The sequence below is a fragment of the Vigna unguiculata genome, chromosome 3, assembly GCF_037176805.1.
Source record: "Vigna unguiculata cultivar grain cowpea cultivar isolate G323 ecotype 2 chromosome 3, ASM3717680v1, whole genome shotgun sequence".
NCBI lineage: Eukaryota > Viridiplantae > Streptophyta > Magnoliopsida > Fabales > Fabaceae > Vigna > Vigna unguiculata.
In genome coordinates, this window is record NC_140794.1 from 49,120,005 (window position 1) to 49,192,093 (window position 72,089).

At 31.3% G+C, this 72,089-nt stretch overlaps 5 protein-coding genes and 1 long non-coding RNA gene across 9 annotated transcripts; 4 read left to right on the forward strand and 2 right to left on the reverse strand.

Moving 5' to 3' along the window:
• The first annotated feature begins 1,924 nt into the window (after positions 1 to 1,924).
• LOC114179938 (extra-large guanine nucleotide-binding protein 1-like) lies at positions 1,925 to 7,388 on the forward strand. 2 transcript variants are annotated; one of them, XM_028066452.2, is made up of 9 exons: positions 1,925 to 2,395; positions 2,690 to 3,797; positions 3,898 to 4,035; positions 4,187 to 4,291; positions 4,376 to 4,567; positions 4,898 to 5,075; positions 5,504 to 5,745; positions 6,288 to 6,451; positions 6,582 to 7,388. In XM_028066452.2, the coding sequence occupies exons 2-9, from the start codon at positions 2,697 to 2,699 to the stop codon at positions 7,171 to 7,173; spliced, it is 2,712 nt and encodes a 903-aa protein (XP_027922253.2). In that variant the 5' UTR covers positions 1,925 to 2,395; positions 2,690 to 2,696; the 3' UTR covers positions 7,174 to 7,388. The 2 variants fall into 2 exon arrangements, with proteins under 2 accessions (XP_027922253.2, XP_027922252.2); XM_028066451.2 differs by lacking the exon at positions 1,925 to 2,395 and having other exon boundaries at positions 2,402 to 3,797.
• Positions 7,389 to 12,645: 5,257 nt separating this feature from the next.
• On the forward strand, positions 12,646 to 18,700 carry LOC114179905 (Prolyl oligopeptidase family protein). Of its 3 annotated transcripts, none has more exons than XM_028066404.2 (10): positions 12,646 to 13,210; positions 13,851 to 14,073; positions 14,311 to 14,452; positions 14,528 to 14,728; positions 14,931 to 15,089; positions 15,165 to 15,293; positions 15,832 to 16,244; positions 16,368 to 16,584; positions 16,744 to 16,879; positions 18,265 to 18,700. In XM_028066404.2, the coding sequence occupies exons 1-9, from the start codon at positions 12,715 to 12,717 to the stop codon at positions 16,855 to 16,857; spliced, it is 2,094 nt and encodes a 697-aa protein (XP_027922205.1). In that variant the 5' UTR covers positions 12,646 to 12,714; the 3' UTR covers positions 16,858 to 16,879; positions 18,265 to 18,700. The 3 variants fall into 3 exon arrangements, with proteins under 3 accessions (XP_027922205.1, XP_027922202.1, XP_027922204.1); XM_028066401.2 differs by having other exon boundaries at positions 12,647 to 13,210; positions 16,689 to 16,879; XM_028066403.2 differs by having other exon boundaries at positions 12,647 to 13,210; positions 14,931 to 15,062; positions 16,689 to 16,879.
• Positions 18,701 to 20,025: 1,325 nt separating this feature from the next.
• Positions 20,026 to 24,138, reverse strand: LOC114179286 (uncharacterized). Its single transcript, XM_028065562.2, has one exon. It carries the CDS (start codon positions 23,215 to 23,217, stop codon positions 20,416 to 20,418), a length of 2,802 nt encoding a protein of 933 aa, XP_027921363.1. The 5' UTR covers positions 23,218 to 24,138; the 3' UTR covers positions 20,026 to 20,415.
• A 25,037-nt stretch (positions 24,139 to 49,175) lies between these two features.
• On the forward strand, positions 49,176 to 50,823 carry LOC114176877 (GDSL esterase/lipase At2g23540). Its single transcript, XM_028062061.2, has 5 exons — positions 49,176 to 49,479; positions 49,578 to 49,708; positions 49,801 to 50,049; positions 50,142 to 50,397; positions 50,486 to 50,823. Exons 1-5 carry the CDS (start codon positions 49,200 to 49,202, stop codon positions 50,707 to 50,709), a joined length of 1,140 nt encoding a protein of 379 aa, XP_027917862.1. The 5' UTR covers positions 49,176 to 49,199; the 3' UTR covers positions 50,710 to 50,823.
• LOC146887929 (uncharacterized) lies at positions 49,875 to 50,480 on the reverse strand. Its single transcript, XR_014993571.1, has 2 exons — positions 50,206 to 50,480; positions 49,875 to 50,063 (listed from the first exon to the last, which is right to left on the reverse strand). It is a non-coding gene; the product is annotated as an uncharacterized LOC146887929 (long non-coding RNA).
• Positions 50,824 to 57,172: 6,349 nt separating the features above from the next.
• LOC114176232 (dof zinc finger protein DOF3.4-like) lies at positions 57,173 to 58,537 on the forward strand. Its single transcript, XM_028061192.2, has one exon. It carries the CDS (start codon positions 57,691 to 57,693, stop codon positions 58,387 to 58,389), a length of 699 nt encoding a protein of 232 aa, XP_027916993.2. The 5' UTR covers positions 57,173 to 57,690; the 3' UTR covers positions 58,390 to 58,537.
• The last annotated feature ends 13,552 nt before the right edge of the window (positions 58,538 to 72,089 follow it).

Consider the following 72,089-nt stretch of genomic DNA (forward strand, 5'->3'; position numbering starts at 1 on the left):
TTATCGCTATCAGACTACTGTTAATATCTAATCTCATTTCTTAAGGTGGTATTAGAGTCACCTTTCCTATCGACATTTGTTGTTTATTGAATTTTTCGTGTAATCACTATTAAACTGTTATTAATATTTAATATCACGCTAGATGTATATGTTTCGTCGTGAGATATGTATTAGAGATTCCACCATCAACTAAATATAAGATAAATTTACAATAAATATATATATATATATATATATATATATATATATAAGTGAGTGCAAATTTCAAATAACATGTAACAAAATTATTTTCTACAAAACATTCATTTAAATAAAAATTTATTTGGATTTATCTATCATTGAGCAATAGAATTAAAGAAAAAAATTTCATAAAACTCTACTACAGATGTTAATCAACATTTAAAAGGAACAATTATTGTAATAAATTGAAGAAATTATGAAGTGCAAGTTACTATAATTCATTTTAGTAAATACACTTAGTTTTGTTTGGTTTGGTTCTTCTAGCTCAACGGTTGGAGTTGTGCTAAGAGCATATTAGGGTGTCTGCATTGCTTTCTCCTATTTCGTGTCCTTTGTTCTGGTTTTTTCTTTTGGTTTGCACATTCTTGGTTCTTTTCTTGTTTCAGTGATGTGAAGATATTCTTGGGGTTTTCTTCTCTGCGCTCAGGTTTGTTTTGCTTGCTTGCGAAGTGTTTGTCTTTTTGTTTCTTAGTGGAGTTTTGAAGTTCCTTGGTTTCGGCCGTGGGGCCTTTTTCTACTTGCAATTCCTTGGAGTTGTTTCAATAGCAATGTTTCTTGCGCCGCTAAGCCTTTGATAGTAGGTAGTTCGTTTGTGGCTGGGAGTTTTGACACCCCTAGTTTCATGTGTAATCTTTGTAATGAACATCATTTATTCTGAGTGTTCTTACTTCCAGGTTTTGGTCTTAGATGTATTATCTTCATGAGATTAAGTTCACGATTATTACTTACTCTATATGGATCATATGTAAATTTATAAATCAGAAGAGATTCAAACATCTGCTTCCATCTCTACTGTACTACACACTTGATCAAATGACATATTCAATAGACATGTAATTCTTTGGATAAGAATATGGATACTGATAATACTAACTTGTCTATTTTGAAGTTTTTTTATATACTAGATTAAGGAAAACTCCTTATATTAAGTAGGTTAATTGGATGATGCCTACACATTGATGGGTTAAAGTCAATGTGGATAGTGTAAGTAGAGGTAATTGAGAGCTTTTCAACTTAAGAATTTGTAATGCCTTTGCAATAGAGATTTCAAGCGAAAATAAGTTCTTAAAAGTGTGATTGGAGTGTGATTTTTCCTTGTTTTATCAATCGTTGAAATTATATACTTTGTTGTACAGAAAAGAGTGTAAATAAAGGAAAAAGTTTGAGAGGAGGAAAATAGAATTACATTGTATGTTTTCACTATCACCCTCACATGTGATCCCTTCCTTTAGAGCATCCATTCATTATTGTGGGACTGATTAAGACCTTTTTTCTTGCCTTCTTCCAACAAAATTTGGCAGTGAACACTCTAGCGCATGTCCTATACCTACCGTCATCCAACATAATTTTATATACTATCCAATACATATATAGAATGTCCAAAAAATTATGCCTCTTATTTTTCCAATATATATGTGACTTTTGTAATGACATAAACACATTTTTGGAAGATAAAAAGTTGGATCATACTATACCATTGAGTAAAAATGTTTTAGTTTAGGAATATTACTTTTTTGTGGTTCAATTTCTTTTATTTGAAATTTATATTTTTTTCATACAGGTAACAATCATTGTTGGGCCTCACCCACTAAGTTTTGCTTCACCAAAAGGAAGTATCATAGAAGATTTTATGATGCTGCTTTTCCATCCGGTAGTTGACAAATTGGAAAGAAACAAGTTGTTGGATTCGGGTTTTGAAGAGGCATTCATCGAATGGGTGTCTGAAGTTGATGAGATGTGATCCTTGGAATAGATCTCTCTTAGTGTAGTTTAGTATTAATTGGAGTGAATGTTTTTGATGGTAAAGATTTTGGATGAGTTGGATTGGATGTTTGGCACTTAAAAGGGTTCACGAGGAGCCCGTGGTGAGAAATGGATTGGTTTAAGCCATTATGCTCTTACGTCGCCATCTTTCCTTCTTCTCTGGCCATGGTCCCTCCCAGCTTCTGCTATCCCTATCCATTGCAACCACAAGCCAAAAACTCCGATACTAATTACACTCTGCAAAAGGACGCCATCTCCGACCCCACATGCACAAAAAACTAAAAACTAAATTTAAAAACCAAACCAAAGATTCCACTCCCACCTCTTTTTCGTTTTCTTCACACTTCACCCTGCTTCCGATTGCTTACTTTTAAATTTGAACATATCACAGGTAAAATCAGAATCCACGCCTTTCATTGCTGCATTCTCGACACTTCTTTTCTTCTTCCCACTTAAAATTAGGTTTCCTTTTCCTTCCTCCACTGTTTCTATTCGTCTCTTAAGTCTTAAAGTCTTAACTGTCTTTATTCTTTACAAGTACGACTAAAATATTCATTTCCTGCCTTTATTTTGAAACTTCAATTTCTGTTGTTTTGGTGCCAACTTCATTCAACTGCATACTTCCATACTTGCATTCACTTTTTCTTAGTTTCATTCGTCAATGTTGCCTCCTCCTCCAAATTAGGGCAACTATGTCGCCGGTCAGGACAATGACGGTGATCGCCGACGTCGTCTCCGACGACGAAGAGGAGTACTCCTTTGCCGTCGCGTACAGCGGACCAGACCCGGCGTATGATCTTCCCCGGGCAGTGCCGATCGCCGTCGACAATATTCCGGCGGCGAAGGCAGTCGCGGTATCGCATGTTTCTTTCTCTGACGAGATTTCGTTGCCGGTGGTGCAACCGCTCTCGGCGCCGGAGCTTCAATTCTCGAAGGAGCTGAAAACACTGAATTCTGAGTCCACTGTTTCTCCGACGTCGGTGATCGCCTTCGACCGGAGCAACGACGGAGGCTCCGGCAGAACCACGGTGTCTCCGACGTCCGTGATCGCCTTTGGAGACGCCGCCGCGGAAGCCAATGACGCGTGCGAGTTGAGTAGCGAAAACTCGTTTTCGGACAATTTAGGAACGGTAAGAGACTCGAGCGTGTTGTTGTTGAGGCATTCGTATTGCGAGAAGGAGAGCTTGGATTTCAACGATTCGAGCCAGCAAGATTACGCTTCCACGTTGAGTTCCGATTATCCATCGTCTCACATTTCTCCTTTGAAAACTAACGATCCCGAACCTGATAGTGACGGTAAACGAGGACCTGTGGTTAGTTTCGAGGAGGATGAATACGAAGCGAAAGAGAGGGTTAAGAGAGAGAGTGCGAGGAAGGGGAGGAAAGGTTCGTGTTATCGTTGCTTGAAAGGGAACAGGTTAACGGAGAAAGAAGTGTGTCTCGTTTGTGATGCTAAGTATTGTGGGAATTGTGTGTTGAGAGCGATGGGTTCTATGCCGGAAGGTCGCAAATGTGTTGGTTGCATTGGGTTTCCTATTGATGAATCTAAGAGGGGTAGTTTGGGGAAGTGTTCGCGGATTTTGAAGAGATTACTTAATCATTTGGAGATTAGACAAATTATGAAGGCGGAGAGGTTTTGTGAAGTGAACCAGCTTCCACCTGAGTATATTTGTGTGAATGGGAACGCTCTTTCTTTTGAGGAACTAGTTACGTTGCAGAGTTGTGCTGACCCTCCGAAGAATTTGAAGCCTGGGAACTATTGGTATGATAAGGTGTCTGGTTTTTGGGGGAAGGTACGTGTGTATTTTTTGGGGGAATTAATTAGTTGTGTTGAATTCTTTGGTTTTACTGTTCTGATTGATTGATTGTTTGCTTGTTTGTGTGAATTTGTAGGAAGGACAAAAGCCTTGTAGAATTATTAGTCCGCATCTGAATGTTGGGGGTCCCATCAAACCAGATGCTAGCAATGGAAACACGCAAGTTTTCATTAATGGAAGAGAAATAACAAAAGTTGAGCTTCGAATGTTGCAGGTTTGAATTTCAATATATTTAAAAATGATACAAAATTTAGAATGGCTCTATGATCTATATTGATTTTTAGTTGTTTTTTTTTTTTAATTACTTGTATCTTGTTTTGTTAAAAAATAAAAGTTGTTGAGAGGATTTTGTTTTGGTTGAGCAGTTGGCAGGAGTTCAGTGTGCTGGTAACCCACATTTTTGGGTCAACGAGGATGGTTCATACCAAGAAGAAGGACAGAAAAATACAAAAGGGTGCATTTGGGGAAAGGTAACGTTTTATTTTTTGCTTATATATCTATTATTAAACCAATCCTCAATTTGCATCATTACACTCTTTTATTTCACTTTTTAGGCTGGAACGAAGCTTGTATGTGCTTTATTGTCGCTACCAGTTCCTTCTAATTCTAAATGTTCAAATTCATGTGGGTTTCTATCCTCCAATCTGGTTACCAGACCAGTTCCTGATCACTTTGACCATGGAATAGTTCACAAGCTCCTCTTACTTGGTTACACTGGGTCGGGAACAAGCACTATTTTCAAGCAGGTGATTTTTCATTTTATAATTGCGTTCGGCATATGTTCATCAAAATCATCATCTCTGAATTCAATTTGAAATAAAACTAACTTGGAGAAAGTTTGTGTAAGCGGTGATTGATGCTTATGCACAGGCACTTGAAGCATTTCAAACTGTTTAGTTGTTTCTAACTTCTATTTAATCCTTATCAATGTGCTGCTACGTAAAAAAATTCGATGATATTACTTTCAATAGTTACCTGCATTTTTTGTCTGCCTTTTTGTCTACATGGATGCATGCGTATTGTTGCTGAAAGCCAAGAAATCAATGTATTTATAGAATTCTAAATGCTTGTGTCAGGCCAAGATTCTTTACAAAAACACTCCGTTCTCAGAAGATGAACGTGAAAGTATAAAGTTGACCATTCAGACCAATGTCTATGCCTATCTTGGCATACTCCTTGAGGGTCGTGAGCGTTTTGAAGAAGAAAGCCTGGGGAATTTAAAGAAAAATCAATCTTTTGCGCTTGACACTACAGGTATCAATTCTAATTTCTTCCTTCTTTGTACGTGAATCTATAGAATTTTTCTTCAGTAAGCTTTCTTTCCTACCACAATCTGATGCATAAAGTCATCCACAGCACACAGTGCACCGTCTACAGTCTACTTGTTGGTCCCAATGTTATGCATTAAGCTTATATGTTTTTATGGTACCCTTACGTTTCACACTTAATAGTTTTTAGCCCCTCCTCGCAACTCATTGTAATTGCTTTGAATATAAAATAGTTGTATAGGAGACATTAAATATATTGCTACATTTCCAACCAAGACAAAAAAAAGAATGTTGATGTCCAACTGATAGTGACAGAAATAATAATGCTTGCTGATTCCTGTCCAAGAGACAATTAAATTTCACATTTAGGTTGTCCGTTTGTACTAAAGATTGGTTGATATCATTACGGTTCAGGAACCGGTCCAAAACTTGGTGACAAGACAATTTATTCCATTGGCACAAGACTGAAAGCATTTTCTGATTGGCTTCTGAAAACTATGGTTGCGGGAAAGCTTGATGCTATCTTTCCAGCTGCTACTCGTGAGTATGCTCCACTGATTGAGGAGTTATGGAATGATGCAGCCATTAAGGCCACCTATGAAAGAAGAAATGAAATAGAATTGCTACCCAGTGTTGCCAGTTATTTCTTAGAGAGGGTATGGATCCTTCTGTTGTTTTTGTGTTTATTTTCATCAAAAGATTAATTTATGCATGTACTCTTGTTCACGTGCGATTGAATTGAATGACCATGGACACGTATTTGCTTTCACTTGCATATAACAAAAAATGTTAAGCGTACTCTGTATAAAGGAATATGGGTTATAAAAAATAATGGGACCCTGGATTAGGCTGGAACAAATCTTCATTAAATTTATAATGTACGAATGTGGATGATAACTTCAATGCATTTGATACAAATGAGGTTAGCATATAGTTTTTGGACTCCTACCTTGTTTGTTTGGCAAGAGTTAAGTTCAAATTTTTAGGCTTCTGGTTAATGTGAGCTAATTTATCTGCTAACTAATCAAACTCAACCTGCTTTATATCCATCCATGAAGCACCAAAGTGCTTCAGTAATAGTTATACAAAATTTGCGCCCTTATTTTCTTAATGTTTCCTCCATACTTTTTCTTTTACTCTTGAAAAATGTTGTTGTGCTAGTGGCTTGGAGAAACTAATATTTCAATTCTTTGATTAGGCTATTGAGATATTGAGGACTGATTATGAACCCTCGGATTTAGATATTCTCTATGCTGAAGGAGTTACTTCATCCAATGGGATGGCTTCTGTAGAGTTTTCATTTCCTCAATTAGCTGCTGAGGATATTGTCGACACTGCAGATCTACATGATTCTTTAGTTAGGTGGGTGAAAACATTTGCGCGAATGATTGCTGTGAGAATTTTTTTTTTGGGTAGCCCTGTTTGATTCAATTGCTAAAGCAGCTATAAAATGTTGCTGATCTGTACCATTCTTCGCTCTCCTTCATTACAGGTATCAATTAATTACAATACATGCAAGAGGGCTAGCAGAAAATTGCAAGTGGTTAGAAATGTTCGAGGACGTTGGATTGGTGGTTTTCTGTGTTTCCCTGAGCGACTACGATCAATTTTCTGTTGATGGAAATGGTTGTCGCACAAACAAGATGATTTTGAGCAGGAAGCTTTTCGAAGCCATAGTTACTCATCCTACTTTCGAACAAATGGACTTCCTGTTGATACTAAACAAATTAGATGAGTTTGAGGAGAAAATTGAACGAATCTCACTTAGCACGTGTGATTGGTTATCTGATTTTCGTCCAGTAATTAGTCGACATCGCTCTGGCATGAACAGCAGCAGCATTAACAATAGCCCCTCGCTTTCTCAGCTTGCTTCCTATTACATAGCGGTTAAGTTTAAGAGGCTCTATTCATCTCTTACGGGGCGAAACATGTATGTCTCCTTGGTGAAGGGGCTGGAACCTGATAGTGTTGATGCAGCACTTACATATGCAAAGGAGATTTTGAAGTGGAACGAAGAGAGACCAAACTTTAGCTTGAGTGATAACTCAATGTACAGCATTGAGGCGAGTTCATTCTCTCATTAACTGTTAGTTCAGATAAGAGTGTTGGTTAAGTCATATCATCTATGACTTTGATCCTGTTCCATGTACATATATTGCTAACTAGGAGCTGTACACGGAAACACATTCCTTCCACTATGCACTGCAGTCGTATGCTTCACGCCACGTGCTACACCGAGGAATGTATAATGTTCAAATTCATTTTTTCATATGGTAAAGCAAGTCTTGCTGTTTCTGTTTATGGTTCCATGCTGATTTTTATTCACATCTTTTAACAAACACACATTTTCACACACTTTTTTTTGCTCATTTATCCTAAAAGTGCGTAAATATTTTTTAATTGATACCTTCCTCCAAAAATATATAATATAAAAATAATATTACTATATCAATTATGTATATCTAACCCTGTGTCAAATATAAAAACAAAATTATGTGTTTTTGTTAGTTAACTATTTAAAAGAAATTTAATTATTTTTATTTATAATTTTTTTTAACTAAAAAAATCTTTTGAAAAATAGAACACGATAGATCTACATAACCGGGAGGAAATAGGAGATTGATTAAACGACTTTTTTCCGAAAAAAAAAATCACGTAAATTTAGTTAATTTTTGTGTCAAATGATCAACTTTAATTATTTAAAAAAAGGAAAATTACCTCTTGACAAAAAAACTTTTGACAAATTTAACAAAGTTTCTAAAAATAAAATTAAAACAGATTAAATTTTTATTTTTTAATTAAAATATTGCTAACCTATCTTAACTCTTAAAAAAATAGTTAAAACTTGAACAAAATTAACATAGAGAAAAAGTTGATAAATGTATTCTCCTGAAAATAATGAACCTCGAGTCATGCTATTCATGGATATGTAGGCCAGTAAGATATGTTTAGAGCAGTACAAACATCTTAAAATTGGCCAGTTCAGAAAAGACAACCAAAAGAAAGCGAACACTACGAATGAATATCCTAAAACTGGTTGTCAGGAGATATGAAGATTTAACATGAATATTTGTTGCTTCCTCTGCCGATATTTGGTGAGGATCTTGGACTCCAATTATTAGACATATTTTGCCTTCAGTGCGTCCATTTCCATCACAAGAACTTTTCCTCCACCCTCAAGACATGGATTGGTTTTCCTTTTCTACTGCCAATACAGCTACTTCCCCTTCATTATTGTGTCATCTCTAAATCCAACTTCCCCAATGAACTCCACTCTCAAAACACCATGGTCAAATGTTTTCTCTTCTGTAGTTTCAAGGGGATTCTCGCGGAACATGTTTTTGAATCAACTTGGTTTATTATTATTTTCATGCTGTTTTCAGCTTCCTGCAAATGTAAATACACAATCGCAAAAAGGTATGTAAATACACTTATTAGTTTGAAAACAAAAACAATGTTGTACCTAGACCTAAATTGATAAAGATCATATAATTTGTGTAAACAAGTTTTGGGAGAAATCTACATTGTTAAAAAATGAAGAAAAAAAAAGTAGTGTTCATAAAGGTAAAAAGAACATACACACTTAAAAAGTTCAAAAATATTGATCTTTATTTTATCTAAAATGTCTTTATTCACTGCAAACCTTAATAATGCCTTTAGGTCGTGTTTAAATTTGAAAATGAATTTGAGAAAGTAGATCTAAGTGGATTTAAGAAGGAAATGAGGTGAAGGTATTATGGTTTGAAATAAGGGAAAGATGTGAGAAATGAAGGGATCTGAAATAAAATTTTATAAAAGTTAGTAGATGATCTAATAGATTTGATAGATTAAAAAAATATTTTAATCAGCAAAAAATGAAAAATTATTATTTACCCATAATCATAAAAATAATTTAAAATAAAATGTAATTATTATTATATATATTTTATTATTATTATAACTATTATTTAATTATCTACATTTGTTATTATTATTATTATTATATTGTATATTATTACATATAATGAGAATAAATTGTCCAGAATGTGCAAACAACGTGAAATCAATATATTTTCATATGTGCATAGAATGAATTCAAAGGACCAAAAAATAGATTTATTATATATAGAAATTATATGTAAGTACATAATTGTAAAAGGGTTTTTCTTGATAAAGAAAGAAGACAAAAAGATAAAATTAATTGATACAGATTCCTTTCTTCGCATTTCTGCTCATAAGCGCGCGGGTCTCTCAAACTACTATTTCCAACTTTTCATTGTCACAAATCCCTTTTAAGGTATGTTTGTTTCTGTCATGGTACATTTCTGTCAGAAGCTTGTGAAAATGGATAATTCGACTCCATTTGATTTATCATGGATTCATCATTTAATGAGTTAACTTAATTCGACTTACTTATTAGTAAGTCAAAAAATTTTCAAACCGATCTGGCCCACTGCAGATTAGTAGGTTAAACGGGTTGTCTTACAAACTCACTTAATTAAAAAAAATATTATATTTTTTTTGAGTCAAAACTAGAATATAATTCTAATTAAAATCTAAATAAATTTTAGGTTAAAATACCTTTTTGGTCCCAATTTTCTTCAAGTTTTTTCAAATAAGTCCTAATTTTGGTTTTGATTTCAAATAGGTCCCAATTTTCGTCAATTTTTTTCAATTGGGTCCTTTTTTGCTAACATCGTTTAAATCATTAACGGCCATGAACAGTGATTGCCACGTGTCACTTCGTGGTTTTTTTGAATTTTTTTATTTTTATTTTTATTTTTTATAATTTTTTTAAATTTTTTTTAATTTTTTTTAAATGTCCACGTGTCAACCCAGTAGCGTGCCACTTGTCAAAGTCAATGTTCTAAATTCAATTTGGTCCCTATATTTGTTATTTTTGTTCAATTAGGTTCCAATTTTTATTAACATTAACCAATTTGGTCCCTCTCCAAATTAAAACCAAATTTAATTTTTATATTAAAATTCACATTTTTTATTAAATATTTTTATACAATATATTTAAATTCACATCATTATAACTTTGATATAAAAATTAAATTTGGTCACATCTTCGATAGGGACCAAATTGGTTAATGTTAATAAAAATTGGGACATAATTGAACAAAAATAACAAATATAGGGACCAAATTGAATATAGAATACTGACTTTGACATGTGACATACTACTTGGTTGACACGTGGACATTTAAAAAAAATTCAAAAAAAATAAAATAAAAAATTCAAAAAAACCACGAAGTGACACGTGCCACGCTCCTAGGTTGATACGTGTACATTTAAAAAAAATTTTAAAATTTTTAAAAAAAATTAAAAAAAATAAAAATAAAAATAAAAATAATTCAAAAAAACCACGAAGTGACACGTGGCAGTCACTGTTCATGGCCGTTAATGATTTAAACGGTGTTAGCAAAAAAGGACCAAATTGAAGAAAATTGACGAAAATTGGAACCTATTTGAACACAAAATCAAAATTAGGACTTATTTGAAAAAAATTGACAAAAATTAGGACCAAAAAGGTATTTAACCTAAATTTTAGTATAATCCAAATACAAACCAAAATCACAAAAATACAAGTTATCTATGTGTTGGCTAAAAAAACCAACTTAACATGACTCAAATACAAAGCTCAACTTAACATAAAAATACTTGTGTGATCATTTATTTGTGGGACGGGTTCAACCCGAGTGAGTCGTGTTCTAAGTGAATCGGGTCAAAATTCAATCCGTATTAAAATTTGTAAAGAAATTTCCATCTAACCCAGCCCAAACTCGTGGTGAGCCGGATTGGCTCGCGGGTTCCAACTCATTTTGACAGTTCTAATTTTTCCTATTGTGGGAGGATGAATTGCAATTGACACCTGCATTTGGATCAATGATTATGAAAGGATTTGAGAGTGCAAATTTTTGTGAGAAAGATATGGATGCATCCGCTCATTATTCTAGGATTCGAGAGTATTTACTTTTCATGTTATGCAAAATAACAAAATTGTTCTTGTTGCAATTGGAAAAAATGTTTTTGCATGCCCGCGTTCATTTCATTTGTATGTGGACTAATTTTAATTTGTTATGTCTCCAACTTAATTATATAATTTTCACTAAACCAAGATCACTAATGATGACACTAAAAATAACAACATTAATAATTAATATATTAATATATCCAAAATTAATATAAAAAATATTTACAATAATAGTTCAATTATATTTTATTTTTTCATTATAAATAACAAATTCAATTTTATTTTAATATAATTTCCATTACTTACATTTTAATTTATTTCAAAGGAATAAATTTATAATTATCTACTTTTATCAATTAAAATATTTTTTTAATCTATTACACTCATCACATCATTTACAAATCCTTACAAACTTTTCCTTTAGGCTCTTCATTTCCTTCAAATCTCTTAATCCAACATTATAGAGATCTTGCAAGTTTTTTGAAGTATTTTTCTGGTCGAGATCATGAGTAAAGATTTAGTTGGAAGTTTTTATTATTGGTGTGATCGAGTGAATTATAAAAAAGAAATGTGAGAAGTATACTATTAGGATGCTTTTTACATCAAATTCTCCACGATTCTAATTTTGTTTAAAATATTTTAAGCATTTAAGTTAGTTTCTTTCATATGGTTTTTGGTAATACTAAAGTTTTTTTGTGATGCTAATTTGAGTTTTTCATTTTAAGATTGAATACATTTGTGATAATTTTATTAAATTAGATGTTTGGATAAACGATGGTTTAGGTTTGGGAGAGTTTGTTAACATCCATATAAGTTTTAAAAAATAGTTATTAGTTATTTTATTTAATTTCTCTGTTTTTGTGAATGTTATTATGAAATTGTATTGATACTAGTCTTTTAATTTAGGTTAAATTATTCTTTTAATCCTTGTATTTGTCAAGTAATGTCAATTTGATCTTCAAGTATTTTTTTTGTCTCAATTTGGTTCTTATTCTTTAAGAATAATTCAATTTCTGTCTTAAATAGGGTTAAAGTTAACGCCACGTGTGAATTTTGAGTTTTTTTTTTGAATTTTTTACACATATCACTTTACAATTACAATTGTGTCACGTGTCAAAACAATTTAATTTGGTCCCTATATTTGTTTTTAGTTTTAACTTATTCCATTTTTTTTTGTAAAAAATGAAGCAATGTTCTTATTCCTTAAATTGAAACTCGAATTATTTTGTGTGCAAATTTTATTGTGATATTATTAAAATTAACGTTTTTATTAAATATTTCTAGAAATATTTTTAAATTAACTTTTAATTCTATACAAAACTTTAAACTTTGATTTTATTTTGAATTTGAAATTTAGTTTCTAAACCTGTGTATGACAAGTTATTTGATTTTTAATCATCACTCAATTTGTATAATATGGTACACTTGATACTTTTATATATGATAATAAAATGGTTAATTATTAAAATTATGTTTTGAGTTTAAATTTGTTTAATAATAAAAAATAAAAAGGTGAATTTTAGTAAGAATATTAAATTATATTCGTTTAATTTAAACTTTATATTATTATTTGGGAGAAAGGAAAGGGAAAAATGGTACTGCTAAGAAACACAAAGCAGGGGTTTATGTTTTGTGATGCGGTAAAACCCTTCACCCAAGTCCAGCTATGCGCCCTCTGCTCCGTTTCGCATGCGTGGCTCGGCGCCACTACAAGGCGGCGCCACCGCCGAGTCCACCGAAGGCCCCGAAGAAGCCGCAGAAGTTCAGTTTCAATGGCATAACGTGGGAAGACCCTTACAGCTGGATGTCTAAGGTGAGCGACAAGGTGGCGATGCGTCACATGGACGTGTACATGGAGCAAGAGGAGAAGTACAGTGAGGCCGTCATGTCTGACTCAGAGAAACTCCTCAACAAGCTCCACTTCGAAATGGCCTCTCGCATGCCCTTTGACCTCTCCACCCCTCCCCTTCGCTGGGGCCCCTGGCTCTACTACCGCCGCGTCGAAGAGGCCAAACCCTATCCCATCCTCTGCCGAAGGTTGGCTAGCTTGAACGATGATTTCATTTCGCATAACTATCCCCCCGCAGGCTTCGATTTCACTACGGGTAAAGCCATTGAACAGAAGCTCGTTGATTATAATCTAGAAGCCGAGAGGTTTGGAGGTAAATTATGCAGTCACTGTTCCATATCTTAAGTTTACTGAACCACTCATATCGCTCAAATGGTGTGTATAAGGGAGAACAATTCTCACCTTTTTTAAATTAAAACCCAAATTTTAAGATGGTGTCAGAATGCATCTCTATATGGCCTAACAATTGTTGTTAGACTAAACTTCCCTTTTAGCCCTTCAATTAGTGAGGTTTCATAGCAGCCTGGGATTGGAAAATTTCAAATTAATCCTTGAAATTGAAATTCTCGTTTTTCAATAACTGAAATGTATATCTTCTTTTAGTTGTAGTCACCAAATTTTATAACTTACTATCTTAGTAATGTGACTAACAAATTTCAATTTTAAGGATTTATTTTACATTTTTCTAATTTTAGTGACTAATGTGATTGTGTATCACAAGTTTAAGGATTATAATTAGTATTTACTCACTGTTGTTGGTTGTATCGAACACGAGAACATTATGGAACTACCCAGATGTGTTTACTCATTAAGGAACACGAGAACAATTAGTGTTTACTCATTGTTGTCTGGCAAACTTTACCTTTGGAATGTCAAATGAATCACATCTTGCCTTTGATATTAGTTTTTAGTGTTATGGAGTGCTGACATTTTGTTTGACCTGACTTTTGTAGGTTATGCTTATGAGGAACTCTCTGAAGTTTCACCTAATCATCAGTTTCTTGCATACACTATGTATGATAAAGAAAACGACTACTTCAAGTTATCCGTGAGAAATTTGAATTCAGGTTCGTTGTGCAGTAAGCCTCAGACAGAAAGAGTTTCGAACTTGGCGTGGGCTAAAGACGGACATGCATTGCTTTATGTTGTGACAGATCAGAAAATGAGGCCTTACCGGTGGGTGAATTGTTATCAATCATTTGATGGTTTGGTGCTGTTACAGAATTAAAAGAAGGATAAAATTTATATCACAATTGAAGTTTTATCTTGGTAACCTGTGTTAATCTTTAATGTGTAAACATTTATTAGCAATTGCATCTAAGTTACGTCTTTAAAGGAATCCCTTTAGCTTATGATTGCAAACACTAGTCTGTGTGATCTTCCTTCATTTCATCTCTCCGCTTGTTGTTGCAGTATCTACTACAGTCTGATTGGATCCACTGATGAAGATGTTTTGCTTTTGGAAGAGTCAGATGAAAGTGTTCATATTAATATTAGGCACACAAAAGACTTCCAATACGTGACTGTGAATACATTCTCTCCCACATCATCAAAGGTAAAAGATCTTTGCTAGGAACTCTGAAAACTTAAAATCCTTTTGTATTGGATAATAATTCTAACCATTTTCTAGGTCTTTCTAATAAATGCAGCTGACCCGTTGTCTGGCTTGAAAGTAGTTTGGGAATGTGATGTTATAGCACATTGCATAATTGAACATCACCAAGGTTACCTTTATTTATTTACAGATGCTCCCAAAGGTGGGCAATCAGTTGATTATCATTATCTTCTTCGTAGTTCAGTGGATAATCGTTCAAGTACAAGAAAATGGGAGGTACTTTTGGAGCATCACATTTTCTTTTTCTCTGTGGTTAGCTTTTTTCGATTTTGTTCCTCTTTTATATCATAAGGAAAACAGGTTTATTTGATACAGTGAGATATTTTCTTAATACCGCCCATTTTCATGTTTTCTCAGTTAAGTTGCATGTGAAAATCTGCTTTGCCTTACATGTTATATTTGGTCTCATGAACTGCAGGAGGTATTAGTGGATGACCCAGATTTAATTATTGAGGATGTTGATTTTAGTGATAAGTACTTAGCCCTCATTGTAAGGGAAAGTAAAAAAGTCCAACTTTGTTCAGTTGGACTACCATTGCCCTTTGGGAAGGTAATGGAAGAGAATTTACTATATCTGGTACAGATAAACTCTTGATGTAATTTTTGTTTATATTCTCGTTGAATTACGTTGACCATCTTATTTTTGTGATAGGGGCCACTCAAACTGAGGAAGCTGGACCTACAGTACTTGTCATTACCAAAACATGTTTGCCAAATTTCGCCTGGACCAAACTATGACTTTTTCTCTTCTGTCACACGCTTCATAATATCATCACCTGTGGTATGTGAATGATTTTTTAATTTTTATGTTAATTTCTGAAGATGGTTTCTCTTCACAATTCTGTTAACATATGTCTACCTTCGTATCATATCTATTTTGAATCACCATTCACTGGCCCCGTTAAATATGCATCCGAAGAAATTTTGAGAAGTTTTAAAAGTTGAGTTTCCAAAAAATACTTCATGATGTATATTTACCAGTAAGCCTGGTTGATTTTTGTCATTTCAAGGTTTTTCTTCCTCTTACACCTCCTTGTTAGGTCTTTCTGGCTTATGTACCAATTTGTAATATACCCAGTACTGCTTTTTATATATCTGTATCTTTACTTTATCTATGTATTTGGTCTTAGGAGGTCATTTGTTCAATCTTATAGGATAGCATCCCTGTGTGTGTGTGTGTATATATATATATATATATATATATATATACTACTAGGATAAGAGTTCAACACATATTACAAAGTACATTTGTATATCAACCTAGAAGAAAAACCTGATCATCAAATCTCGATATGTTGTTCATCGCAAGTTTCTCGCAGATGCCAGATGCTGTGGTTGATTATGACCTTGCTACGGGTCGGTGGAACATCATTCAACAACAAAACATGCTACATGACAGGACAAGAATACTGTACGGTAAAAATTCTGCAAGTATTAGCATGGAGTCCTCAAATTCCAAACACTCCAATCCTGTGAATGCTAGTTTTGAAGATTACCACTTGTGGAATGATCTGTCTGAGTTTTATGCCTGTGAGCAATATGAGGTCCCTTCATTTGATGGAACTTTTATTCCTTTAACTATTGTTTTTTCGCGTAACAATAAGACACAAGCTAAAAAATCGGGGATATTGCATGGACATGGAGCTTATGGTGAATTACTTGATAAACGGTGGCGCAGTGAACTAAAAAGCCTCCTTGATCGAGGTTGGGTTGTTGCATATGCGGATGTTAGGTAGGATTCACATTATTTAGTGACCATGTACTCAATGCATATTCATAGGGATATCCTTTGTCGTAAATTTTATTTTCTCCAATGTCTTGTCCCTTATATGATTGTTTTGTTGCCATGTTTCAGAGGTGGAGGTGGTTATGGTAAGAAATGGCATAATGATGGGAGACGCACAAAGAAGCATAACTCAATCAATGATTACATCTCTTGTGCCAAATTTCTCATCGAAAATGATATTGTCCATGAAAACAAATTGGCTGGTTGGGGATATAGTGCTGGAGGACTTTTGGTTGCTTCTGCCATTAATCGTTCTCCAGATTTATTTCGTGCTGCAGTCTTGAAGGTGTGTAAGAATGTTTATTTGCTTTCAGGTTTTGGTTTACTTAGGCTCCACCTTAAATATTTTTTCTCAAATAAAATTACCTTTTTGTATGGTTTGTTCTGTAGGTTCCTTTTTTAGATGCTACCAACACTCTTCTGTATCCCATCTTGCCTCTTACAGCTGCTGATTATGAAGAGTTTGGCTACCCTGGGGATCTCGATGATTTTCTTGCAATTCGAGAATATTCTCCATATGATAATATACGAAAGGATGTCCTTTATCCAGCTGTATTAGTAACATCGTCTTTTAATACAAGGTACGTTATTTATATCTTTGCATAACTTCCTAACATCGGATCCAAGTTATCCATGGTGTTGATCGAGTAGTATTTTAGTAAAGAATGAAGGCGCTTATGTTAAAAGTGAACCAAATATATACAGTTCAAAGTAGCTGCTGAAATGGTGTTGAATGTGTATCCATGATATAAACTTTGTTAGGATTTACATTTATATTCTTATAAACTGTTTTTATGTTACTTATAGTAAGTTGTATTTTAAATTATAACTACATTGTATGATATATAGTACTTGAGTATTTGCTCTGTGCTAGTATCCAAACCTCATCTTATTTTCCCTTCTGCCTTGTATAAAAACTACATTAGTTTATACTTTAGAGATTGATATTCATTTTGGTATGTGTGAGCTTCCTTTCTTTTTCTGAATACCTGATTTATTGGCAATGGCCTAGTGGATTTGCAGTGGTTTATTCATATTTAAAATGCTAAATGCATAGACAACATTGTGCTTTCTGATTGCTAGTATGTGGACTTGTTTTCTGTAAGTGTTGGGTTTTTTCTATGGCGTCATACAAAATGAGAATGTCTAGGCGTAATGTTTGCATAAGTTGTCGATGATGCTTTCACCCCCGAAATGTGTAGAGAAGCTTTTTTCTTTTTGCATTTCAAGTCTTCGAAAAAATATTTTCCATCATTGAATTTGGGCATGATCTGATTAGACACCTCCATCAACATTTGATTTTCATACATTGCGGACGCTTACATGCTGCTAACATAGACAAACATCATAAACCTGTGGCATTTTTGGCACGTGGAATTGAAAGGATAGTAATACCAAGACATAGGATTAAGTATATGGGGAATAAGTGAAAATCACAATTTCTTCACCCGTGTTATCGACCATCTAAATGTACTCTAAGCTGTTAATTAGCTTGCAGGGACTGTCACGGTTAAGAAGTTAGGCAAGTATACGAAGTCTACGAATAGTAAAATGAACTTGTAAATCCAAGTACCGAATCCCAAGGGACCAGTGTGGTGTTATGTTGTAGGACAATTGTTTATGAATATAAGGGTGCAAACTTAGTTCTACTATTTTTCTTCAAAAATAAAAGATAGTAACTAAAAAAACTAAACTCTAAACTGAAGTGGTTTTTGAACCACTGTAAAGATGTAACAAATATGATATAGAGATGTTAGTGTTGGATTTCATAAACTCACCCCTTATGTAAAAGGTCTCGCTTAAGTTAATGTAATTTTTCACATTTTCTTACCGGATTATGTTCGTTTAAGCGAGAAAATCCACAATATAGGTCTTTGATGCGAATATTCTTTGATGCTGCTTATGAACCTATATTCTAACAGGCTATGCCGTGTTAATGAACCTTGGCTTTTATTTCATGACTCAGGTTTGGGGTATGGGAAGCAGCAAAATGGGTTGCACGAGTTCGTGACCTCACAGTATACGACCCTAAGCGGCCAATATTGTTGAATTTGACCACAGATTTAGTAGAAGAAAACCGTTATTTGCAGTCCAAGGAATCGGCATTGGAGGCTACATTTCTCATCAAGATGATGGAATCTTAGATATCCACCTATCATTTGCCCAATCTCTGAAATACACTCCCCATTTGCAACCTTATATGGAATTCAAATTACAGTTTCAACCAATATCTGGTCAGGAGTTCTGCTTCGAAATACTTGCCATCCAGTATTTTGGCTTATAGCCTTCTAATTGACACTGGAACATTACTGGCTTATCATGTAATTTGAAGTGCATTAAAATTTACTTGTAAATGTTACTTTGCGTCATCGTTTAAGAGCATAGTGCAATTTTGGTGTTAATGGTAATGGTGTCCACGCGTGCACGCATGTCTTAAGCTAACACGGAATTTTCATATGTAATCGTATTGCACCATGATCTTTTCCCACGTTCGACAATAGTAAGATCGCATCAACGAACCCCAAATCAATCAATTAAGTTTTATAAGATCTAATAAAATAATGACAGCCCAACTTGAATATTCGTAGTCGAAATATTCCATAAATCATCCCAAAAAAATGGTAATAATTCATTAAAAATACCCTTAAACCTTTAGAAGTTGCTATTTAATTTTTTAAAAAAACCGTATGTTCACTTCTTTTTCTCTTTTCTCATTCTTTTAGAAACTATGTTTCCTTTAACTTTTAACACGCATCATATGATTTTTTTTTTTCATATCATCACATATCACAGGTTGGCATTCAGTCAATCAATGATTGAAAAAGAAAAGAAAAAAACTAATTGAGGACTGATTTGTCGATCGCTGGATGGAAAATCATCATAAAACCTCTATTCTTCTGAAACAAAACTTAGTGGGTGAGGCTCAACTATGAGTCACACCCCCAATAAAAAGATATGTAGAAAAAAAAAGCCAACCCAAAGATATAAATAACTTAATGAAGGTTCAAAGAGAGGATCACATCAATAGAGTAAAAAGGTGCAGAGTCAATTAATCATTTATTAATTTATTGATAATAATTATATACTTAAAAACAACGTAATCATCTACGTATCTTATTAAACCACATCAGTCAAGAGGTACTCAAACTTTCAAGGATAGAGAGCATAGAATCCACCCAGCATAAGAAACTTGCATTTCCTAACCATACCATCACACAGATTGAATTTTATTTCCAATACAGCATAATTTGACAATCTCCACAATTTGCAATCAGTGGGGATTGTACACGCAAACACTACATAACGTTTGCAGGATCACAACAAAGGTACAGCAAGTTAAGCTAAAAAGGATTCATATATATTTAGTGAGAGAAACTAAAACCCACTTTCAGAAATAGCAAGTATTGATCAATTTGTCGATTCTTGTTCTTTCACCTTTCCTTAACAATAATCCTTATCAACAGTCTTCATCGCCACCTTCAAGTAGTAGAAAACCATTAAAAATACAGAGTTTAGGATTGAGTTGTATGCAAAATAACAGAGTAAAAAGAAAAGTGAAAAAAATATGTTCCAGGGCATTCATCGCCACATTCGTTCCACTTTGACTGATTCCATTTCCACAGGAGTTAAATGCCCAAAGTTACACCAACTTTTAGGACAAAAATATGTAAGAGAAGAGAGGACAAAAGATAGTATGATAAAGTATAGCATGACAATGAACGCTACATTTTTACAGAAGTTGGAAATCCTTTCGTATGCAATGGAAGCTAAGTATATATCAGTAGAAGTTCTACTCAAAATATTGCTTCGAAGTACATCATGGTTTCCCAATATGTAATAATCTCTAAAGCCAACTCTACATTCAGCTCAAAAAACTAAAGAGAAAAATAATAAAAATGTAAGCAACAAGAAACATGAATTAACAAATCCACCCCGCTTGCCCTATCTTGCTTTGATGCAGAAAATAGATTTGCGTCTATGTAGGATCTTACAAATCATCATCAATCAATCCATTCCTCCCACAGCTTTGCCTGCTGCCCCTTTTGGCAATTTCACACAAATAATCTTTCATGTTCAGTCTCCAAAATTGATTAAAGTTGCGATCAACTTTGCCATCTCATGTCTCAGAACCTTCTTGAACAGTAGGAAGACCGCCTTCTCTGATAAATGTTGGGTTGAGAAACTTAGCCACAAAAGCCCACAACTTATATACATCCTCAAAATTCGTCAGAAAGCCCAGTGAAGCCGTCACAACTTCAAGCCTAACAAAGCTACCTTTTCCATCACGCCGACCATTCTCCATTGGTCTACAAAGAGTTGTGTCTTCTAGATTAGGAGCTCCACGATTATGTCTTGAGCTATCAAGAATCTGTATATGACTCAGAAAACCAAGACCAAGAGAGATTCCTTCTTTTTCAGCAAGCTTTTGAACAATCTCTGGATTGATCAGCCCCCTACTTCTGTCCCTCACATTGAAAGCCACGGCTGCACCTCTTTCATATTTTATTTTCGGACCATATATGTGGACAAGATTTGCTTTTTCACCGCCATCAGAAGCAGGCAACTTCAGTTGCAGTAACGAGGTAACAAGCCAATTTATCAAAAACCGAAGTCTAAGTGTAGTTTTATTGAGACCAAGCATGTTGACGTGGTCAATATGACGACATGCTATCTCTGGTTCCCTCCGGCCCCAGTCTTGTCCATCACCATAGTCTCCATCACTGGTCGCCTCTTCATCATCAAAGCTGGTTGCAGATACGTCTCCCGGTTCTAAGGTCTGGCTAAGGTACTCTTTACGATTATCTTCCATGCTAAATGACACTCTTCTTCCCCTGCTGGTCGCTTCATTCTCTTCCAAACCAAAAAACCTACCACCGCCATAACGATTCCCTTCTCTCCTACCCAACAGTCTGAATTCACCTTCTGTTTCCCTTCTTATGGCACTCTCTTTGACATCAGCACATATTTCAGAGGTAGACCCATTCTCCAAGCTTTGATGCCGAGCAAGAGAAGTTGAATTATTGAGCCAAGATCCATTATTGACCGCTCCACTGGTTCCTGGTTCTTCCAGGATCTCGTCGACATGCAGATGATCAGACCCATTACCATTTCTTGAATAATGATCAACTTCCTCCACCTGCTCTTCTTCAGGCACCTCTTTGACCCGGTCAAGTTCCTGTGACATCAGGACAGCCGCATCAAATGACAGCACACGGTGGTCCTCATGAGCACCTAGGTTTACCTCTCTGTCATCGTACATCGGGCTGCCATACATCCTGGATGTTGGTTTTGGTGAAGGTTGCTTCTGGTTCCTCCTCCCATTGAACCAGAAAGGTGGTAGTGGGGAAGCTATCTTGTGCTTATTCGACTGACCTGCACCATCAGACCCCAATGGACTCTGACCCAAATCAATCCAAAATGAATTGTCCGATGACTCGTCCTCACTGAAAACAGGACTCTTTATCACCTCTCCAACAGATATGCTCTCCGTCTCCTCAAATATGGTGCTGGTTCCATCTCTTTCAGAGCTGTCTTGATCCATTTCAGTCTCGAACACATCTCTGACCTGAGCAGATGTGAATGCACCAGAAAAGGCAGGCAACTGTGTTCCCTGACGAGTTTCAGTAGTCTTCTCCCCCAACCCACTGATTTCATCGTCTTCAATTCCAACAAATTTATCCAAACCATCCACAGAATCACTCAAATACATTGGAAACTCCGGGGTAATCTTCACCATTCCAGACCCAGTACAACCAGACTGATTTTGAAGGCTTTGCATCACCGATTTCTTGATCAGAAGACAGCCAAAGCCTGTGGGATCATATCCAAAAACCCTGTAAAATGAAGTGATTATAAAATCTGGCCGAAAGAGGGACAAGCCAAGCGAATCCATGTCCTTGGGGCCCAATGAACCGGCATCCAGTAAGACATGCCAGTTGTTCTGTTGGGCCAAGGCCATCCACTGGTACGAATACTTAGCCCCCGTCACTCTAGACTGAACTGGGAACACAAAAAGACCAGTAGCCGAATCCTTCTTCCTCTTCTTCTTGTTGGAAATCTGTTTTCTCAAATCAGTAGAACAGAGTTTGAGGGTTGGCCATTTAAACCAAGCACTGTACACTTTAGCACCTTTCTCCCGAGCACTCTGAGCCATCCAAGCAACGGACTGGCTCTCATGGTCGAACATGGTCAACAACTTTTTGTTTGTATGAAAAGGGTATGATTCAGCAAGCAGCTTAAAAGCTGATCCTCTGCTCACAGTAAAAACAAGGCCATACTCATTCTCGGGGATATTCAAATAGTCCATGATCCTAGTCTTTATATCATGCTCAACGGTTCCTCTCTCGGCACCACCATAAAGTGCATGGTTACTCAAATTTGCAGTAATCTCAGACAAGCTAAACGTAGAAGACTCCCAGTAATGAATTGTCTGAACAAAAGAGAAGAGTCCAAAACCACAGTAATCAAGGCATACCTTGGGAGACAAATGTGAGTACTCATCAGACCTCAACTGATCAACCTTCTCGGAGGACTGGTACTTGGGGTACATGGTAAGGAACTTGGAAAATGCTTCTTGTAGGCTCGGAATTTCCTCCTCCGACTCGAAGATGCGCTCCGCCGCAAGTGCGGTGGCTCGAAGGAACTCGCGCTGGGCGTGCAGCCTGGCAAGCGATCGGGATCTCCCAAGGCCATCATCTTGGTTGGCAGCAGAGTCCGGCTGGTCTATGTCTTGAGATTTGGAGAGTGAGCCATCTTCAGAAGCTTCCTCAAGGGCCTCCCTTAGCTTGTTTTCTTGCAGCTTCCGAAGCATTGATGGGTTTCTCTTTATGTCCACATTGGATTCATCTTTCCTCCTGCTCTTCTTGTCCATGATCAGTGCCGCACAGTGAGAAATGGGCTTCCATAGTGACAGATGCATGCTGCCTTTCTCCTCTCCTCACACAAACCAATCTCAGATTCTTTCCCACACTTCAAACACCACACAACAACAGGCTTTACTTTAGCCCATCACATCAATCTACAACAAATTCACCTTCAACATCTTCCCCCAACAAAACATAAGGAATCTGGAATCTTTAAAGACTACACCTCCCCAACAATCTAATCTGTGAAACATGAGATTTTTGTTTGAAAGATAAACAAATAACTCAGCTCACCATTTCACGAGAAAACCAACAAAAACATAAACAGACTCTTTTTTTTCCCAAAACCCAGAATAGATTTCAATACCAAATTTCTCAGAAAAAAAAAGAGAGATATAATAGTAACAGATGGAAAGAAACCCAAGGAGAGAGAAAGTCAAAAGCTCAAACCCTAGAACCCAGATCCCAAAATTTGCAAGGCAGCTCACAGGATCAAGAACCCCAAAAATAGAAAAAAAATAATAAGAGAAATGGGATTAATCAAACTACATGTAATAGAATCCCTGAAGCTCAATCAGTAGCAAGACGCAGTCCATAAAACACCTGAATAGCCGTCATCAAAGGTGAAGGAAGATTGTCTCTCTTCTCCCTCTCTCTCTCTCTCTCTCTGTCTTCAGTTCACTGCAGCATAATTAAAGCAAAGCGCCCCACATCAAATTCTCTTTTACTTACAAAGTAAAACCAAAACAAACCCGTTTGATATCTCTCTACTGTACTAGTATTTTCTTAAATTGAAAACCAAAAAGAAAAGAAAAGATAAAGTAGAGAAAAGAAAAAGAGTGATTTCGATTCAATTCAGAGCAACTCCCATTCTCCCTTTTTCTCTCTCTCTCTCTCAACAATGTTTCAACTCTAGAAAAACAATGGTTGCTAGGAATCCAGGGAGAAGGGACATTGACTCTCGCAAAAACCAAACTTGTTAGTGATATTAAAATGATTTTTCGATTTTGCATACATTATTTAAGAAATGAGGTTCCTTTTTGTCTATGTTGTGGTGGGACCCACAGGCTGAAGTCATGGCTAAAAGTCAAATAATCAGCTGGCTTGTAAAAGCTGTTATCTGTCCAACTGGGCAAACCACAAAGTTCAAAGCTTCCAACCCCTCAATGGGATCACACCCACCACCTCCTTCCATTATTCATTCTACTTCACATTTCTTTTTTCTAATAATTACTACCATTCTAAATAACATCATCATCTCCTCCATGTACACATAAAAAAAATGTTTAATTTGAATTTTCTATACTAATAACTGATTAAGAACTATTTTTTATATAATCATTGTAAAAATCAATAAAGTCATCATTCATAATACTTTAAATTCACCAACTTTATTTCAATTTTTTTTTAAAGTTAGTTTCCGTGTTTTCTTACATATCTCAGCGGAAAAGCAGTAATGAATTTTCCCCCCAAACCCTTGTTACTTGCAAAATGTTAGGTGAAGTTATTTAATGTTGCCTCATGTAAGGTTGATGTATAATATAGTAATATTCCATATCAGATGTTTCATAGATCATTTTTGAATTTAGATACTTTTATAACATTTGGATTTAAATGTTTTTTTTTTTTGCTTTTGTTTTTGGCTCAAAGCCAAAGGTGTTGCTTTAAGTTTCAAATTCAATTTAGTAGTATTGAAATTAGAAAGAATCTATTCCTGAAGGCCCTTAAAGCTAAAAGAGAGAAAATTTAAAAACGAATCTTTGATTTTATCCAGATCATGGAGCATTGAAGAAGCTTATTGTTAGATTCAACATTCCAGATCCAACATTCAACACAAATGAACCTATGAAGTAACTTAGCCTCCAATGATGTATTTTGTTTGGAAGGAACAACATTCATTGAGTTTTGTTCAATTTTAAAATAGTAGACTTTTTGTGTCAGTGTCTTGTGCTTGAGGATGTTGTTTATTGAGCCAGATCAACAACATCGATTTCTTTCTTTCTTTATTTATATATTTAATTTTTGGAAGAGACAAAGTATCGAGAAATCGGAAATGGAACCCAAAAAACTAAAAAAGAATATGATCAAGTTGATCTGTATTTTAGTTTTCACTATCAGGTTCATAAACAATCTCTGTCAAAAAAATATTGGTTTAAAATCTGACATTTTGGTCAACGCTCGCAAGCGGAGGATCAATCACAACTAAAATTACAAACTTTCAAAGACACGTCTGCCATACCTTGTTCATGACGTTACGACATGTTAACACATTATTATAATTACTAGTCATGTTCTTGTTGTAATGCATGCGCTTTCGTATTCTTTAAAATTAAAAAATAATAATTTGGGTTATTATCAAATATTGTAATTAAAATTTTTAAATTTTCAATCTTAAAATATATTTTAATTGTCGTTTTATTGCTTGAATATAAGATATATTGAAAAATTATAAATTAAATAAAATGGTTCTAATTATAGATAAAGATATACTTAAAAAGTAATTTTTATATATACACTAATAAAGGAATATCATTATATGTTGATATTATTATTAGTTTGTTTATTATATAGAAAAAAAATAAATAAGTAAATAAAGTAAAAGAAGAAAAGAAAAATGAGTTATATTTGATTGAAAATATATGAGTCAAAATATTATTAATTATATCCATCAATAATAATTTTATCTTTTGATATTGTTAGTTTTCTTATTTAAATTATGATTGTAATAAAAAATAGACTAATATTAATATGAGATGAGAGAAGAAGAAAAAAACAAAGATAAGAGGAGTGAATCGTTTCGTAGAGTTAATGTGTAAAATAACATAATAAAATATTTGATTTTTCACATTTTAACTCATTTTTCTTTGGCAAATATGGACGCCAAATGTTCCATACAACATATTCATACCTGAATAAAATAGTTTTAATTTATACCCAATTAAGTAACTTTTATAGTTGATTAAGATCTATTTTCATTTCTTTTATTTTTAGTATGGTAATAGTCATATTAAACTATGATAGTAAATAAATAAATAGATAAAAAAATAACTTATTTTCTTACTATTTTTTTAATTAAACATTCTCTCTTTTTATTAATTTTTTTACTTATATTTATTTTTTCTTTAGTTGATGATAAGGGATGAAGAGATCATATCAGTTTGATAAATCAAGAAGTTTTAAACTAATGTAATATAACTTTGTAAACCAAGATGATTTGGGTCATGTCATCATATCATATGAATTAAAGTTATAAGCTATTGTTGATAAGAAATATTAGGAAAGTCCGAAAAATACTAGAAAAGGTCGAAATCATCTAGATAATATTATGTATTATGTAAATCTAATCCCCGTGTCTGAAAAACAACTAAATGAATTAAAGATGACAAGGATTATCTACATAATCTATGGAAAAAAAAAGTTTATCAAGAATAATATAAATATACAATTATATAAAATATATATCATTAGTTTTATTGTCCAGTTATTTTCGCATTAACACTAACCCTTAAATATTGACTTGATCATATGGGGTGTCTCTATCGACACAATTTCCAAATTGAGATTTATCAAAGAATAAAAAAAAAAGAAAAAGAAAAACTTTCATCTACTTTCATACTAATCAATAAGAGAGATAAAGTGATATTATAGAAGTTATCTCGACCTTATGATAAAATATTAGTAGTTCTATACCCAGATTTTATATATGATAGTATATAAAACGACAACCTCACGTTGATGCATATCGAGTCTACGCGATTTTAAATAATTTTCTGTTAGTGTGTATATTATCAAGTTCCGCGATATAATCTTTTCAAAATAATATTTGTACTTTAAGCAAATTTACAAAAATTGTTATTTTCAATAAATTAACAAGATAATAAATTTTTGAAAGACCCTTAAATAATTTTAGAATATTGTGAATGTCATAAGTTGTTAGTTCTTGAATGTTACAAACATAATTAGGACAATTTAAAAAAATATATATAAATTTACTATTTTTTTCTTGACATTTAAAGTTTGTGAATTTTACACTCTCGTTGTTGTTAATTAAATTTAATTGTTTATATATAGTGAAGTGATAGTACTAAATAACTCATGACTCGTGTAACGTGAATAAACCTGGATGGTGATAATGAGGCAACTACTTAACGCTAAAGATAGTAAAGTTTAGTTGATTATTTAATGCACTTGTACGTCTTTTTTTTTCTATAACATCGCGTTTGGTATGTATGCGTCTAACGTACTTAAATGTGAGATGCAAAACTTAATACTATCATATATAAAATGTCTGCATCTATAACATTTTCAAATTCAATTTCATGTTGTAAATGTTTAGCCATATTCAATGCGATTAATTGCTTTCATTTTTACTTTTTTTGTTTAAAATATCATATCTCAGTTTTGAATTTATAGTACACTTATAAAAATACCGAGTACTGAGTTATTATTTATTTACATATGACTAGAAGTGACAAACAGGTCAGTCCGGCTCGTTTTGGCCAGATCCATATGTGGTCCGTCAAAAATGGATTGGGTTGGGTCGGACTAGGTTGGGCCAGATTGGTCCATCAAATAGAAATGGGTCAATAATCACAACACGTCCCGTATAGAACGTATAACAGGCTGGGTCGGGCTGGTCAGTCCACTTTTTTTCTTTTTTTTTTTAATTTTTTTAAAAGTTTTAAATTTATTTTCAAAATTTTAAAATTATTTATTTTTCTTAAATTTGTTTATATATACATATAAATTAAATTATTATTAAAGGCATATTTAATCAAATAAAATATTTTTTAAACTTTTAATTGATTAGTTAATGTTTTTAATTTGATAAGTTAAAATAATTATTAAATTTACATAATAAATTATTCAATTATAACTAATAATTGAAACTTAATTTGTAGGTGTTAATGATTTAAATTACAATATTATTATATATTTATACATTTAAAATATATAATATAAAAATCAATCTTTTTAATTACTTTTAATTTATTTTATTTTTTTAAAACAGGCCAACGGGTCAGGACGGGCTAGCCCATCAAGTTGACAGGCTGAACGGGACGGACCAGAACGGGCTGACGGGTTGAAATCTTCAACCCAACCTGTCCCTTTTACAACGGGTTGACGGCCTGGCCTGTTGGACCCAACTCGTTGGGTATAAGTATGGGGATGAAGATGATTTTTTTTATGGGAATGGGTATGAGATAGCGAGACGTGTCCCTGTCCCACCTCTTTGTCATCCTTATTCTTATCGTTTATTTTAATGACAACAAAATTTTATCTTATATCCTTGTTTAATATAAATTGTAATATACTAAAACCACTTTATGATTATTTTATATAATTCATTTTGCAAAAATATATTTTTAATCCCTTGCGTAAAATTAGAAATGATCCCTGGTCGAAACTTATATAATGTTTGGTTAACATGCTTTTAAAAACATTAGTTATTGTGGCAAATAGAGTTTCAATTTTTTCTGAATTTATATTAAAATTAAAATTGTTTTGTCGGCCTAGCCCACACTTTTTAGGTTTAATGAAAGAAAAATACAAATCATAGTTGTAGTGTAACCATTTCAATGCCACATTCTCTTTTGACTCCCAACACACCTTGCTAGAGAAGAAGAAGGAGCAATGAGGACATCGATAAAAGTCGTTGCTGCTACACTACTCAAGAAGCTCCTACTCCTCTTCTCCATCAGCCACGAAGAGCTTCGCCAAAAGAGACTGAACCAAAGGCGCAACCACATCGAAAACGTGAGCTACCACGCCAGAGCTTGATCGTCGTTGCGCGCACCTCGCCTAGGAAGAAGAAGGCATCACACCTCCACCGTTGTTAGAGCTTCACCGAAATGCAACCTTCCGTTGTATGAAAATGTAACCACCGTAATGAAGATGGTGACCATCGTGACTCCCATCACAACCACCCCTAGTAGTAACTCCTCCCTAGGAAGAAGAAGGCATCACACCTCCACCGTTGTTAGAGCTTCACCGAAATGCAACCTTCCGTTGTATGAAAACGTAACCACCGTAATGAAGATGGTGACCATCGTGACTCCCATCACAACCACCCCTAGTAGTAACTCCTCCCTGCGAGATCAAAACGATGGTTGCACAAAAGTTTAAGAGAGTTTTCAGTTGTGAGGGAGGTTGATCCGAAATTAGGAATTTTTTTCTTAACTAACATCTTGTGATCATAGGTGTGGTGGATCATAGGTGTGGTGACGTCTGAGTGATGGTAAGTCACTACAAGAAAAATCTTAAATAATGACCATATTTAGTGACCAAAATAATTAGTCACTATAGTGATCAATTTTGATACTAATTTATAAACTAAAAATTATTGGTAACTAAATTAGTTTCAAAAATTATAATTGATCTTTAAATTCGTAACTAAAATAGTTTATATTATAAATTAGTCTCTAAATTGGTCACTAACATTAGCTATCTAGGTTTTGGTTACCAAAGAAATTAATTTATAGATTCATCTCTAAATAATTAATTAGAGAGATTAGATGTGCAAACTTAATTTATCGTAATTCATTATTTTTAGGTTTGCTTGTAAGTATAAGTACTTATTTGGATCAAATAATACAATCTTCTGGAAGACATTTGTTAATATTTTACTTATTAAATATCTTCGAATTATATATCCATGTGATCTTTATGATTTTGTATTATTATTATTTTGATGAAATTTAATTGTTTTTGGTTATCAATCATAATGTTCCATATATATATATATATATATATATATATATATATATATATATATATATATATATATATATATATATATATATATATATATAATATGCCACTTTGTTTTTTAATAAAAGTCAAATTCATATCTCATGTTTTAAATATAGATAAAAATTGCCTTTTCAAAAATATGTATATATCCAATAAATATGTCAACATTTCTTTTATAACTAATTAAATTTGAAGGATCCATAAGAATTACTTTCTCATTTTTTATGTATATCAATTCGATAATAAACATAATATAATGAATATGATAGTAGGACAGTAAATATATTATTAAAAATTTTATAATTAAATTCTTTGACTTCTTAAAGTAACCAAAATATAAATTACATTTAAAATAAATACATTTCAAATGTTATGTCAACACCTTTTTTTTTATAAAAGTCAAATTCATTTCTCATGTTTCAAAATTAGATAAAAATTACCTTTTAAAAATATGTATATATCCTGTAAATATGACAACATTTTTTTATAAAAGTCAAATTCATATCTCATGTTTTAAAAATTACCTTTTAAAAATATGTAAATATCGTGTAAATATGTCAACATTTTTTTTATAAAAGTCAAATTCATATCTCATGTTTAAAAGCTAAATTAAATATGTTTTAAGTAAACTCTAACCTGGCTGAGTACAAATCAAGACTCCATATTAAAATTGGTTTATGCGAATGTCATTATCAGCGATGAAATCAACACCAAATTTATGCAAAGATTATTTGCGTTTGTTTTGATTAATTATCTTTTTAAAAAGTTTGTATTGGTTATCAGATGAGAGCATAATTGAGTAATCAACCCAAACTCAAAAGCAGTACAAATGGCAAAAATGAAAGCAATTGATACTAATTACATTTTTTAAATCATGGGTTGAATATATTTGGTAATGACTATTGTTGTTCTATATTTTTTAAAAGAGAATTTATGTTGTTTTTGATGATGTCTATGAAAAAAATGATAGCATAGAATTGTTGAAATTCAAACAAGACATATATGTGTGTGATGGTTAAATTTATTGTTTTTTTGTCTTGCTAGTTAATTAGAATATTAATCTAGTTAACTAGATTAGTTTTGAAACATGAACTTGAGTTCTATCATAATCTAGTTGATTAGTCAAATAACATAATCAACTAGGTACTTCCAGACAGCAGCCTATTCATATAATCATATCACTGCACCTATTGGAAGAGAACGTTTTCTCAATCAAAAGAAAGAAGAAAGTGGGGTGAATATTTTCTTGGAACAGGTTCTGCAGCAGTGTTTAAGTGTTCATCGAGAATGCTCATCAAGATCAAATGAAAAGGGTGTAATATTAACACCAAAGTTATGTGCTAAATCATGTCTAATTGTTTCATCATTGTCACTGTTTTCTCACTACTTTTTATGGTTTCTTGAATTGAAATTCTATCTTTTATCACTGTGATTGTGGTAGTTGTTTGTAATTGCTTGGAGCATTATAATTTTTGCATTTTTTGAAGGAGTGTTTCAAGAAGTGTAGTTTTAGAGTTTAGGAATTGCATAAGGGTTTCTTGTATTCCTTCTCTTGTTGTTATAGTCGAATTCTTCTCTTGTTATTATAGTCGAATTTTTAGTGAGGAAAACCAGAGACTGGATATAAATTCAATTTAATCGAACCAGTATAAATCTTATTGTCTCTTGTGCTTTCTTTTCATTCTCTTTTAATTTTTTCTAAGTATAAAGGTTAAACAATATGCATTCTTAAATTCCTTTTATCAATTGGTTAAAGATTTCACAAAAACTATTTTTCAAGTGTAAAAGTAAATCAAAAAGTTTGAGAAACAATTCAAACCCTCGTGATTGTGAAAGATTGGTGCATCAAAACTAACAACTATTTTTTCAAGCACGTAAAGAACGTGCTCGACTGATTAGTTAAATGTGATTAGTAACTAAATTATGTAGATTAATTATAGAAGTTTAAAAGATATAATTTAAAGCAATGTTTGAATTTATAGTTTATTAAATTTTTTTCACTCTTCACCTATATTCACCTATGTGTTATATATATATATATATATATATATATATATATTATATTTAATTTTAATGTACAATAGTTTTTAAAAATATAATAAATATATGATTGTTATTGTGTAAAATTATAAATTAATTTATTATAAAAATATTAGTGCTTTATAAATTATACATTTTATTTATTAATACGTTAAAGAATTTTAAAATATTAAACATGAATACGCGTAAACCATAAATACATAATTCATAATCATAATTATTCACGATTTCAGTAAATTATTTCATTTTTCTTTAATAATATGTAATCTCTTTATACAATTGTTTCTTAATATTTTCTTTGTTTATTTTAATCATTACACTATTGTTAATAAATAAAAACTAATATGAACTTACATTAGGTAACAAAAGTAAATTAAAATTTCATAAAAGTTTAATTTTATCTATAAAATGAAACTTTATAAAATATACGCTAAACTAGTTTTTAGTATTTCATTTTCATTTTTAATGTCAAATAACAATAGTTAACAAAAGACTAAAAAAAAACTATAAAAATCATATTTACAATAAATAAAAATATATTTAAACAGTATTTTCTATTAGTAAAATAATTAAAAGATCTTTTTTAATTTATAGAAAAAGTATAACCCCTTTATTTTCATACATTATTTCTTCAGAAAAAAAAAAAAAACGGGAGGGAAAAAAGAGAAGCATTTATATCAAAGCACAGGTGCAGAAGCAATTATCCATACAGTCTTGGAGTTAGGACGGACATATTTAAGAGGTTAGGTGAAGCTCCTTGTTCCACTTAAATATAGTTTTAGACTATTCTTCTTTCCTCACTTAAATATAATAAAAATATTTTTATTTTATTTCATAAGTTCCAGTAAGAAATCTTATAAAGAATGTTTTAAATTAAGATTAGCGAAATTAAATAATATTAATTTATCCTTTAATTAATATGAAACTAGATACTTCTGTTATTTAGGTTTAGAAGATGTAACTTTTTGTTAGAGGAAGGTTTGAAGGAGGGAAAAAAATAAAAAAGCAAATTGTTTTTCCTAATTTAACCATTGGAGGAGACATTGTAGATGTTACTGTAACTAGCAATGAAAGATTTTGGATATAAATAAAGCAAATATACTAATGACAGAATGTAAAAGTTTGAGCACTTTACTTTTGTATTTGTGATTACCTTTTGTGAGGTCCAAAGTAAAGGCACCACAATCACTGGACATGCATGAGAAAGAAGAGATATGATTTATATTTTTATGGGAATGGGTGAAATATTTGTAATGTTTCAATGAAAGGCTTAAATCATTGTAAACTATAATGACATGTAGGGATGTTGCTAGGATAGGTACTTGAGTGCTTATAATGCAACATATTTTATTTTACTTCTAGGTCGTATATTGATTTTTAATCATTTTATAATCATTAAAGAATTTAGTTAATTTAATAAATGCTATTAAATTTAGTAATTATCATGTTATTTTTGTAATGACCTTCAAAGATATTAGAATTTTATCTTTGACTTTTCCTTTCTATATAAAATAGTACCACGTGTAATTTAAAGAATTTAAATAATTAAGACAAATTTATTACAGAAAAAAGCTGCTGCATAAAAGGGTAAGTAGTAATAGTAGTTTACGAGGATCTAATAATGGTTTGATTGCTGAAGCTTTCATAGTAGCAATAATAGGTGAAATAGGTATTATGTTTTTCTAAAGAATATGATATAGTGTCTGTAATTTAGATTCTTTTAATTTCCAGTCTTTTTATCTTTTAGTATTATTCTTTAACGTATTTTAACATCTCAACTTTTCTGTTTTGGTGTAGAGATACATTAAAATAAACATTAACATGACATCATCATATGTTAAAAAAGGTTATTATGAGATCGTTATATGTTGTGTTATCATGACTTAAAACACTTTAAAATTATAAAGAATATATTTTAAAAAAATTGATTATGTTTTGCTCCTTCCTCATTCAAATGTTTGATTTTTTAAATTTAAATAAAGATATTTGGTCTGAAATTAAATTTCTTTTCCTGACAACTCATTCTGGTATAGGTTTTATGTCTTTTATTTTGTTAAATTTTATCTATTCATCATCAAAAAATTTCTCTTTTATCCTTCTAAACAATAAATACCTTCAAGTAATTAGAGTGTTCTCTTTGCATAAAGATATTTATGGAAAATGTGGATTTAATTAAAGAATTAATGATGTTCGGATTTATAGATGTGTAATATTGTGTTCACTTAAAAGGATTTATTATTGGGAGAGATTAGAAATGGATGATTTGAGAGTGAGTTAGGCATTTACTTCTAGAAATAAGAGAGAGGAAAAGGAGGGAACAAAAAATTTCCTCATTTTCACATCTTGTGAGATGATTTGAGAGTGATTTGAGAAAGATTACCATTATTTTCTCGATTTATTTATCCTTCTCTTAATTCACTAATAATGTAATGTTGCATAATTATAATAATAATGTTAAAATACGACTTTTTAAATTATGATTAGAACAATAGTTAATACCCAAATTTTTAAATTGTTTATAAAAAAAAGGTTGAAGAAGTAAATCTATTATATTTTTATAATATTTTTTTTATTTATTCATTTAAATATTTTTTATAAAATAAATCTAACTCATCAAAATATAATTTTAGATTATTTTCAACATCAAGGACAATTTGATAATCTTGTTATTCTTTCAATTAAATTTAGTTTTTAATCTATCACACCAATCAAATCACTTATAAACTTTAATAAATTTTACTTTTAAATTCAGTCACTCACTCACCTCTAAATCTCAATCCCTTCAAAAGAATAATACAAACTTCACACTCTAATCCACTCAAATTTATTCTCTTCCTCTCTACCAAATTAATATTCACAAGTGAACACATCCTAATGTTGTGTTTGGATTGGGGTGTGAATTTGGGAGAGTGGGTTTGAGTTTATTTGTAGGTGAAGACGATGTTGTTTGGATTGGAAAAAAAAATAGTCTGATCAAATGAATATGAGTGAAAATAAATGGATGTGAGTGAAAAGTTTGTGAAAAATTGTGTATGATTTGATTTGATTGATAAAATTTATTTAATTTTTATTTTTAATAGATTACATCGTATGATTCCAAATTTATCTTTCATGATAAATGTAATGTAAATTTAAATATAAAAAAGAGAAATAATGTTAAAATAAAATTGAAGCTGTTATTTGAAATTAAAAAAATATAATTTATTATTAGTGTCATTATTTTTTTTTTATTATTATTATTATTATTATTATTATTATTATTATTATTATTATTATTCATCGTTATAAAAACAGGTAAAACAAAATAATTTTTGAAATCTAATTGCTATAACAAGTTGACCAAAATTCCATATATAAAAAGAATTATTTAACAAATAAAGACACCGTAAATATATACACAGTTAAAAAAGTAAATAAAAGTTAATTTTGATTGGTTAAATCACAAGGACAAACAAGTAAGTTCAACAAAATAAAATGATTTTTCTTGCATATCTCTTTAGTTTAGTAGGAGGCAAAAATCGTAGCTCAATTACAAATTAGCGCTCATAATTCCTTACAAATAAGTTGAACCAACCACAATCCGCACCATCTGTTTCATCAGCGTGAACAGTACGTCAACGGATCTAAACACAATATTAGAGAAGGAAAGCAAGGATTTGAGGGATGAGCCACTTTTTGCATCTACAAAAATAGCAAAGATACGAGAGGATGAATGAAAGTTTAGGGTTTAGGGTACAAATATCCTTCCCAAAACCATATATATATATATTAATGAATAATAATAATAATAGCTAATTTTAGTTATAAGGATAAAATAATAATATTATATTTTAATCTATTAAAACTTTCTTTTATCTATTATATTAATCAAATCATTTGTAAATTTTTATAAATTTTACTTCTAAATTCATTTACTTTCATCTCCAAATCTCTTCAAAGAAACATCATAAATTTATTCACTCAAATCCATCTAAATTCATCTTAATTTAGTCACACTACCTATCAAATCCATCTATTAAGTTATTATTGAAAGAGGATTTCATTAAAATATGATAAACAAGTATAAACAAAATTGATTAGTAAACTAAAGATCGAGGAAAAGGCGAAAGATAATGTAATTTGATTATCGAATCATACTATATTATCTAACGGTCGCACATAAATATTTTAGAAAATTAAATTTATATATAGAAAAATATAAATTAAATTTATAATACATCATGTACATTTCATTTTAAATTATACGAAATCAAAGTTAAGAAGACTAAATTTTGGGAGCACTACTTTTTCTGCGTGAGTAAGCAATTACAAGTAGGAAAGCGTCTTTATTATAATGAGCTAAAAATTTACAGTTTCCAACAAATATATAAAGTTGGTCGAATTGGTTTTTTATCATTCAGTCCGATTAACTATATTATATGAGGTTATAATATTTGGGATAATATTAAAACAATCTTATATTGAACCATAAATAACTTGCAAACTTTGTTATTTTCTTACAAAAAAAATTTTATTTTTGTTTTTAAATGTTTTAAAATAGTTATATTTCTGATGTAGTGATTAAACTTAATTATGTTTCAACACGCTTGATGTCAGAATATTGATATCATATCTGGAAATGAAAATAAGTTTCTAAAACACAAATCCCACTTTTCTTAGTTCTTGAGAAAATGGTAAAGTGATTTTAAAGTTAAACTCTCTTTTTACTTAGAGAACTTGTTTTGATATTTTAATAGTTTTATATCACTTGATCATAATTTAAATATATTTTCTTTCTTTAATATTTTAAAATTAAAAAAAAAAAAATTCATGACGAAACTCTAAATTTTAAAGCGGACAACACTTAAATATGATAACTTATATTAACGATATTATCTTAACAAATTTAAAATTCAAACAACATTTATTGTTATAGTTGTATTTTTTTAAATGTTGATATGATCAATAGTCATATATATATATATATATATATATATATATATATATATATATATATATATATATATATATATTTATGTAATCGAATATGAAATAATTAAACATGATACTGTCATGTATTATTACAATAATTTATTAAAAAATATTTTATTTAAATAGTGAATTTTGTAAAGTTATTATTTAAATAGACTTTTATTATGTCATTTTATTCACATTATTAGTATGTTTGAAAATAAGTAAGGGTTAAAAGGAGAGATGTAATAAGTGGGTTAAATAAACTTTTAGATGTGAACTTTGCTATTATCAATTATTTAATTTTGGTTTATGAGTTCAAATTAGATTATGTTGTATTGTATGAGATTGTGATGATTTATTTTTGTAACATAACTAACGGTAGTTACAAATATTTGTGTGGAATGAAGACTTCCTAAGAGAAAGAAGAAGGTGAACAATGATATTATTTGAGTATATTAAGTTAAATAAAGAGTTGAATGATAATTTCTTTTTTAATTATCAGAAGAAAAATACACCTAAGATATTATTATCATGCATGTTATAAAGAAGTGTAACACTTAGATAAAGCTCACATTAAAAAAAAGTAAGTTGAAGATGTTAAGATGTAAATTATGGGTTTTGAAGTATGTAAATGATATAATCCTATCTAGAAAATAGTCTTATCATTTATGAATCTAAATTTTCAAAAGACACAACACAAATATATCAGAGAAAAACGCAAAATAAGATATGGATGAAGAACGCTACAATCTAGTAAATTAATAAGTCAAATGAAGATTCGCCAGAGAGATGTTAATCTTCAATATGAATTAGAGTTCTAATCCAAGAACCAAGAGAATCCTGTATCAAATAATACAAATGCATATGACATGACTCCAAAGTGTTTACATTAGTTTTTGATACCTATATAAGCACATAAGTTTAAGAAAATTTGAAAACTCTAAAAGAAAGCTCAAGCCCAACAACATAAAATCATAACCTAATTTCTAGAAAAATCCCAAAATCCATAAACATAGAAACATAAATTAATTTTTCTAATAACTATTCTTCAAATGTATCATGTTCATGTTCTTTAAGTTTCCTCCTTCGTAGAACATTATAAGCTTTAAGAAAATGTGTTTTGATCTTTGACCTTGTCATAGATCTTTTGAATTGCAAATGTTTTTCTTGTATATGTTTCCCAAATTTTTCTTATATGTTTAGGATATAAGCCTTGTCAATAACACATAGATTGTAGAATTGACTAAAAGAAAATGTCAACATATACAATATATGATTAGCCTTTCATAATAACCTCTACGATGCACTCTGGAAAGAAAAGTGTGCCTCCAAGAATCAATTTATAAGTTCAATTTGCAACATTTCATTAATTTACAAAAGTTACCTTAATTTGAATTTTATTATAAGATTATGAAACCATTTTTATAAAATATGGAAGGAAGATCCTTGAAATATTTCACTTCACTCCAATTAACCCCAATTTCATTACAATAGAAAAACTCCATTCCAAAAGTTGGTTATAGATCCAACCTAAGACCTTATTAAAAAGTGAAAATGATGAAGGGAACTACATAGACTAAGAACATAAACAAAAATGGACAGGTTACGATAAAATAAAAAAAGTAATGACTGACAAGTAAAAAAACATTATATGTAAGACTCAATCACATGAAACATTTAGTTTGATGAGTTCATACTCACCTACCTCTATATGAATGAACCAACAATCTTCAATAACTTGTAAACAAACATGACTTTCAAATACAAAATAAAGGTTAAACAATATTTTATCATTGAAATTATATTTTTTTATTAGCAATAACCAACTATATACGAGTGGTACAAACTATTCATAACCAGACCATTTCATGGCCTAATCCCATTCCATTAATCCCACATGCTACATTTTGAGTTTTTATTTATTTTCATCTCTTCAATTTGTATCTTTATCTTAGGAAACAACCCTCGTAGTGGATTCCCACTATAATTAAAGGTTGATGTTATCTGAATATACAACACTTGTCCACAACCAACAACCTAGTTTAACCTGACAAATAATTATATTAGCATTCTTGAAACATGCATGTTCCCTTCCTTCCATATTTAGACCATTGTAAAGTACAAAAACATGTCACTATATTTTTTAAAACATGCTTGTGCCAAAGTTATGTTAATAGAAATGCATACGTGGATAAGAGGAAATGAAATTACTCAAATTCACCCCTCTATAACTTGTATGACGTTTCGTAAAAAAAAAGAAAAAGAAGCAAATGTTTCATCAAAGCAAATATTTAACAATAAAGATAACTTTAGAAAAATTAAGGAGAATGATTCATAATGATATAAAAAAAGTGCATGTTTTATAGACATTAAAAATTAATTAAGGTTAAATTGATTTAAAAGTTATTTCTTTCTTAATCACATTTGGAAAAAAAAAATGTAAATATGATGCTACATCTAATGGATGAGTTATCCATATAAGAGACCATGCCACTTCTAACATGAAACCTTAAGGCTTAATGTTTGCAAGTCTTGTTTTTTTTATATACTACTCAACTTTTTTTATTTATACTCAATGTTAAACTTTCAACTCATATTTGGATTCCTAACTGATTGAATCTTACTAAAATGATGCATACTTGAACACCAAGACAAACCATGAATTATAATACCATCTTAGAAGTTTTTACTTGGATAGACAAACAAAATTGACCACTTATAAAAATATGAGTTGTTCATATAAACATGACACCACTTCCAATAAAAATCTCAAAACTTGTTTTTTTTTTTTTATATATACCACAATTTTTTTATACTCGATGCAAAACGTTCATCTCATATAATAATAACTTATTCAAGATAATAATATCTTATGTAATGTCATTCAATGATATAATATAACTAAAAGAATGATAGGATTAGGATCTTATAAACTTTTTGTGAACCTTTCATCAAGTTCAAATATTGTTCTCTCAAATTGTATTTTTCCCGTGGATGCACCGCTGAATTTTCTTTTAAGGAATGGAAATCTGACGAAACTCTGATCTTTTCGATATTAAACTCTATACCTCTACACCAAATATAAATACAACCCTAATTTACTTTAATGTAAAAAAACTTAATTACTTTAAAAAAGTCGTAAACCAACCACTTCACTTCCTCTCTAGGATTCCATTATCAATGATAATGCACAAAGCCCTAGAAGTTAAACTGATAAAGAAAAAGGGCCTCTTGACTACATTATATTTACTTTCTAATTTTATTGGATTTGAGGAACAAATTGACCAATGAGTTAGCAGTTGTATCGTTCAAGAATAAAGCATTCTTCTTTTCCTTGTCAAATGAGTGATGAAGAAAAGTTAGAGGGTAGGTCAATTTTATGACAATTATCCTTAACTCTTCTTTGACCCAAGTTATACAATGTGGTCCTCTAGAATTTGTCTCTAATGCCGCTAAGCAATTTTCTTATGCATATTTTTCAATTTTAACCTTTTAATGAATCTTCTATCTTTTATGTATGCAACACAATCTAACATATCACACATGACTTGAACTCCTTAAACTAATAAAAAACAACTTTTATCAATAAAGATAATGACCAATTTTATTCATTGAAAAAAACGAATATGTGTGTATTTTAAGTACTTATATGATCATTATCTTTTATTTTGTTTATTTTCCACATCTTTCTTTCCTTTTGATAATCTGTTTAAAATACTGTTTCATTTTTGTAGAGTTTTCTTTAGAAAAAGGATTTTTTTTCCCACATCAATGTTTTCTATTTGCATTGATTATCAATATTACTCTATAAATACTATTCAGTGATTTATATGAATAAAAAAAATTCAAAAGTTCCTGAAAATAAAATAAAGGCATTTACGTAATCAATAAGATGAGATTTCAGAAAAAATGATGTTAAATAAAGATTTATTTGAACTTTATTGGATCTGAAAAGGGGTAAAAATGAGAGGGTGTAAGAAAAAGGAGTAGAAAAGCATGATGAAGGTATATTGGTTTAATGAGCTTTAATGGATATGGACATCACGTGCATTACTACAGACAATAATTGTTATTATTTGGTGGCCAGTTTTGAATGGAGACATGATCATAGTCTCATCACTGGTCGACCAAGTTATATTTTGCAGTGCACAAAATTGGGTTTGGTCAAAACCAGGAGGGGAAAGTGGAGTAGTAGTGTGTGAGAATGATACATGAAAGATGAATAAAAGAGGTTGGTGTGCATGATGCATCATTCCATCGAGAATCTTTTTTCATGAAATGGTTAGAACAGATAGAACCAATGAAAGCAAAGACAAAGAATTGTGAACTGTGAATGTGCGAGACTACAAAAATGCCCTCGATAAACAACAACACAACCACTCCTTCCGACAGAGACAACCCCACTTTCTGAAAAAAAAAATGGTAAAGAAAAGAGAAATCTTTGCATGATGGGGTGATGGGGCCTCACTTAGCTACACTTCCATTAGTGTGCTCTCCATCGACACCAAGCTATAATCAAGTGCTTTAGACCTGGATTCTAACTTTTTCCCAAAGGAGGGATTAGGGCAACTTCATTCACTACTCAAAATCAACAATGAGTAGAGAACATGTTGCTTATCTTGCTGTGACATCACTCATGTTTTTTCTTTCTTTTCTTTTTTTCAATTTTCATATTTTCTTATATATCCTTCTCTTTTTCATTTTGACTTTTCTATGATATTCAATGATATCATAGTCTCTTGCTGGCTACATTCAAACCATGGTATCAGTTAATTCCTGATTTATGGATGCATGACTGTCTTTAACTTAAAGAACTTATCTTTTTAATCAAATACACTTTAATAAAAGCTTAAAGTTGATATGTATTAATTCTTTCAAAAGTCAAACTTAAATTAAATTTTTTTGTTTTTTATTGAATTTTTGGTATTGTCCTTCTACCAAACTTTCAAAACATACTAATTTGGTATATTAACAAAATATATTGTATATTTTAAAGTTTCAATAGGAATTCCGTAGGTATGTTATAACCTTATTTGGATAATCATACCTATTTTCATGATTATTTAGTGTCATTATATTATAAATGTAAATTATTTGCCTACTTTGTTGATGTTGAAAAATCTTATTGACCAACCTTCAATCTTCCTTTCCTACTAGATATGATTGTTTTAATTCACAAATATGTATTTTTGAAATAATAGGTTTAGCTTAATATATATTATTCATACCACCAATTTATTTATCTGTAGTTTCAATGATTATAAATAAATGTAAATCAATTCATGTTAGGTCTATAAAGAGGGTTTCACTAGGGAGATATAACACTAATGAAACCTGAGTCCAACCACATAAGGCATTACACCACTCTCAATCCAAAACATTAAAATAATGAGTTTATGAGTCTTTATCCTTATATAGTGTTCTACTTTCTCATTTATAGTCTATGTGAGACTTAGAGTGACACTTAGATTCCTAACCGTCATGCATTTAATTTTTTTTTTAATATAATCTTTGCATATTTTGACTTAGGGTTACTTGTTTTTATGTAGAATAGAGGGGTCCGTTATCTCCTTAACGTCGTGGATATTTATGGTAAACAGGTAGAAAAAAGTATTTTTGTGTTGGTTCTATTTATTGATGGGATAATGGGCCCAGGTCCAAATTAGGTTGAAACGGGCCTGTATCGTTTCCTTTTGGTTGCACGTGTGTGTCCCTATTCTAAGTTTTGGAAGCTAATAACTAGTCCTCACACCTCATACATTATTAACATTATTGGGCCTTTTTCATTTGGATCATCATCATCCATACCATGGAAACCTTCCTATTTCTAACGTATGTGCTTTGAATGGACCCAAAGATTAAAACTTTCTTGTTTTGTTTTCAATCATTCATCAATCATCAAGAGATACTTTCTTTAGCGGGTAGCACGTCATGCAGGAATTTCAAGGGCGAAAAAATAGAAAATTATTTCTTTTGGATAATATTATTTTTACATGATGTACTGTAAGTTAATTGTTAGTATTATATAATTCATTTGTTATCAGTTCATATTTTTTTCCATGCCAAATAAATTCTTTCTATTATAACTTCAACAAAACAAAATCCTGTCAGTCAATATAATTACGTGGAATCCATTTTATCGTAGAAATATAATAATATAAATTATTAATAAATTAAGTAAAATGATCATTTGCCTATTTGTTAAAAAAGATCCGTACATATATGATTGCTTGTGATAAGAAGATATTTTTTCATATTCCAAAGCAGATATCACAAATCACAGACCACAAAAGTACAACAATATAAACTATCACTATAGAGTGTTTTTGGAAAATTTAAGAGCATATTTATCTTTATTCTAATCAACTAAGTTTTGGTAAGATAATTTGGTTGAAATTCCCCAACCTTATTAAAAGTTGTTATATCTGAGACAAAGTATAAATTTGAAAGAAGTAAGAGGGAATTTTTGACAAAATCAAATAAGATGTGGATTCATTAATATTTGAAAAGATATGCATTAAGGCACTACGAGCATCAACATTAACTTCATTAACTAATCTAATAAAATATTTCCACAATATCATATCACCATTCCATAATTTCTTGCAATAGACATTAAAGTGTATTCCATTAGGATTTTAATAACTTTCTTACATAATCAATTACAAAATATTTTGTTAGAATATAATGATTATCTTAAATATTTTTCAAAAAAACATAAAATTTATTTAGATTTTAACATATTCATACAACATCCAACGTGAAATAATTTTATGAATTTAAAATAATTTATAAGCTTTTGTGAATTTTAAAAGGAAAGTATTTTACGTTTTTATCTTTTTAGATAACCTAATGTCAATAGATATGTTTTTTTTTGTGTGATTTAGTTTTGTTCTTAGTTAAAAATATATAATAAGCTCTAAGTTCATGATGTTACTTGTTTTAAGTTAAAGATATCTCGAGTTAGTATTGTCAAAAACACTTTGAGCTAGTATTTGATTTTTTGTATACTCTTGTAACAGGGTGTTGTAATGTATAATTAAATTCTTATTCTGAAGAGTGTGAGTGTACTTCGAATCAAAGGATTGAGAGTGTTTTTTGTATGTTATACAAATTTACATATATATATCGATTATTCTTTGCGATTGTAGTTTTTCTCCAAATTTGAAGTTTTCAGGTTAAATTTTTGTGTTCCTTGATTTTATTTTATTTCTCTATTAATAGATGATTATTGAGGGTAAAAACGATAATATTTTAAATTGATGATGCATTTTTTTCGACAATAAATAATTTTATTCCCTATTTTATTATAACTAAGTATTTGTTATTGTATTTCATTTATAAATATTAACAATTTTTTTTATCAGAAAAAGAACTAAAATAAGATTATGTTTACCCTCATAAAGAAAAAACAAAAAAGAAATATGAATACATTGTATTTATACTTATAACATAAAAACTTAATTCAGATCAGTTCAATTTGAACTGGATCCAAAATATCAAACTGTAAACGGAATAATTTAATTCTAGAAAAATAATATTGATCAATAAAAAAATTCAATTTAATTCGGTTATCAATTTTTTTAATCAACTTTGAATTATTCTTTTATCAATTTAGTTCTATCTTTATTATTAACTTATCGGATAAAATTACAATAAATAATCTAAGATATAAATAACATTTTTTATTCTAGTTTATTGTTAGATCATAGTAAAAGAATTTATTATATGTAATACATTTTTTCTAACTAAATAAAATGTTAAGTATTTGTCAAAAAAAAAAATGTATGGAAAGAGATACATATTTAATAATTTACTATCTTCAACAAAATTAAAATGAATTTGGTCAATAAATATTGTAATAACCAATTAACCTTAGATTATTGTTCTCGTATAAAACATTTCCCGAAATACGTGTAAAACTATAATAGTCTTACCTTCATGCATTAATGTTTTGTCATTTGTGTTTTTGGATTTCAAGAGTAAGTTTAAAATTATCATTTTACTCTAACAAGTAATTTTAAATGTAAATATTCATTTTCTTATTGAGAGGGTGACAATCGATAAATTTGTACCCGCTACTATAGTAGATAAAATGATTATAAATAATGAGTATAGTTAGATAAGGGATATAAATATTTGATCACTTAATTATAAGTTGAGTATGTGTAAGACCCACTTTGATTTTGTCCTAAAATTTAAGGGTCTCTCTTAGTCAGTTGGGCCTAAGGCTGGCCCATAAGGCATCCCAAAACCCCTAAACCAGCCTAACCCTCTCATGTTCTGCCCATTTTGCAAAACTCAGTCATCTTACTCCTCTTTTCCCTTCAAACAGTGCTCTGCTAGGGCTCGAAGCTCATTCAGATTCAAGTAAGCTCAACCTCATTCTCTGCTCCACCTCTTGAGTATGCTCCTAAAGCTGTTGGGTTCGTTGTCGTAGGTGCCTGTGCTTTCCACTAGCATCTATCCAGGTGAGGGAAGCTAGGATTTTTCATGCTTTTATAAATAATGTGTCTTTTTGTTTCTGTTGGGTGCTCTTGATAATTTGATGTGCTTTTGATGGTGTGAAAATAATCGGTGTATTGTTTCTGGATGGATTTTTGGCTTTGCATGCGTGAGAGCAGGTGAGATCTGTTATGCTCGCCTAAGCAAGTTGCTTCTCGCCCAAACGGGAAGCTCTCGCCTAAGCGAGGAGCTCTTGCCTAAGCGAGAATGACAGTAACTCGCACCCTTTTATTTTCGAGTGCTCGCCTGAGCGAAGGCCTCTCGCTTGAGCGAGATGAGCTAGCTTGAGCGAGAACTCGAAGTACTCTTTGTTTTCAATCTCGCTTAAGCGAAAGTTTTTCGCTTGAGCGAGAGACCTTGTTGCCTGAGCGAGAGCTCCTTAGCTTGAGCGAGATTGACAATTGTTAAATGCTTGTATGCTCCCATAATTGATTTGTTTACTCTTTTAAAGCATGAAATATGATGCCAACGTTTTATACAACGTGCTTGTGTTTTCTTAAATTTTTTATGTTTGGGATTTTGTGTTTTTACATGTTGAAATCATTAAAAAGCTGTCAGTTTAGCTTAAGCGAGGGATTTTAGCTTAAGCGAGATCAGTCTCGCTTAAGCGAGAATTTCTAGCTTAAGCGAGATCAGTCTAGCTTAAGCGAGAATTTCTAGCTTAAGCGAGACCAGTCTAGCTTAAGCGAGAATTGCTGCAGAATTTTAATTCGTTACTTTAACTTGAACTTGTGGATTGATTCAATTACTTTTAAAAGCATGAATTGGGCGAATGGGTATGAGTAGAATGGTTTAAGGTCTGTGATTGATAAGTTTAACATGACCTTGGCATGTGACTTGTATGAGATGGTTGGTAATCAAAGTGGCATGGTGTCGGTATGAATTACATTTCTATATTCATGAATTGGGAAGGATGATTTGGAATGGATTCAACATGGAGCATGTATGAGGATGGATTATAAAGGTTGGCATGAGATTTATAAGCATGATAAATATTATTGTTTGTTTGAATATGTATAGTATGTGGTCAGTACGTAATTCCTTGGAATTTCTAGGTGAGATTTCAGGGTTGTGCTTCAGTGGTCGGGACGTAATTCCATGGCCCCTGTTAGTGGGTGTCCATGGTGGTGCCCCATCTATATAATTTGGTAAGGATTCAAGGTAAGGATTGCATCCTGAGACTCTAAAGAGTCAGTTAGTCTCACTTAGAGCGGACTGACTCTTGTGGTGAGAGTAGCAGGAGGCCTGAAACTCATTAAGGGCTAACCTTGTGTGTGGGGGATTGATTCATTGTAACACTTGTAACACATAGCTCGGGGGTGAGCAGAGGTATCCACCACAAGTGCAAGCATCCGCTGAATCCGACCAGGTTACATGTATCTGGATGAGTCGAGTCGAGTCTCAGTGTATTGATTAGAAGGTCATAACATGCTTGGATGATGTATGCATATTGGACTATGAAAGTATATCTGATTGCATGATAAAATCTTTTTGGCTCTAGCTTACCCTTGCTTGTTTGATTGCCTTGTATGTTGTTCTTCTACCTTTGAGATGATCATCAATTTATTGATGGGAGCAGATGCGAGAGGTACTCGAGGTCAACAGGGAAGAGATGATTCTACTACACAGTCTACCTGGGCTGGACTTCATGTTTTATTTGGGCTTTTCTTTAGGGCTAAGGCCCGTGTATTGTATTACCCCCAAGGCTTTATTTCGAATATCGGCTATCTCTTACTCCTTTTGGGTTGTAGGCTTTGTAATGAGCTTTAGTATTTCCTTTTAAGTACCTTGGATAACTGTAAGGAGTGACTTTATACTCCGCAACTTGGCTTTTTTATATTATCCGGTGTAAGATTTCATTTAATTATGTTATTATTTAAATGGGATGTTACAGTATGCATATTATACTATCCAAATTACATATACTAGTTACTTGCTAATAATTATTAATGAATTTAATTTGAATAATTTTTTTATAATTTAAGTAATTAAAATAAAATTGTTTGTAAAAAATATGTTAATCATAAAAGATATCTTAAATTTTTGTTTAGACCGATCATATTAAATTATATCGTAAAAAATTAAATTTTAAAATTTATTTTATGGTACAACTATTTAAATTTATTTTTTAGAAATATCAAATCTATTTACATTAATATTTTATTGAATAACTTGATATAATTGTACTTAAAAAATATTATTTTTTATCAAAACTTATATTTTAAATATTTTTTAAAGTAATTTTATTCAAATAAGAAAATGTAAAACATCCTCGGCTATATATGGATTTCCGCTAGTACAAAAAAAAATCATTGATATTTTGTACAGATGCTCAGAAGTAACAAAACGAATAACAGAACAAATGTTTTCAAGTAAGTAGTTCATAAAAAAATGAGTTTAAACATTTTAAGTATTAGCCCAATTTTTAATTTTAATTATTTTTTTAAAAGGCCAAGTTTAGGCATTTTAAAAAGTCTTTTAAAATAAAAAGATTACTTTATGCTTTTGACAAGTGTTTGAAATGAAAAGAGTTGGTAAATTGAAAAAGGCTTGAATAAGAATAGAAAAATCTCCCCTATTTAAAAGCAAAATTATATATATATATATATATATATATATATATATATATATATATATATATATAATCACAAAGAAACTTCAACAATGCTGCATTTGCTACGCTGGCTATACAAAACAGTGGTTTCATCTAGCTGGCAAAGTTCAACGAAACTAGAAGCAAAACTAACTCATAAAAAATGAAACCATAAACATATTTTTGAATTTCGACACTCATCAAACACGAGATTGAGTTGAGTTTTCAAATTGGAATCGAGAAAGACAGAAAAAAAGAAAAAAGCATACGGGTGCAGAGTGGAGAGAGAAGATGATGATAATCGTTTAGATTAGATGACGTTGATCTTCATGGTTCCAGCGCTGTCAGGAGACTCCACTTTTCAGCTTCAATTCATATATTCGCTTTTCAATCTTCAATTCTTATCTTCGCTTACAAGTTGAATAGAGAGAAATGAGAACCTACTGCAAAAAATGAAAATGAATCCAGGTTAACACACGAACAATTATGAATTAGTAATAGTTTTAAATTTTGTAACGTTGAAGATTTACTGTTTCTTTCTACTACTTTTAATATTTTTCTTGGCCCATTTGTGATCAGAACCTCTTTTTAGGTTTGGGCCTTGTCATGAGCCCAGTTCAGCCCCTTCAACCCCAAAAGTATACCTAATGAAGCTCCTAGTTTATCAACTTGCCACAGAAAACACAAGTATAGCAAAAAGATTATTCACAAACTTGCAAGAATAGAATAAAAATCCAAACGTTTGGAGTTTTTGAGCAGTTGGAAGGATAAAGAAAAGGGCAAAACCTCGTTTTCTTGAGTTGTTGAGTGCAGATGGACTATTCTATTACTTACGGGAAAGAAGTAACTATGCATATGTGTCCAATAACATGACATTAGGAGTTAAGTGTTGCTTTTAATGTCTTATAATTAAGATCATAAAAAAAGACCAAACTCCCTCACAGCTTTCTTCTGTAATTAATTGTCTTGTTGAGTAGGTCATCGTGGATAAAACTAGGCACACTGTGACTTTGGGGTGAGAAATGCGCACAGATGTTGATGACCAACCACATGAAAATCTTTATTCATCCAGTGCACTCCTTTGGAATCTTATTTTTAATAAGAAAAGGGTCAAACCAAATTTAACTTCATTAGAACATGATCACAAGTTTTCTCACTCGAAGGGGAAAAAAGTGGTCCTTATAAGGCTCTTGGATGAGCTTTTCAGTTGCAGCCATGGCTTTCCATTGTTATGAGATGTTGGTGCTGGTGTTTTTGATAGTGAACATGAGCTTTTATGGAAGTGTAGATGGTGAGAAAAACGCTTTAGGAGCCTCTTTCATCTTTGGAGATTCATTGGTGGATGCTGGAAACAATAACTATCTCTCAACTCTTTCTAAGGCAAACATCCCTCCCAATGGAATTGATTTCAAGGCCTCTGGGGGAAACCCCACTGGCCGCTACACCAATGGAAGAACCATTGGTGACATAGTTGGTAACATTTTCAATTTTTCAATCAACAATCTTACATGCATAATATACTAAATGAATATTAGAATAAAGTGTGAGGAATGTCGTTTTAATATTTTTCAGGAGAGGAATTGGGACAACCAAATTATGCTGTGCCATTTTTAGCACCAAATGCAACAGGGAAAACCATTCTGAGTGGAGTGAACTATGCTTCGGGAGGGGGAGGGATAATGAATGCCACCGGAAGAATATTTGTCAGTGTTTTTTTTTTTTTTGCTGTCTATTCCTTACTTAGTCTTAATCATTGTGTGTAACAAGGAATTGGATTCAATAATTTTGTTTTCAGGTGAATAGAATAGGAATGGATGTTCAAATAGATTACTTCAGCATAACAAGAAAACAAATTGACAAACTGCTGGGTGAATCAAAAGCAAAAGAGTACATAATGAAGAAATCCATTTTCTCAATCACCGTTGGGGCCAATGATTTCCTGAACAATTACCTTCTCCCGGTCCTCTCCATTGGAGCCAGAATTTCTCAAAGTCCAGATTCTTTCATAGATGACATGATTACTCATTTCAAGGCCCAACTCACGGTAAACACCTGAATCTATAATCGAGGTTATTAATATAAGCACTTGTTTTAAGAGAGTAAATTGTAAATTGAGGTGGATTAATTGAATGGCAGAGACTATACGAAATGGATGGTCGAAAGTTCGTGATAGGAAACGTTGGGCCGATAGGGTGCATACCTTACCAGAAGACCATAAATCAGCTGAACGAAGACGAGTGTGTGGATTTGGCCAACAAACTGGCGCTTCAGTACAATGCTCGATTGAAGGATTTGGTTGCTGAGCTAAACGACAACCTACCCGGTGCCACCTTCGTTCTTGCCAATGTCTACGATTTAGTCTCCGAACTCATAAAAAATTATAAGAAATACGGTAAATTAATAATTATTTGATAAATGATTTAATTTGATTTTTCGGATGAAGAAAAAAATGATATAAAAAATAAAAATAAAAATTGTAGGGTTCAGTACAGCAAGTAGAGCTTGCTGCGGCAATGGGGGCCAATTCGCAGGGATAATTCCATGTGGGCCTACTTCGAGTATGTGCAGTGATAGGTACAAGCACGTGTTCTGGGATCCTTATCATCCAAGCGAAGCTGCAAACCTAATTCTCGCTAAGCAGCTACTTGACGGAGACAACAGATACATATCTCCTGTCAATCTTAGGCAGCTCAGGGATCTTTGATCTTTCATCTTCTTTTATTCTTCGCTTCTTTTTCTCTACCGCTACACAACACTTTTTCTTCTGCCTCCATTATTCACTCACTGCAATTCACATAAACGTAATTTACGACCGTCATTTCTCCTTTTTCTTTTATTATTATTATTATTATTATTATTATTATTATATTCTGAGTTTTAATTATGTTGACATGTTAACAAACAACACACAGAAAAAGTGAGTGGCTATAGTATGAATTAGACGTGGGGAAAATTTCGTTTTCTTGTCGCTCCTGATGGTGACCATTTTGCAATAGTTTATATTTTCCACAACTTCCGCGCCTTGGTAGTTTAAAAAGTCGTCTAACCAAACCAACCTATGACTCGCATTATTATCAATCCATCAATCTATTATTTCCTTTTTGGACTCTTCTATAATACTCACCCAAACACTGCTTCACTCATTAAATCATAAATTTATACGTGATTCATGTTAATCATGCTAACCTATTAGGCCAGTTATTTATTCTCACAAATATAATTGCAGTTTGACCCATGTGTAATTTTTTTTTTTTGTGGTCATTAGTTTAACCTACTACCAAGTAGGCAGTTGTAGAAGAAGGAGGTAGGTGAAGAGCTGATTTATGCCAAAATTAAAAATAATAATTCCATAGGACAAAATACTACAAATACCATCAAACTGTCTACCGCTTTGTAAAATGTAAAATTTAGGACCATCGATTTAGGGACATTCATGAAGATTCTCTAATGTTTACACATACCTTATGCTTGCTCTTATCCTTGGCAACATTAGAGATAGTGGATTAGTAATTTTATTATCCTATCTTTATTTTTTACGGAAAAATTGTGAAAAAAATAAAATTATTGAATATATGTCTTGTTTACTTAATAAAATTATTAAATAACTTTTCTAAATTACTTAATAAATGAAAGACATTTTATTAATTTGAAACAAAGATAAATATAACTAAAGAAAAGTTAATATAACTTTTATAAATTATTTAATAAATTAAAGACATTTTAGTAATTTAAAATAGGGACAAATATAAAGACGAAGATATATAAGCATGGGAAAGGATAAGAAAAATCGAGTATTACAATGAAGCTCGTGGAAAAAAATAAGTATTGGCAAGTTTATAGGAAAAGTTAAAAGGATAAGAAAAATAAATAAATAGAAGGTGTCTAACTAATATGAAAAAGATAAAATATAATAAGTGAATATCATAAGCAAGAAAATTAGAAAATGGAATAAAAGTAAGAAAAATTACAATAGTTAAAGTTTCTTAAAACAACAAGTACACCTGAATTTTAAGTGAAGATCTACTTGTCTTTTATTTGTATACTCACAATTTAGTTCATAATGCCCTAGGGTTAGACAATTAAATAATACATTTTCATATTAATGGAGTTTCCTTTTTTTTTTTCATACATGATCACATACATTAATGTTGTGTTTACTAAGGGGAGAGTAATTGAGAGAGAGTGAGTGGATATGTTTGAGTTGATTTAAGAATGAATTTTGTGTTTTTTTTAAGAGATTTAGAAGTGATGGTGAGTAAATTTAGAAGTAATTTTTGTTAAAGTTTGTGAAATATTTGATTGATGTGATAGATTAAAAAATATGTTTTAATAGAAGTAATAATGAGATTACCATTTTGCCCTTAGTTTAATAAGTATTATAAATTGATCTTTGTGTGAGTAAATTTATTTTCATAATTTTTTTTAAACACTACAAATAAAAAAAAATAAAAAATTTCTGCACAAAAAAAAAAAAAAAACTGTTACGAAACCAAACAGCCATGGAGCCAAGCAGGATCGGATCTGCACTATGTGGATAGAATCCTAAAAACCACGTATCTGATCCATGCCAACGGGATTGAATCTCAACACCCCGTATCTGATCTATGCACGTGAGAGAGAGGAGAGGGTAAACTTGTAATAACGCAACTCAATCCTAGCAAATCAGCTCATAATGGAGAAGATTGCTAATCCTTTGGATCCCTGTAATCATCGATGTGCCATCCACACAAAATCTCGTAAATGAATATCATATTAACTCTAATTTCCATTTTCGCAAATGCACTCTTCTTAAAATGAGCACAGCATAAAAGAAAAACTTGCTGAGAAACATGAGTCCTTCATGAGTTTCATTAAAAGATATGTTTAATTTAAACTGGTCTCTTGATCAATTTCTTAAGTGTTTGGTTACGACTTCTCTTCAAAATGATTCTTCCATTTCAGCCCTACATTCTTTAAAGTTATTAAGGTTGTGTTAGTTTTTCAAGTTTGCTTAACGCTTGGTCAAAGGCTACGTAGCTTGACAAATAATTCCTCCACTTATTTTGTCTTTTTGTTGCACGAATTTTCGAGGCAAGGCACAGAATAGTTCAATGAATGGGATTTGTCCCTCAAATTCCATTAAGTTGATGTTTAGGTGGTTGTTTTTGTGATGATTATAGATTAATTTTATATGATGACTGTGATGGAAATTGACGAATGTATATGCTCAGCTTGAAATTTTCTGGTATGTCACGAGCATGTGTAGGAAAGGAAAGTCTTGGATTCATTTTCAATTTGCCTATTCAATGTGTTGAAGATCAAGATTCTAATCATTTTTTTCAAAATTAACTCAGTCTAATAAGTCGTGGATTACAATGCCTTAAGTGGAGAAATTAAAGAAACCAAAATACTTTATTAAAGTCATTAAAACAAAATAGATGTTGTGTAGAAGCTTATACATAGGCCACTATTTGAATCAGTAAATAGTGAAGGAAGAAGTACTTTAATTTGTTGGGAAAAGTTTAGCAAACCTAGAATAAGCACTTAAGGACAATAAAAATAGAAAAGAGCTAAAAAGCAAAAGAAATAAAGCTTTTGGTAATTATGGTCCCTTGATTAAATAATGATGTATATGTATACACTTTAATTTTATATTTTGAAATTAAATAATGATCTTTTAAATGATAAAATTTGATAATATGTATATATATTATATAATATATAATATATTCATATTCAAATTAATATATATTTTTTATTATTATGAAGATGATATTGCTTTTTTTTACTGTTTTTACTAATTTTCTTTTGTTGCATTTCAAGTAGGTATAACTATAAACTTTAATTTTAAAACAAAGCATTTGAATATCATTGGCTTACTAACATTTTGTGGTTTGAACTCTACCAAGTATACTCTTTTTTGTCATTCCTTTGTGCATTCGTTGTATCTTTCTTTGGTTTTAGAATATTGATTAATGCGTTATCTTTTTTTAAATATATCGATTTAAATATGTTAGTATACAAATCTTAAAAAAAGGAAACAATGTTATCGTTTTTAATTATATATTTCTTAATTTTTTTAACGCATAAAAATCAATTCAAAATCTAAATTCTTCTCCACTATTATTAAAAAACAACACACGTAATTTTAATTTAGTAAATTTTAATAATATATTTAACATAACTTTTTCTTGGAAATTAACACTCACAATTTTTTTTAATATTTTATGAGCTTACGGTGATAATCATGTGTTTCAATGAGTTAGACATTTCACTAGGAAGAGTAATAAAGTCAAACAACCTAATTTTTAATTTATAGGTACTAAACCTTATTCCATTGGTAATTTCAGTATTTTTTTAATGAGCATATTAATTTTTTGATAGAGTACTATCCTTAGATTCCATACAAGAAGAACTTGAACATGAATTTTTATAACTTATAGACCTGTGACAAGGGTAAGGAGCAAAAGATTGGAAGAACAAATATATTCAAGGCTCTTGATGCTATGAGCAATTGGACATTCGAAGGTATGAAGATCATGATTTATAACATTTGAAGCATATATCATAGAAAAATTATTTTATGTTTTTAGATTTTAGACTTTCTTTCAGAAATTAGTCATGTTTTTATGTTTTTGGCTTTGGACTTTCTTTTATAAATTAATGTATGTCTTTATGTTTTTGGGCTCAGACCTTTTTGGAGAGTTTCTAGGTTATATGCCTATTGAGGTATAAAAAACTAATGTAAATACTTTTGAGTCATATTATATGTATTTGGATTATTTTAGAGTTTTAGAGATGATTGTCTTGTTTCTTAGATTATAACTCTGATTCTTATCAAAGATTAACATCTTTGTGACGAATCTTCACTTGACTTCATTTTTGTCTTATTTTGCGTTTTTCACTAATTTATTTGTGTTGTGCCTCTTGAATATTCAAATTAAGCATTTCTTGAGTAGGATTGTACCATTTGTTGTGTTTCTTCTAACTAACATTCTCAACATATTTCAAGTGTCATAGTTGAAGAAGTATGTAATTAATTCATAATATATTTTAGAATGGTTCAAAATCAAAGTGTGAGTTTAAGTCACACATTGAATAGAAATAAGAAAGTTAGATAACATATATAAAACAAGACTCATAAACTCATTTTTTAAAATTTTTAATTAAATATGATGTTAATTCCTTACGTAGGTTAAACTTATGAATCACTTTTATTGTTTTTCCTTGATGAATACTATTGAAAGATCCATTGAAAATGAGTAGACACAATTTAGTCGGAGAACAACTTATTTGAAGTCAAACTGGTCCACATTATAAATTCACAAACAAAAACAGTTGTTATATCTATTAGCACATTCAAGGTGCTGTGGGATCTCCAATTTAGTAATTTTATATGGGAGATGTAAAATGAGATAAATGAAGTTTATTCTCATCTTGCCCTTGGTAAGTCGTGATTATTTCGTATATACTTGATAATTTACTTATATATGTATATTACTAAGTTTCTGATGTGAAAGAATATATATATTTTTTTCATTGAAGTAAATAAATCAGTACATACATGAATTTGACTGCAAAGGACCTAGGACATAATTTTCAGACCTGGTACAAATATCATATCATAATTATTTGGTCTGGAGAGGTTTTTCTTAACCATTTTGGTGGTAGTGAAATCTTGGGACGATATGCGACATTATTTTTGGTTAAAAACATAAATAGAAAATGAGTGAGAGGTTTGAAAGTCCAAAGTTGACAAAGATCTACGTTCAGACATGTTGGCATTGAATTGTAAAAGGGGATATATTTATTTTGTGTGAATGATGATTAATAATTCTGGTTGTAGGAGCAATAATACGTAGCCCACTTGAAGAGGAGAAGCGTGCAAAGTAGCAATTTGATTTTTTTGATGGAGTGAAAGAGAATCATGTGCGTGCAGAAAAGGCCAAAAAGAGGTGATTACAGGTCTGAAGCCATGGCATGACTAGGGAGACGCAAGGCAAAGATGCAAAAAATGTCAGTGATTTAATTATTTGTGATAAACACAAAAAACACAAATGCAGGGTGTGCGACGAGAGAGAGAAGATGATAGCGATTGTGGGTGTTTTGGGTGCTCCGAGAAAGAAACTAGGGTCATCACTTTCCAAGTTTCCAAGTTTTGTTTGGGGAGTGACAGCGACCCATGATTCTTTCTCTCTCAAGAAGGGAGTTATGGATAGATCACTTTGGAAGGCGCGTGCCTCTTCCGCTCCTTGTATCACCGACAACCACCGGTCTGTCGCTGACAGGTGTCGCTCCCCCTCCTACCCCACCGGACAGGAACACTACCGTCTGATCGCTATCAAACGGTCAGCACAGTGGTGCTTGTGCAGTTGGGGAAACCGCACTGTTTGGTAATGGCTACAGTGAAGCGGAAAATCCGGTGGAAGATAGAAAGAATGGGTACGGAGGAGGAATCTGATGCGGACATGACGCGTCCGAAATCAGAGGGGAGACCCAATTATTGCTCCCCACGCTGCCCGACACTCATAATTCTGTCGCTTCTGTCCCCACCCACTCCCTTCTTCCCCCTCTCTCTCACTGTCTCTATCTCATGCTATTCCTATTCTACTCTTGTTCCTATTCCCATTCCTATTCTTCTATACCCGCCTCCTCCCTTCAATTTTTGCACTATTCTCCCAACCCATCACCCTCATAATCAAAGTTAGGTTTCCAAATTGAAATTCTCCGTCTACTCAGCAACTAATAACAACCGCATGTCCCTTGCAAAATCAGATTATTCTTATCGTATATGCATTTTCTACATGTGCCTGTAATGGGTTACGTTTGCCTAACCATAGGGAAAATTTTGCAAGCTAAAATGAGCAGAGTGTGACATTATCCATAGTTGTTAATAACAACAAAAATTGAACTTCGAGACATACAGACAGACAGCATAGATGGGCTAGGTGATTAGCGTAGGGCCTAGGAGCTCTACGTCAAACCCGATTGAATAAGGAAAAGACAGGAGGAACGAATATATGCATATAATATTGCAACATGGCATGATTAGCTTGAGAAGTTGGAAGAAGAGGTAATCGTGAACAAAATCTATGTATATTTATTTTTTAATGAAAAACAGTTGGGTAGTTTTGCATTCTATAATTATTACTACTCCCTCAGAGCCAGAATGCATTATGCATGCATCTAAGTGGCCCTGCAACAAGGACTATAATACCGGACAAGATAATGCTTCCGCTACTTTATGTATACTTGTAATTAATTAAGTCGTGCCAAGGAGAAAACAAAAATAATTTGTTTGATTGGTTGGGGGAAGGGAAGAGATAGGGGTTTGTGTAAATTGTGATTGTGGTTGGTGGTTTGTGTGTGTGCAGAAGGCGCAGCCCTATTAGCCGACCCAAGTAGAGAGAGGGTGTTCTGGAGCCGACTGAAATGTCGTGCTTAACAGAACACTGTAAAGCTGATCCCACTCTGCCTCATATAAGCCTCAGAAGATGTCTCTGTTTCCACCACAGATATTCTCTCTGACTCTCTTTCCTTTCTCCTCTCAATTCCTTTCCACCCCCTGTCTCTCTCCTTCCCCATAAAACCCCACCACATTCACACTTCAACACTCCACCCCAACCCTTCTTCACTCACTCCCTACATTCATCTTCACACAGCAACCCAACACTCAACTCTTCTTGCTCTTATCCCATTGCGCAACATGCCATCCTCCAACTCCGGCGAGAGCCGTCGATCGACTAAGCCCCAGAGCTCCGCTGGAGCGCCTCCACCTCCAGAGCAAGAAAACCTCCCCTGCCCCCGTTGTGAATCAACCAACACTAAGTTCTGCTACTACAACAACTACAACTACTCCCAGCCGCGCCACTTCTGCAAGTCCTGCCGCCGGTACTGGACCCATGGCGGCACCCTCCGTGATATCCCCGTCGGCGGTGGCAGTCGCAAGAACGCCAAGCGCTCACGCACCCACCACACTGCCACGTCATCGTCCTCCTCCACCATGACGTCACCTCAGGAGCACGCTCTACCTGCATTGGCTCCCGTCCCAACCACCCAAGGAGGGTCCATGCACTTCGTGGACGGTGACGTTAATAAACAGAATAACGTTAATGTCTGCGGGAGCTTCACCTCGTTGCTGAACAACACCCAGGGCAATGGGTTTCTCGCACTCGGCGGGTTTGGACTTGGGCTTGGACATGGGTTCGATGATATGGACTTTGGGATTGGCAGGTCTGGCTGGGGCTTTCCCGGAATGGTGGATGGTGCCAACATGGGCGGCGGCGTTCCGTCTTCTGGATTGGGCCCGTGGCAGTTAGAGAGTGGCGAAGGTGGGTTTGTTAGTGGAGACTGTTTCTCCTGGCCTGGGCTTGCGATTTCCACACCGGGAAATGGTCTCAAATGAAATGCTTCTTTTTAATTTTGGTTTTTTTTTTTTTCTGGTTTGGGTGCAATGGTGGGTGTGCTTATGGTTTGAGTTTAGGGTTACTTTTTCCTGGTATAATCATCTGTGAAATTTGAACTACAACTAAGACTTTTCTTTTCTATTTTAACCTATTTCGTTTTTCTTTTCCTTACTTTTACTACTTTGAATTGTCAAGTACTGTGTATGTTTACTTGCTTACTGTTAAATTTTGGCTACCCTGTGTGATTCAATTAGTTGGCTAACGTGATTAGTGTTGTTTGCTCTACGGGATTTAAATATTTCTGAAATTGGATTGGTTTTCCCGCTAAATTAAAACAGCCACGGCTACATGAGTGTTTCATAAACGCATTATACCATTATAGATTGATCGCATTATACTAATTTCTAATCTTAGTCCAAGAAAAAAAAATACTAGTATGACATTATTGGCTTAAACTGGTTAAGATTGATTATGGTGAGTTCTACTTCTAGTTAATGAATTTCAATTAACTTGGTAATTCTAAATAAACTTGAAAAATATTGAAAAGACCTGTTTGAACCCTCATGCATTTGTTTTTATTTGGGCAGAATGTGTAACTTTGCGGATTATTTTGACTGTTTTGCTTTGCTAAAGTTTAGCTGAAAGATCTCTTGGTTTTTGTTGTCTTGTTTCATTTGATTTCTCGACTTTAGGATTCCACTAAAGTTGCTTTTGTTCTGCTTTGTGCAACTTTGTGCAACTTGTTTATTCAATTCTAAGTTTGGCAGGGGACGTGCCTGGGAAAACGGCTTGGTATTAGCACGGGGAGGGGAACAAGAAAACAGTATTATTCATATACCCAAATTAACAGATTTCGTATTCATTTAATTTGGAGTGTAGTATTTTAAAACTACAGAAACTGTGTATTTGAAAGAGGGAAATGGGATTTGAAAAAAGAAACAAAAATTGTAATTTTTTCTTGTAAAATTTGTGCAAGGAAAAGAAAAAGAAAAACTAACACTTATTTTTCATCAGTGGAGTTTCATTGCATTACTTATTTTATAAAACTCATTACAATGCTCTGATCAAAAGTTGAATATTTTCCACTGCAATGCTTAGAACTGAAATTGAGCTATATTGTTTTTGATCCATTCTCAATAGTAGCCATTACTCGTTTTCTAGTGCTTAAGTAGTGTTGGTGTCTGTACTCACAAATTGCTTCCAATTGCCTATGCCGCGTGGTACCAGACTAAAATTTTCTTAAGTATGGGAAGAGAAAGAGGTTAATTTTCGACATAAATGATTTTCGAGATAATTGGTATTTGTTGAAAAAACTAATGTTCTCAAGATAACGACGTGTACCATCTATATAGGATGTTTTTAATCTAATTGTATAGTTACATTCGAACTAATTGACTAATTGTATTGATTAAGATGCGTTCAAGAGTGTACAAAGAAACAGTTACCAAAGTAGATAGTCTACCAGTGACTTTTGTGTACTTATAAAGTTATTGTTGGATGATTAAATCATTTGAACTCAAATTTTGAATGGAGAGAGAATTTGGCATGACTAGGAAAGATAGTTTTTTGGGATTAGAAATTAATGTTTATTATATTTTTACTGTAGAATTATGTGTGGTATTTAAGTTTTTTTATTAGTAGTTATTGTTAGGTTAATTTAAATAATAGGCAGTTTTAATTTACTGTTTCAACATTTATAATTTACAGTTAGACGTTGATGCGGATATACTTATTTAGAATTATTGATAAATTTTAGTATTTATTTGTTAGTATGATATACTTAAAATTATTGATAAACTTTAGTAGTATGATATACTTAAGTAGAATTATTGATAAATTTTAGTATTTACTTGTTAGTAATCATAAATCCGTCAAGAAAGATAATACGGAAGAATAATGTTTGCATTTCTAGATCAATGTTTGCATTTCTAGACCTTCGTGATGCAGATAATGTGTTTACATAAATACAACATAGTACAATCATAATCTCTATAATAAAGATAATAAAGTCATCATTGAATACAATAAATAATATAAGAAATAATTGGTAATGATGGTTGCATATATCACACATGTGATGAGAAATAATACACAAACAAAATATAAAGGATGTTGGAATAATATTATTGACATAATATCTTTGATATTGATTCTAATAATTAGAATCACAACTTTCTCTAACTCCCTCCCTCAAACTGAGGTGACCCAGTCATCCCAAGTATGACTCTCAAAATGTTGAACCTTGTGTGTGTGAGAGGTTAAACAATCTGCAATTTGATCTGTTGTGGGCACATAGGCTATTGTGACTTGATTCTTAAGTACTTGATCATGAATGTAGTGAACATCTATCTCAATATGTTCAGACTGAGCATGCATCACTAGATTGGATGCCAGTGCCTTAGCACTCAAGTTATTACACCACAAAACCGACTTTCTAGGCATAGGAAATTTCAGCTCATCTAGAAGTGATCTGATCCAAGTACTTTTGCTGGTAGGTCAGCTAAAACTCTATATTCTGACTCAGTACAAGATTGTGACACCACTTTTTGTTTTCTTGAGGCCCATGAGATTAATGTCTCTCCTAGGAAAACACACTGCCCTGTTATGGATTTCCTATCATCTATGTTAGTGACCCAATCTGTATTAGAGAATCCACCTATATCAAGATCAGTTGAGAGTTTGATATGAAGACAAGAATTTGTTGTGCCATGGAGATATCTTAATATGGGGAACTCATATATTGGTTGAGTTTGTTGAGAAAAAATGTTATGTCTGGTCGAGTGTTGGTCAGATATTGTAATGCACCTATGGCTTGTCTGTATAGTGTAGGGTTATCAATAAGTTCTCCTTTATCAATGAATTGTTTTCCTATTACCATTGGTGTAGGACAAGATGAGGCTTTTTTCCATATTAAACTTCTTGAGTAGATCTTTAATGTACTTTGTTTGTTTAAGATACATTCCACCAACATCTTTGTGTACTTCAATTCTCAAGAAGTAGTGTAGAAGACCAAGGTCATTGAGAGAGAAAGCAATGTTTAATTGAGTAATGAAAGTCTCTAAAGACTTATTGTTGCTCTCTATAATTATTATGTCATCAACATATATGAGAAGGAGTATGATATGATTATTTTCTCTAAGAACAAATAGTGACGAATCACTCTTGGTGTTTTGAAAGCTCAATCTCAATAAAGTATCTTTCAACTTGTCATACCAAGCCCTTGGAGCTTGCTTCAATCCATGAATTGCCTTTAATTTGCATATGTGGTCTAGCTTGGTTGAATCTGTATATCCTTCAAGTTGATGCATGAACACATTTTCTTTTAGATTGTCATTCAAGAATGTATTATTGATGTCTAATTGCCTAACCTCCAAATTTAAATGTATTGCAATGGATAGGACAGTTCTTAACGTGCTGGACTTGACCACTGGACTGAAGGTTTCATCATAGTCGAGACCCGCAGTTTGTTGAAAACCTTTGGCAACCAATCTTGCTTTCCTTCGTTCAATTGAGTTATCTGCCTTGTATTTAGTTTTAAAGACCCACTTCTTGGAGTCTATGATGTTATTCTGCCCTGAAATGGTATCAAAGTCCGAGTATGATTAGCTGTTAGAGCTTTAAATTCTGCATCTATGGCTGCTTTCCATTTTGGACTGAGTAGAGCTTCATTAACATTTTTTGGTTCCTTGTCTTTTGTGTTTGTTTCTGACAGTCCTATATAGGGAAGTTTTGGCTGGTAGATTCTTGGCTTGTTTTTCTGGTTTGCATCCAATGCTTGTTGTCCTGCTGAGTCTATTGGTTATTTTCTTTTTGTGTGTCTTCTGGTGTGTCATTTACATGTGAGGTTGCCTCATCTGCATGAATAAAGATATCACTGAGCGTTGGTTGATCATCATTGACATCTAACTCACCGAGAGTTGGTTGCTCTTCATTGGAAACTAAGTCACCTTTTTTATGATTCACCTCCTTGTGAGTTGACTCAACTGTGTGGCTTGTAGTGGTACTTGCTAGACAGGAAGGAAGAACAATAGGGATTGTTTCAGACAGTGTTTTTAATGAATTTCCCGGTCAAGAAAGCCATCATGGAAAGGAAAGTGATTCTCATTAAAGACCACATGTCTTGAGATGAAATTCTTCCATGAGAGTTAAGGCACTTATAATCCTTGTGAGATTTGTTGTATCCCAATAATACACATTGTGTAGTGTGGAATTGAAATTTGTGTTGATTGTATGGTTTGAGGCAAGGATAACAAACATAACCAAACGACTTTAGAGCATCATAATCAGGTTTCTTTCCAAATAACAATGAAAAAGGACTTTCATTTGGGTTAACTAATGAAGGCAATCTGTTGATGAGATAAACTGAGGTAGAGAAAGCTTCCCACCAATAGTGTAATGGCCCTAGTTCAGTCACATGTTTGTGTTTCCTTTCAGCTCTACCATTTTACTGAGAGGTATACGGGCAAGACATTCTAAACTTGTAATCATCAATGAAAAGAACATAGTACTTAAAATTAAGGGAGATAAAATTGGGACAGGTCCCCATACATCATTGTGAATCAATTCTAAAGGTTCCTTAACACGAGAGGAATATGATTTAAATGGTAACAAGTGAACTTTTCCAAATTGATAAGCTTCACAAAATGAAAATTGATCACGTGATGATGTCTTAACATGTAATTCTTCAACACCTTTTCTAAGACTTTATTATTAGGGTGTCCATGCTTTCTATGCCAATTCTCCTTTAGTGACATGTAGACACATGGATCTCTTTTGACTTCAGAGTTGACACTTGAAAGTTGGTATAATCCATCTCTAAGTTTCTCTCTTGGCAGTATTTTTCCTGTCAATTTGTCTTTCACATAACAATAGTTTGCATCAAATTCAACAAGGGCATTATTGTCGACAGTTAGCTTAGATACACTCAACAAATTTTTTGTTATTTATGGAACATATAGAACATTTTGCAAGTTGAGGTTATTCAATTTGGTTGTGCCTGAGGCCAATATTTTCAATCTTTCACCATTTCCAACTAAGAGAGAAGAAGTCGTACCGTTGTTTTCATTGAGATCTTGAAGTTTCTCATTTTGATAGGTCACATGATTGCTAGCTCCACTATTAAAGTACCATTTATAACCCTGATCGTGGTAGGGAAGCTATGAAAGCACTGTGATTTTCTCTCTTGTTATTGTCAACATTATGATTTGAACCTATGTATGACTTATCATAACGATAAAAACAATTCACTATTATGTGTCCGATATTGTTACCTACCTAACATATTGGTTTAGATCTACCTCTTCCTCTACCTCCTCTAAAGTTAGAGCCCTCCAATTACCTTTTGTCCTTGGTTTGTTGCTTCTGAAATCAGTTTTGATTATAAGGTTTGCTAAAGTATTCATTGAAAGATTATTGAAAATATTCAGTTGTTTTATTATGCTTTCAAAAGCCAATAGTTGGGCTTGTAGATCAACCCAACTAAAGTTGATTTGATCAGATAATTTGACCACCACCAGATTGTCATCGTAATTAGTATTCAGTCCCTTTAGTGTTTGAATCATCAAATCTGAGTTAGAGATTGATGATTCTGCCAGCTTTAATTTATTAGCAAAGTTGTTCATTTTGAGAAAATATTGATCCATCTTCATTTCTCCTTTGCGAGTGTTGTGAAATTCTGACTTGAGGTAGATTGTCCTTAATTTTGTGTGTGCGCTTGCTAGGGTTTAGGCTTCATCCCAAAGTTCCTTGGAGGTTTCACAGTGCAACAATTGTGTTGCAATATCAATGACCATTGAATTTATTAGCCATCTACTCTTCATAGTCAGGATTGGTTTTCTAAGTTTTGTCACTTGCAATGACAAACAATTCTGACATTCTTTTATTCCTAGTATGTAGCCATCAAGTTTGCAAGCAATATCTCTTATCAATGGAAGAACTAATGATTTTCATAGGAGATAATTATCTTTGTCCAACCGAATAGAAACAGTTATGGGTATGTCATTTTTGTGATTTGTGTTGGTTGCGGAAGACATGATTGGATCGAGAGCATTCAAAGTTAAGAGCTTTAAAACCAAGAAAGATAAATAAAATGGAGGAATATTGTTGTGCATTTCTGGACATTCATATTGCGTATGCTGTAAATACAATACAATACAATCATAATCTCTATAAAAATGCCATCATTGAATACAATAAATAATATAGAAAATAATTGATAATGATGACTACACACATAAGAAATAATACACGCACAAAATATCAGAAATATTAGAATAATATTATTGACATAATATCTTTGATATATTGATTCTAATAATTAAAATCATAACTTTCTTTGACTCGTCGTAGTATCAAAAGGTTAAAATTGATTTAAATATAAATTAAAAAATTTACAAAACATAATTAATAATAAAAAGTTACCATAATACATCAGTAATAACATAAATCGGTATAAACATATCATATATCAATTACGACTCTAAGTGAAATTATATGTCTCAACTTTTGCATGAGTTTTAATTGATGTATAAAATCTTTAATATTTAACATTAATGACATTTCATTTGATCATTAAAACTTTTTTAGATAATAATAATAATAATGTAAATATATTGTTTGGATACATAATTTAAGAAAAATAAAATTTTAAGAATTTATGAGAATAATTTAATTACTTAAAATAAAATAATTTTATATTTTGCTCTAAAATGTCAAAACCTGAAGTTCTTCATGTTACCTCATCTCTCAAATTCGTATTTCTCTTCACATTCTTTCTGTATTTCAATTTTTGGTTTAAGACATCACTAACTCAATATTACTTTTGTATTGATGTTTGTATATATTTTTTCATGTTGAAGTTAATTGTGATAAAATTTTAATTGTTAACAACAAGATTCTTTTGTTAACATCAATAAATACAGTTATTTTTTTGTTAACATCAATAAGTGAATGTTTTTCAATTGATATTAATATGCATTATCTTTTTGTTTATATTGTTAAATACTTATACTGTCAGTCAAAACAATGTTTTACTCAAAATAGTTATGAACTTTCTCAACTAGTGTTAATGGACTATTTTTTATGGGTGTAAATCTAGTTTTATTATTTATTGAAATTTATATTAATTATTACTTGTTTGTGAACTTTCTTAATTTTTTGCATGTATTACATGTTTGAATTACTGAAAGGAAAGATAAAGAAATGAAACTGTTGTTGTGACTAGCTTGTCGGCAAGGCATGGAAGTGGTGAAGTTTGAAAGTTTTAAAACTGGTGAATTCTTCTGCCATGATCTTCTGTTACCACCAATTACTTTTTTTTCTCATTGATGCAGTAATATTTCTATGTTTCCCACATCAAATATTCTACTTGTCGGTCTTACACCGTACCAGACCTATTCTTGTCTTTCTGAATATTGCTATTAAGAAAAACAAAATCACAGTAAAATATTTTCAGATGGCATGCCTTCCTTCTGTTCATGATGGACATGATTGTAACTGTTTAGTAGACAAATAAAAAATTATAGTTCAAAAGAAAAAAAAATATTATTATTGTTATTATTATAATCACTTCTTTTGACTTAGTTATTTTATAAAATATATATTTTATCATTCATGAAACTTATAATAAATTAATGGTTAAATTACCCTTTTGGTCCTCTATTTGTTATGAAATTTTATTTTGGTCTTTATGTTTTTCGTTGTCTCAATTTGGTCCTTATTTTCTTAAAAATGACTCAATTTGGTCCTCACCGTTAACTTTGACCAGACGATGTTAAAGTCAATGTCACGTGTCAATTTGTGGTTTTTTTTTAAATTTTTTTAATATTTTTTGAATTTTTTTTGAATTTTTTATTTTTGACACGTGTCATTTCACCGTTGTGCCACGTGTCAAAGTGACTCGATTTGGTCCCTATATTTGTTTTTAGTTTCAATTTAGTCCCAATTTTTGTAAAATGAAGCAATATTATCCCTCCTTAGATTGAGACTCAATTTAATCTTTGTATACAACTTATGATGATATTCTTAATAAAATTGACATTTTTATTAAATATTTATAGAAATATTTTTAAATAATTTTTTTATAGTTTTATTATTAAACAAAGTTAAACCCCAAACTTAATTTCAAAAATTAACAATTTTGTCATCATATATAAAGGCATCAAGTGTATCATATTATACAAACTTGGTAAAGATTAAAAATCAAATAACTTGTCACACATAAATTTAGGAACTAAATTTCAAGTTCAAAACAAAATCAAAGTCTAATGTTCTGTTTAGAATTTAAAGTTAATTTAAAATATTTATAGAAATATTTAATAAAAACATTAATTTTAGTAAGAATATCACCATAAAGTTTATAAAAAAGTAAATTTAGTGTCAATTTGAGGAAGGACAATATTGCTTCATTTTTACAAAAATTGGGACTAAATTGAAACTAAAAACAAATATAGAGACCAAATTGAGTCACTTTGACACGTGGCACAACTGTCAAGTGACACATGTCAAAAAAAAATTTAAAAAATTTAAAAATTTTTAAAAAAATATATAAAAAAAATATTAAAAAAATATAAAAAAAAATCAGAAATTGACACATGGCGTTGACTTTAACACCGTCTGGTCAAAGTTAATGGTGAGGACCAAATTGAGTCATTTTTAAGAAAATGAGGACCAAATTGAGACAACGAAAAATGTGAGGACCAAAATGAAATTTCATGACAAATAGAGGGACAAAAGGATAATTTAACCTAAATTTATCTTCTGAACAATAATATACAAAGTGGTGGTGTCAAATTTTGCTGACATGATAGAACTCGTGGGACTATAATTCAGTGTTGGGTTATTTCAATGGACATACATCAGATTTGGATTTACTTAATGTGTATTTATTTATGTGTAAAATTGATGTAAAATTTATTATAATTGATTTTCTAACATATAATCAGTATGTGTTTTGATTTCCAAATTTAATTAAAGGATAAAAATTTCACATTAAATGAAAAATAACTAATGTTCATTTTTATGTTGGAGAATTGATTCAATTAAAATCAATTTTTCAACGTCGAACCAAACACACTCTTAGTTATGAAATGATCTGGTGGTTTTTTTAACTTACAATTTAATATACTATATTTAATATGTAGACGAACATTTTAATATAATAAATTTTGTAAAACTCATTTTTTTTCTTTTTTTAAACAAACTCGATTGTCTTAATTAATTCTTCTCAATTATTTGTTTTAAAACGAGATGACATATTCATTCTCACAATTCAGGAATTTTTGTATTTTAAGGTCTCTTTTAAGTTAAATTTGTAAAAATAGGTCAATTGATTTTTTTTTTTTGTAAATTAGGGTCAAGTTGTCAGATACATGACATTATAAATGAAGTCGTCTTGTATCCTAACGGTTTCATTTACTTTCTTTTAAAAAACAAAGTCATCTTGTACTAGAACGGTTTTGATGTAATGGAAAAAGTGGAGTCGTCCTGTGTGATGACGACTTCATTTTCAATTATTTTTCCTTTTTAACGTAATTAATTTTTATTTTATTTTCCTTGTAACCAATACACAAACACAATACCCCATTAAAAGAAGCACTCTTATCATTCAAACATGATTTAATTAATGGCGTACTTTCCACTCCATTGTTTCAGGACAAAAAATAAACTTAAAGTGAAGTCGTAATCGTAAAGGACGATTTCACTTTTTTCATTGCACTGAAACCGTTTTGATACAGGACGACTTTGCTTTTTCAAAAAAGAAAAAAAAAGGAAACTGTTATACAAGACGACTTTATCTATAATGTCGTCTTGTATCCTGACGACTTGACCCTAATTTACAAAAAAAAAAAATCAACCGACCCATTTTTACAAATTTGACTTGAAAGAGACCCCAAAATACAAAATTGCCCACAATTCAAGATTCTTTATCCTTTCCCATTCAACCTGGGTTTTCCTCTTTCTCGTCTGATTTTCATTTATTCGTGAATTAGATATTACATTTGGGATTGTGACGAAGTTATACTCGAATTCATTTGAACAATTTCTTCTTACGTGTAAGTTAACAATTCAACCCTCTTCTTCTTTTTCAACTTGGAGGTGTTTGTTTTTGCTTGAATTCTAATCAAAGTGTTTTGTAGAATTGTATAACTATTTATTATAATAATCAATGTGATATATTTGATAATCAAATATACTTAAAGAGTACAAAATATATAGATTGTCAGACTACACTTTGTGAGAAACGTTGTTGAGTTTCTAGAAAGGTCAAAATTTAAAAGGTAATCTTGAAGGAAAACTGTATAGATGTGTTTACCAAGTCTTTAAGAAAATTGACAATACTCAACAAAGTAAGATAATGTTTGAGCTCTTTCTGAATTAGAGTCAATGTAGAGTATCTAGTTGTTAACTTTACTCATGTATAACAACCGATCTGCTAAAAAACTATTAAAATGTTTGGATTGTCTCATAGAGAGAAGAAGACAATCCACTTGAAACAATTTAGTAGTGTGTAAACTAATTATACAATCTAGTAGATTTTGTTGTAATTACCTTAACAATTTTGTGTGTTATATTAAAATTATGTTTTATATTTATAATTCATTATACAGTTAAACCATATATTAGATAGAATAGATTATTGTAAAAAATCTTCTCAGTATTTTTTCCGTTTTGTATCCTTTTGTTTCTTTTATTGTTTTGATATTATTCAGAATCACAAGTAAACAAATGTCAAAAAGTATTTTTTTTTTATGTAAATAATAATACATATTTGTTTTCTTTTTTAGTTTTCTTTGAGAAAAATTTATAATTTAGTGATATCTGACTTTATAATACTTCTTTAAAATGCATCAAACATATGTAATAAAATAATATTATTAGAAGGAGAGGTTTGAAAAGCTAGACGGTAATACCAAAGTCACTATCGCTGTTATTCAAAGCAATTCTGTGTTTCGTGTTCAACATGTCTACTAAACAGCCAACATGTGCCAGGTCTGTGGTCTGAATTCATGACTGAACCATTATTCATCCTCTCTGCAAGATTTTTTTTTTATCACTGTAGTATTTTTGGAGGGCGATTTTTTTTTTTGTTTTTTAAGAATAGTAGACAATAAAATTTTCTTTATCTAGCTTTAGACTAAGTTCTTAAGATGTGCAAAAAATGAAAAAAAAAAAAAGAAGATAAGGAGTGCTAATATTTTTAATATTTAATACTAATTTTTTCCACTAGATAATACGATAGGAATATCATATCATACGATAGGAATATCATGGTCTTATAAACATACTATCTACTATGCATAAGTCTTAAACGTCACCTCTAAAAGACACATTCTTCTAGAAAGAAAATAATTGAGAACGAGAGACCAGAAACTATGAGAATACTAAAATCTAAAACAGGAATGCAAAAAATAATAAAACAAACGTATGCCTTTTTCTAATATAAGAAATATAATAACCTATATTTAAAATAAAAAATAATTAATTAAATCAAATTTGATATTTTATAAAATAATACGTTTTAATATTATTATTTTAAATTATAAGTTTTTGATTTATTAATATTTTATAATAATTTTCTCTTTTAATTTAAAATTTATTGTAACTCTAATATGTATTTTAAAAGTTATTTTTATTTCTATCATTTTTATATCGAACAATCTTGAAAACAATATTTTTAAATATATACATAAAATTATTCCATTATATAAGTCAAACTAATTATAAATTTTCAGTCATTTTTTTTAGTTTTAGTCTTTTGTTTATTAAATAGTCATATTTTTTTAATTTTTTTTTTATCTTAATAGTGAGACTCAATTTAGATTAAGAACAAGAATGACCAGAAAGAATAAGTCATAAAGAAGTGGGAACATGCTGGTGAGAAAAGTAGAGAAAAGTGAGGAGAAAACAGTTTTATGAACTAGACAAATAATAAGTATAACTTGTCTTCTATTATACTCCATTTATTCTTGGTTATTTCAGAGGTCTATATTAAATAAAATTAAAAATTAAAATTGTTTTCAATAAAAATTAAACCACTTTGGTTTAGTTTTAAATACTGAATTCATAAATTGGTAGTTAAATAGTAGTTAAGGGCATTGTTAAACTTTATGACATTTTAAAAATTGAAAAAAATAAAAGTACCATGAAAATTTCATTATTTTTGTAGCTGTACAATATTCACAAGATAAACAATGTCTACGTAAAACTATTAAAAAAAGAAGAAGTTAAGTTATTGACTATATAGCAATGTAGTTCAACTTAAAATTGTCCTATTAGTTCTATAAAACTACTTTTTCAGTTTATTCCAACCTTCACACAATTTAGTGCAGTTTAATATTTTTTACCAGTCCTAATTTTCCTTATCACTGAGTAGTGGAAGAAAGATGTGACTATTGATGACTTGTACACAAGGTATATATTTCATTGTACATTATTTGAACATCAAGAGAGCTTCTCTAAGCTTATTGTAGCTTGTGAAACTATTACATATATTAATAGTTAGATTTACTATTTGAATAAAATTTTACAAATTTTAAAACATTTAAAAATATCATATTTAAATTAATTTCATTTAAACTGATTCATTTTTTAATTTTTTTTAGATAAGGTAATTTAAATTTAGTGATTTTTTTAAAGTATTTCACTTACCACTAAATTTATTTAAATATTAAATGATTGTTAATAATTAAAAATTATTAATATTGATAATTTTTTGTGATAAATCTTGATTGATGTTATTTTTTATCAAAGTTCTTCAAGATTTTTTTTAATTTATATTTACAATTTTGTTTTTAATTTATGTTAAATGAGATTATTTTAAAATTATAAAATGTTAGATCGAGTCAAACCCAAGTAAGACAACATCAGATCAAGTTCATGTAAATTAAGTTAAAGTCAACCCAATACTAGGTTAAGTTGAGTTGATTTGGGCCCAACTTCAACTGATAAGCCTAAGACCGAGTCAAGTTGGTTTGAGTCCACATTAAGTCGAGTTGGTTTAGGCCTAATTTGAGTCCAAATCGAGCCGAGTTGATCGAGATTTATGTTGAGTCAAGTTGGTTCGAGCTTAAGTTGAGTTGAGTTAGGACATTTTGCATTCACTCGAATTGGGTCATCCACATTCATTTGAGTTATATGTTCAACTGAATTGAACTAAGCCTATGTTAGTCATAGTCTGGTCAAAACTAGGTCCAGCCTAGCCCAATAAAAAACCAGATTTTGAGTTGAGCCAATGTTATCTTATTTCAAGTCAAGTTTGAGACAACTCGAATTTAATCGAATCAGATTAATCCAAACAAGCTCAATTGAATTAAGTTGGTGTAGATTCAAATTACATTAAGCTTGAACCCATGACAATTCTAATGAGAATGGATCCACGTTTATTCAGTTTTCAGTATTAGTTTTTAATATATATATATATATATATATATATATATATATATATATATTAAATATACCTTAATTATTTATTTTATAATTGACTTATTCAATATTAATATATTGGACATTTTTAATTTTTTTTATGTCATCTAATGTTGTTTTGTAAAAATAAAGAAAGTAATATATTTTCTCAATCTTAATATATTATTATAAAAAATATTTCATGTTTTACTCTTTCTACATAACAATAAGTATCTATAAGTAAGTTAATTAAAGGTTAATTGAAGAGTAAGAAATAATTGAAAAAGAAATTTTACTA

Coding starts and splice junctions, on each gene's coding strand:
- LOC114179938 (XM_028066452.2), top strand. CDS start 2,697: ATGTCGCCGGTCAGGACAATGACGGTGATCGCCGACGTCGTCTCCGAC. Junction 5,076..5,503: donor TTTTGCGCTTGACACTACAG/GTATCAATTCTA, acceptor ATTACGGTTCAG/GAACCGGTCCAAAACTTGGT. Junction 6,452..6,581: donor CTACATGATTCTTTAGTTAG/GTGGGTGAAAAC, acceptor CCTTCATTACAG/GTATCAATTAATTACAATAC.
- LOC114179905 (XM_028066401.2), top strand. CDS start 12,715: ATGCGCCCTCTGCTCCGTTTCGCATGCGTGGCTCGGCGCCACTACAAG. Junction 13,211..13,850: donor AGAAGCCGAGAGGTTTGGAG/GTAAATTATGCA, acceptor TGACTTTTGTAG/GTTATGCTTATGAGGAACTC. Junction 16,880..18,264: donor ACATCGTCTTTTAATACAAG/GTACGTTATTTA, acceptor TTCATGACTCAG/GTTTGGGGTATGGGAAGCAG.
- LOC114179286 (XM_028065562.2), bottom strand. CDS start 23,217: ATGCATCTGTCACTATGGAAGCCCATTTCTCACTGTGCGGCACTGATC.
- LOC114176877 (XM_028062061.2), top strand. CDS start 49,200: ATGAGCTTTTCAGTTGCAGCCATGGCTTTCCATTGTTATGAGATGTTG. Junction 49,480..49,577: donor AACCATTGGTGACATAGTTG/GTAACATTTTCA, acceptor AATATTTTTCAG/GAGAGGAATTGGGACAACCA. Junction 50,398..50,485: donor AAAAAATTATAAGAAATACG/GTAAATTAATAA, acceptor TAAAAATTGTAG/GGTTCAGTACAGCAAGTAGA.
- LOC114176232 (XM_028061192.2), top strand. CDS start 57,691: ATGCCATCCTCCAACTCCGGCGAGAGCCGTCGATCGACTAAGCCCCAG.